This window comes from Chiloscyllium plagiosum, unplaced genomic scaffold, assembly GCF_037043375.1.
Source record: "Chiloscyllium plagiosum isolate Xiang-an unplaced genomic scaffold, Cpla_swu_hap1 HiC_scaffold_40, whole genome shotgun sequence".
Taxonomy (NCBI): domain Eukaryota; kingdom Metazoa; phylum Chordata; class Chondrichthyes; order Orectolobiformes; family Hemiscylliidae; genus Chiloscyllium; species Chiloscyllium plagiosum.
Genome location: NW_028270178.1, coordinates 30,971,699 through 31,043,787, shown reverse-complemented (window position 1 = coordinate 31,043,787; position 72,089 = coordinate 30,971,699). Strand labels below are relative to the sequence as shown.

Below are 72,089 nucleotides of genomic sequence, written 5' to 3'. Positions count from 1 at the left end.
ACAGTAGCTATTCCTTGAACAAGCTCTAAGTTTCAGTCGTACCCATCCACTGCAGTTTCCTTCCCCATCCTATGCATCCTAAATGTTGCCTAAGTGCATCATAATTGCCTTTGCGTCGCTACAGCTCTTGCCTTGCAGTTTCTCCTTATTCCTTTCCACCACTAAAGTAAATGTAGCCTAATTGTGGTCACTGTCACCAAATGACCACATACCTCCAAATCTAACACCTGGCTAAGTTCATTGCACGAAGTAAAATCCAATATGGCTTCACGTCTTGTTGGCCTATTTACATGCTGAAAAGGGTTACACCTGAAACGTCTACTTATGCAGCTCCTGATGCTGCCTGGCTCGCTGTGTCCTCCAGTCTCCTGCCTGTCTATTTTGGATTCCTGCATTTGCTGCCTTTTTGTCTTCATCTATATACTGTGTCCGGAAAGTCTCTTTTCACACATTGGACAAAACCTGACCCATCGAAAGTACTCAAACAATCGCATTTCCAGTCAATATTTGGAAAGTTAAAGTCCCCCATAACACTACCCTGTTATTTTCACACATATCCAGAATCACCTTTGCAATCCTTTTCTCTCCATCTCTGAAACTTTTCGGAGGCCTATAGAAAACTCTCAACAGGGTGACCTCTCCTTTCCTGTTTCTAAGTTCAACCCGTACTTCCTCAGTAGATGAGTACTCAGCAAATGTACTTTCTGCCACCGTAACACTGTCCTTGACTAATAATGGCACACCCCCACTCTCTTTTACCACCTTCCCTGATCTTAGTGAAAAATCTAAACCCCAGAACCTGCAACCTCCTAGGTTGAGCTAATGAACCAAATTAACTCGTGACAGCAACTGTCAGATAAACCCAAAACTCCAAATTAATCAATGAAAAAAAAAACTACAAATGTTGTGTATCAGAAAGTAAATCAAAAACTGCTGGAAAAGCTGAGAAGGTCTGGCAGCAACATCAAACTTAAGGTTTCGGGTGAAGTAACTATTCCTCAGAATTGATGGTAGCGAAGAAAATATTGGCTTCTATGAAGAAGATAAGGTGGGGAGGGGAAGCAGTAAGTGATGGTTGGGGATGCAGCTCAAAGGCAGAGAAGAACAGTTGGTCAGAAAGAAAAGAGTGGGTAACGATCTGGCTAGGAGAGTAAATAAAACTGAATAGGAACTGTCAGTGATTAACAATGGACTCTGTATTAGTGGACTGTGTGATAACAAGGCCTGGTGTGTGAACGTTGGGGTTAGAACATGGGACAACTCAAGTGCTAAAGCTGTTGAACACGACATTGAGGGAGAGGACACAGTACAAGCGGAAAACGATGTGCTGTTTATTCCGTTTGTGCTGTGCTTTGCATTTTCATATATAAGGAGCAAGAGGGTAACAAGAGAAAGTGTTGGCCCACTCAAGGGCAAAGGAGTATTCAGAGAAAGTGGGTGAGGCTCTTAATAAGTACTTTGCATTAGTATTCACCGAAGAGTGGGCAATGACGGATGTTGAAGTTAGGAATAGAAGGTTGTTTAGTCTAGGTCAAGTCGGCATAACAAGGGAGGAAGTGTTGGGTATTCTAAAAGGGATTAATGTGGACAAGTCCCACGTTCGGATGGGATCTATCAGAGGTTACTGAAGGAAGTGAGAGAGGAAATAGCTGGGGCCTTAACAGATATCTTTGCAGATCCTTGAATACGGGTGAGATCCTGGGGGATTGGAGAATTGCTAATGTTGTCCCCTTGCTTAAGACAGGTAGCAGGGATAATTCAGGTAGTTATAGACCACTGAGCCTGACGTCAGTGGTAGCGAAGCTGCTGAAGAAGGTACTAAGGGATAGGATGTATTCCCATTTGGAAAACAAATGGGCTCTTCAGTGATAGGCAACCTGGTTTTGTGCAGGGAAGGTTAAGTCTTACCGAGTTAATAGAATTCTTTGAGGAAGTGACAAAGTTGATTAATGAGGGAAGGGTTGTAGATGTCATATACATGGACCTCTGTAAAGCATTTGATAAGGTTCCCCATGGTAGGCTGATGGGCAAAGTGAAGTTGCATGGGGTCCACAGTGTACTTGCTAGATGGATAGAGAATTGGCTGGGCAACAGGAGACAAACAATAATAGTGGAAATGAGTTTCTCAAAATGGAGAACTATGACTTGCGGTGTTCCACAGGGATCCGTGTTTGGACCACTGTTGTTTGTGATATACATAAATGATCTTGAACAAGGTATAGGTGGTCTAATTAGCAAATTTGCAGAAGACACTAAGATTGATGGAATTAGCAGATACTGAAGGGGACTGTCAGAGAATGCAGCAGGATATACCATAGATAGTGGAGCAGAGAAATGGTAGGTGGAGTTCAATCCGGTGATGCATTTTGGAAGATCAATTTCAAGAGCGGTATAAACAATATAAGGTTAGATCCTGGGGAAAATTGATGTACAGAGAGATCTTCCAGTTCAGGTCCTTTGTTCCCTCCAGGTGACAACGCAAGATGAGAGAATGGCCAAGAAGGCATACAGCATGCATTCCTTCATGGGACAGGGTATTAAGTACAAAAGTTGGTAGGTCATGTTACAGTTATATAAGACATTGGTTCAGCCACATTTGGAATACTGCATACAGTTCTGGTCACCACATTACCAAAAGGATGTGAATGCTTTTGGAGAGGGTCAAAGGAGGTTCACCAAGATGATGCCTGGTATGGAGGGCGCTGGCTATGAGGAGAGTTTGAGTGGATTAGGACAACTTTCATTAGGAAGACCAAGGTTGAGGGGGGACCTGATTGAGTTCTACAAAATCATGAGAGGTCCAGACAGGGTGAATCGCAAAAGCATTTTTCCCCAGAGTCGGGGACTCAATTACTAGAGGTCACGAGTTCAAGGTGAGAGGGGAAAGGATTAAGAGAGATATGCATGGAAAATTCATTACACAGTGGTTGGTTGGTACCTGAAATGCATTGCCAGCGGAGGTGGTAGAAGTGGGCACAATAGCATCATTTAAGATGTATCTAGGCCAATACATGAATGGGCAGGGAGTTGAGGGATACCGATCCTTAGAACATAGGCAACAGGTTTAGATAGAGTATCTGGATTGGCACAGGCTTGGAGGGCTTAACAGCCTGTTCCTGTGCTGTAATTTTCTTTGTTCCTCATTATTTGTTCTCAATCATTGCCTGACGTGACATATCCCGTGCAAAGTTAACATGTTTTGTTCATCTTGATTTTTTCACTTGGCAAGGTGGAATTTTGGGATTCCAGGTGAGTGTTTAGTGCTGTTGGTTTGTGGTTGATGTAGATCAAGGTGAATTGCTCCATGCCTGTGATTGCAAGTGGCAGCATTGAGTGACGGGCAAACATGGATAGTGGGAAAATGAATTCCAGAGGAAGAAGGAGAAAGACTTCATTGATGTCTCACTCACCCCTTCTCCCGCGACCTTCACATCTTGCCCCACCAACCACCATCATCATCCGCAACAACTGCTGTGCTCCCTGTGCAGCTGTTCAGGGAAAATCAAGGCCTATCTCTCTGTCCGCACTTGCCATAACCATAACCAAACCCAGGGTTAGTGGCTCAGAGCTGCTGAGTCTGTGACCCCACGTTCCCTGAGGAGTATCCTTCTTCCCTTATCCTTAAATCCATTGCCATGTCCTTCTGATTGTGTCTCCTTTCTGGATGGATAGGTCCTGCATATGGGTTCAATTACACAACATTGGGGCAAATTTTCCCATCCTGAAAATGGTTGTTTTTGAAAGAACCATTTGTCTAGTCCGAGACTCCACTTTCTGCCTTGTTGCCCATTACCAACAAACTCCTCTTCTTTAATAATATTTCAGTCTCCTGTCAACAAGAACACACAAAAAAGTTAATCATGGCTATAGCATCTGACGCAAACCACACTGCATTTATGGCATAAAGCAACAGATCATATGTCAAAAATGTAGATGGTGTGGAAAAATAATGTTAAAAATCACACAACACCAGGTTATAGTCCAACAGGTTTAATTTGAAGCACACTAGCTTTCGGAGCGACGCTCCTTCATCAGGTGATTGCTTCCAATTAAACCTGTTGGACTATAACCTGGTGTTGTGTGATTTTTAACTTTGTACACCCCAGTCCAACACCGGCATCTCCGAATCTTGGAAAAATAATGGTTTTCAAGTAGAAAATCCATAACCTTTTTATATAGTAGGATGCCCGAGTGGTGTATTCGTCCTCTTTTGTATGTTCCTATACTATTTCTCATTTAATTTCTCACAGCGAACTTGGTGGCAATCTTAATCCTTTGCTGGGGTTGATGCGGTCTGTCCCGGTGCATCTCACTCTACCTGATGGCGATCGCAGTGACTGATTTCCTTGTCATTGCCAATGGGTGGATCCTCAATCGGATCGGCCGAATCTACTTTCGTAATAGTGTCCTGTCCACTACTCCTGGATGCAAACTCACTATTATGCTGATCTTTGCCACTTGGGATTGCTCGGTCTGGCTGACAGTGGCCTTCACCTTTGACCGTTTTGTGGCCATCTGCTTACAGAGCCTGAAGACCAGATATTGTACCGAGAAATCTGCATTGCTGGTCATAGGAATGGTCTGTTACTTGAGTATCGCAAAAAATGCTCCTTTCTACATCATCTTTAAGCCCTTGTACTTTGTGGATGGGGTGCCCTGGTTCTGCATTATCAAGTCCTTCTATTACACAGAAGGCCTTCGATTCGCTGGATCACATATTAACTCCTTTTCTCCCCTTCCTCCTCATTCTGCTGCTCAATACCTTGACAGTACGAATTATCTTAGTTGGTATCAGGGCTCGCAGGAGACTCCGGAGCACAGAGAATCATGGAGACCCAGAGATGGTGAACCGCAGGAGATCAATTATTCTGGTGTTCGCCATCTCACTCAGCTTCCTCCTCCTATGGGTCACTCATGTCATACAGTTTCTCTACGTGCGAATTACTGGTGTGGGTTACTTTAACAGCCTGGACTTCAATGATCCACAATACATCCTTCAAGAGACGACCAATATGCTCCAAATTCTCAGTTCCTGTAACAATAGTTTCATCTATGCTGTGACCCAGAACAAATTCCGCCAGGAGTTGAAGCAAGTCCTAATTTATCCCTTTGCCATTTTCATTGCTGTTTTAAACAGGAAACCGCAGTAAAACGCACTCCAGTCACTTTGTTTAAATTTGTGCCAGTCGATGTGTCGCACTCTATTTCTCTCAATATAAGCCAAGTTCCCATACTTCAGAGATGTATATATCACACTCCAGTAGCAACAGGTCACTGTTCTCTATATTGAAAGAATATTGAACTAATTGATTTGCTGCTTCTTTGTTGACATGACAAGCTATTCTCTTTGATGAAATGTGAAGAGTCCCACAATCTCTCCCGTCATCTGGTCCAATGATGAGACTAAATTGGGGATTAGATTTCGTGTTGTATGTTTACAGGTCCTACAGCCCAACAAGTCCACAGTGACCCTCCAAACAGTAACCCATCCAGATCCATTCCCCTATCCTATATTTACCCCTGACCAATGCACCTCACACTGTGGGCAATTTAGGATAGCCAATTCACCTGACCTGCACATTTTTGGATTGTGGGAGGAAACCAAAGCACCTGGAGGAAACCCACACAGACACGAGGAGAATGTGCAAACTCCACGCAGACAGACACCTGAGGTGGGAATTGAACCCAGGTCCCTGGCACTGTTAGGCAGCAGTGCTAACCACTGAGCCACTGTGCAACAGTGTTTGCGTTGCATTGAAAATCACTGAAACAATATTCTGCTTATTCATCAAATTATAATTCTGAATTTTGTCACAGCACATATTTGCTGCAATATTTCGTGCAAGAGAAAGAGTTTACCGGTTATAACATAAAGTTGTACATTCTGAGATCGTTAAACACATTCTACAAATGTAGAATGTCTTCTTTCTTTCTTTCTTCAAGTTCAATGTAAGCCATGTCAGGAATAAGAGTGATGAACTTAGAGCGTGGATCGAAGACTTGGAACTACCACGTTGTGGATAGAACAAATACATTGATTTCACATGGACAAGAATAGTTGCTGAACATTCCAGGGTTTAAACCTTTTAAAAAGAACAGGGAGGAATGTAAAAGAGGAGGAGAAATAGCGTTGTTAATTAGAGAATGCATCACAATTGCTGAAAAGGAGGCTGTTGAGGAGGGTTAGTCTACTGAGTCAGTAGGGGTGGGAGTCAGTAACAGGAAAGGAGCAGACACTTTATTGGGTGTTTTCTACAGATCCCCAATAGCAGCAGAGAGGTGGAAGAACAGGTCGGACAGCAGATGTTGGAAAGGTGCAGATGTAACAGAGATATTGTTATGGGTGACTTCAACTTTCCCAGTAATGGTTGGAACCTTCTTAGTGCAGATGGTCTGGATGGAGCCAGGTGTGTGAGGTGTGTCCAGGAAACATTCCTGACTCGTTATGTGGACAGGCCGACTGGGGTGAGGCCATATTGGATTTGGTGCTAGGGCACGGGCCAGGCCAGGTGTCAGAACTCTCACCTTTACCATAGCAATGGAGAGGGATAGGAGCAAACAGTATGGGGAAGTATTTATTTGGTGGAGGGGAAATTAAACTGCTATTAGACAGGAGCTATGGAGTATAAATTGGGAACAATTGTACAACAGAAAATGCACAACAGAAATGTGGAGGCTGTTTAAGGAGCACTTGTAGTGAGTGTTGGATAACTTTGTCCCATTGAGATAGGCAAGGAATGGTAAGGTGAAGGAGCGTTGGATGACAAGAGCAGAGGAGCTTCCATCAAGAGGAAGAAGGAAGCGTACTTTAGGCTGAGGAAGCCGGGATCTGGCACAACTGTAGAGGATTACTGGGCAGCTCAGAAAGAACTGAAAATGGACTGAGGAGAGCTAGGAGGGGACAAAAAAAGCCTTGGCATGAAAGATTAGGGAAAACTCAAAGGCTTTCTACATGTACGTGAGATAAGAGAATGATCGGCACGAGGGTAGGGCCAATCAGGGATAGTGGAGGGAACTTGTGTCTGGAATCTGAAGAGGTAGGGGAGCCTCTAAATGAGGTTTTGCTTTCTTGTTGATAATGAGAATACTCTGGACCAGGTTAATATTCTTGAACAGATTGATATGAACAATGTGGATGTGCTGGAAATTCTGGGAAGCATCAAGATATATATAAGTCTCCAGGGCCAGACCAAATATATCCAAGATTATTACGGGAAGTAATATTGCGGTGCCTCTGGTGATGATCTCTGCATCAGCACTCTCCACGGGAATAGTACTGGAAGGCTTGTGGGAGGCGAATATTCTTCCTCTGTTCAAGAAGGGAAATAGGGAAATCCCTTGCAATTACTGACCAGTCAGTCTTACGTCTGTTGTAAGCAGGTTACTGAGATATGATTTATGTTTATTTGGAAAAAACATAGTTTGATAAAAGATAGTCAGCATGGCTTTGTGAGGGGCAGGTAATGCCTCACAAACCTTCTTGAGTTCTTTGAGGATGTGACAAGACGAGTTGATGAAGGTCAAGCAGTGGGATGTGGTGTATATGATTTCAGCAAGGCATTTGATAATATTTCCCACGGTAGGCTCATTCAGAAAGTTAGGAGGTGATGGTTATAGGAACATTTAGCTGTCTCGATACAGAATTGGCTGACCAAAACAAGACAGCGAGTAGAAGTGGATGTAATGTAGTCCGCCTGGAGGTTGGTGATGAGTGGTGTTCTGTAGGGGTCTGTTCTTGGGCCTCTGCACTTTGTAGTTTTTATAAATGACTTAGATAAAGAAGTGGAAGAATGGGTTAGTAAGTTTGCCATTGACACTAAAGATCAGTGATGTTGTAGATAGTGCTAAGGGTTGTGGCAGGCTGCAACATTACATTGACAGGATGTAGAGGTGAGCTGAGAATTTGCATGTGAAATTCAATCTGAATAACCGACAAGAGACTCATTTTGGAAGGTTGAATTTGAATGCTGAATACAATGTTTAGACAGGATTCTTGGCAGCGTGGAGGAACAGTGGGATCTTGGTGTCCAAGCAAAAGTGCCTCCCAAATTGATAGGGCTGTTAAGAAGGCATATGATCTGTTGGTATTCATTATCAGGGGAATTGAGCTTAAGAGCTGCGAGGTTATGCTACAGCTTTATAAAATCCTGTTGGACTACACTTGGCACCTTGTGTCCAGTTCTGATCGCCTCATTAGGGGAAGGATGTCAATGCTTTAGAGAGGGTGCAGAGATTTACCAGGATACTGCAGTTCATGTTCGATTAAAGAAAGGTTGAGGGAGCTACGTCTTTTTTTGTTGAAGCGAAGAATGGTGAGAGGCAACTTGGTAGAAGTATACAAGGTGATGAGAGGCATAGATAGAGTGAATAGTCAGAGACTTTTTTCCTCGGGCAGAAATGGCTATCACGAGCTGCATAATTTTTCATGATTAGAGGAATATTTAGGGGAGGCGTCAGAGCTTGTATATTTTTTAAACACAGAGAGTGGTGCGTTCGTGGAATGCACTGCCACCGTTGGTAGTAGAGTCAGATGCATTAGGGACATTTAAGCGACGCTTGGATATGCACATGACTGATATAAAAATGAAGGGTATGTAGGTTGGTTTGATCTTGGAGTAGGACAAAAGATTGGTACAACATCGAGGGCAGAATGGTTTGTGTTTGCTGTACTGTTCTGTGCTTTATGTTGTATGTTCTAAGGTTGAACGTCTTAATTCCTCTACCCCTTTCATTATCTCAATCAAAGCGAGGTTCTGAATTGAGACACGTGTGCGTTCGGCATTTGGGGAGAGTCAACTGAATTCAGAACCATTTGCCATCACCTACTCAACTGAAGAACTGACAACATTCTACATTTGATAGCCATTACCTTTACTCTGAACTACAACAGTGATACTTACATCGTCTGCAAACCACCCTTCATCCTTTACACCCAAATCATTAATATGTACAAATAATGCAAAGGTATCCAAAATTGAGCCCTGTGGAATATCATTGCAAACAACTTTCAATTCACTCAAATTTCTATCAATTATTACCTCAAATTTCCTTTCACTGAACAAATTTTAGATTGAACTGGCAACATTCTCCTGTGTTCCTTAAAATTTTGTTTCTCGGGCTATTCTATCAAATGGGACCTTGTCAACTGACCTACTAAACTCCATATTGACAACATCTACTGCATTACCATCATAAATCCTCCATGTTATGTCCATAAATATGGCATTTAGTATGACTCAACCTTCCTTGAATTGATGTATTTATTGGCAGGTGTATTTTGTTGCAAAATACAGAGAAAAGTATTGTACAGCATTGCCTCTTTCCAACGCCATCTTAAAACATACAGTGCCATCTCACTTTCAATGTTGCCTGCGCCACTACGAGTCCTCGCTGGGCCACAAAACCCCACGACTATACCAAGTGGCAGTTTCTCCTGTCAAAATTTATTCTAAAAAAATGCAAACTATGGAATTCAGACCTGGCTTAAATAGCACATCTTTTTTAATGCTGCACGCTACATTGTTCACAGATCTCCAACCCTCTGATACATCATTGGTATGTGGTGAGCATTAGAAAATGATTTGCGATGTGACACTTATTTCATGTTTGGCTTCCTTTAAACGGGTGAAGGATCCATCACCCTCTTAATTTATCCACTTTCACAGAGAACATTTCCGATATTCCAGCTCGGACTATGCATATTGTATCTCATAATTAATTCCTCCTCTTTGACTAGATTGCCTATATCACCCAGTTCTTTGTGAAAACAGAGTCACAGAGACAAACACTCGTTGAGAATCTCCATCTTCTACATCTAAGTGTGCGATGCCCTTTACATCCTAGATCAGCCCTATTGTTTCTTAATTATCCTGCTGCTGTTTGTTAATGTGTTTGTTGAAGTACTGATAACATATCTTTGGTTTTTCCTGTCAATGCATTGTTCTATCACTTTGTTGATTTCCTAATTCTCATCGTTACTTCAATCCTGTACGTTCAACACTCGGCTATGCTTATAGCTTTGCCCCTTTCCATAATGATGACAAATTTAGTTGCAATCTGATTGCCATCTGGTTAAGTCACTCACTGCTATTTCATTCAATCTTCCAGCTTCTTTTCCTAAAATAATCCATAATCCAGAACTGTGCTACTCTCATTTGTCTTATTATTTACATTATGAAGAGAAAACAATATCCTCTTGAATGTTCTTGCAAACATTTGGTGCCCTTTGAGTTTTCCACACTCTTTGTAATTCAATTAAGATTATTTTAGTTGAAGTAAACAACTGTTACTACCTTATTGTGTTTTTCTCTCTATATAAAGTGAGTTTGACTTTGAAATGTGGCTGTAGTTTTAAGTTGATACAGGGAACAGGTGATAAAAGCAAAAGGATCATACAAGAAACAACATGGCAAGGCGTGACTCGGATCTGAATGGTTGGATTTGCTTTCCGTTATTTGCCTCTATAACATGTCTTCTCCAAGACCATGGATAACCTTATCGTCTCGGGAGATCTTCCATCTGTAACCTCCAACCTTAGTTCCCTTAACACCGCACCACCCATTTCTATCTCTGCTCCAAAATTAATAAATCTGATTGCCCTGGCCGATCTGAGCAGCATCTGCAGTCCTCAGTATCTCCAACTCTCCAATATGTTGAATGACATTCTACACTTCACTTTCATGCACGTGGCAAAGTGAATAATTTAATAACTAATCGCTCCTTCAAAGAGGAAGACGATGGAGTTGTTTGCACAAAGGTTAATTCTCATTCTCTCTTCCCCTGGTGACTTGCTGAAGTTCAATGCAAAATTCTGTTTGCACGTGGGAATGTTCGGATAGTTTCAACGATATCAGCCAATAAAATTTGTTAGCTTCTGTTAGATATGTTTCATTTTTCTTTATTGTATTGGAAAAGTTACACCATTCAACAATAAAAAGCAGTTAGCATTTGTCGAGCATGTTGAATATAATAATACGGCCAAAGGTGATTTACATAACTGATTATAAAGCTAAATCCAAAAACACACTTCCAAAAAAGGCATCAGGAGTGTGACAGAAAACCTCATGAAAGTGTTAAGACCAAATGAGCATCTCAAAGGATTTCACAGGGTCTGTCAGGCAGTGAAAGCTTTAGAAAACATTACACTGTCCGAATTCTGGGCAGATTAAAGTAGACCGTTGATGTGCTGGGCTTTCCCATTATTAAGGATACTTATACTTTCATAAACTCCTTGTCCAGTGAGTTGTCTCATTCTCTACGGTCATTCACGATTGGTTGTGACAGAACTGCAGACCGGAGATTTCGACCTTTGGTCGTGAATTCACTTAGCTCTGATTATTAACCACTGCTTAAGCTATTTAACTCGCAAGTAATCTTGTTGTGCAGCTTCACGAGATTGACAACGCATCTTAGTTCTGCATTGTGCTGCCCTTGGTAGGCCCTCCTCCACTCTTCAATCCACCAAGATTGAACCCTGGCTTGATGGTAAAGGTAAAGTGTAGGGTCCGTCAGGCCATTCGGGTGCAGATTATGTTCGAATACAGTTTGGCCGCTGTTGACTACAATGCCTTGTAAAAGTTCAATTTTGAGTTGCCAGATCTACTGAGAAACTCATCCCATTCAGCATGGTGGCAACATACAGCACATGTGAGGTGTTATCAAAGTGAAGGGTGAACATTGTCTCCATAAGCTGTGTGGTGGTCAGTCTTTCTCAACTGTCATGGACAGAGACATCTGTGGCAGACTGATTGGTAAGGGCGAGGTTAAGGATGTTTTCTTCCATCCTGTTAGTTTATTCATGAACTACTGTACACGCATTCAATGCAGAATGTCCTTTAGGATTCCAATGTTTCTGTCAGTAGTGCTGTTGCAGATGTTTTACATTGAAGTCCACAAGCCGTATTACTGAAAACAGGTGAACTGAAAACAGAAACTGAAGGGTTTGGAACACGAAGGGTTAGTACTGACAGAGTGTGGAATGGTGTGCTCTTGGGCTCGCCTGCTGCATGCAACAACTCGGATGGGGAGGTGGAACTTTGGACCGTGCTGATCCTCTCGCCGGAAGAGGAAATATTTGGCACAGCGAGCCCCGCGCACGCGCACGCGCACGAAAACAACTAACCATCAAACGTGGGCTTTCACAGGCTTTTTTGTCCATGTCATTGACACGTCATCAAGAGAATAAAAACTACAGTGCCTTTTGTTCTGAGAGAGATGGTGTGGTCAAGTCCCGCAGTTAGGTGACAGTCATGCTGACTCACCGAAAGCTTTTGTTTAATAAACTGTTCTTTGACTTGCCTCTACATTTGGGTTTTTATTAATTTTACATACAACATCCTCTAAACGCTTCCTATTGGGATACCTATCCCCATGCCTTTTACATGGTGTAATGTACCCACCTTCCCCACTTCCTCTGGCTGCTTGTTCCATACTCGCACCACTCTCTGTCTGAAAATCTTGCCCCTCAGTTCTCTTTTCAATCTTTCCCCTCTCACCTTAAAGCTCTGCTCTCTAGTTTTGGACACCCCTATCGTGGGCAAAAAAAAGACCTTGGCTCTTCACTCTAAGAATGCCCCCTCATGGTTTTCTATATCTCAGAAACCTCCCCTCAGCCTCTGATGATCCAGGGAAAGTCGACCCCAACCGATTTAACCTTTCTCCACAGCTCAAACCTTCCAACTCTGGCAAAATTCCTGGAAATCTTTTCTGATCCCTTCAAGTTTCATAACATCTTTCCTGTAACAGGGAGAACAGAATTGGACATTGCATTCCAAAAGTGGCCTAACCAGTACCCTGTGGAACCTCAACATGACATTCCAACTCCAATGCTCTGATGAATAAAGGAAAGCATACTAAATGCCTTCTTCACTATCCTATCTACCTGCAACTCCACTTTCAAGGAGCTATGACTCTGCACTCCAAGATCTGTTTGTTCAGTAACACTCCCGAGAACTTTCCCATTAAATGCGTAAGTCATGCCTCGATTTTCCTGACAAAGATGGAACCTCTCACATCTCTCTGAATTAAAATTCATCGATCACTCCTCAGCCCATCGGCCCATCTGATCAAGGTCTATTGTAGTCTCAGGCAACCTTATTAGCTGCCCAGTGCATCACCAATTTTGGTGTCATTTGTAAACGTACTAACCATCCCCCCGATGATAACATCCAAGTCTCAAATGTGTTTACGGGAGCAGTGGTGCATCTGCATACATGGACTTATGACATCAATGTTGGCAAGAAAGTTTGAGAGAACATCTCATGAAGAACACTGTTTGCTGGACCTTGTTCATAGTGACGGATACTGTGAGAGCAATGAGATGTTCGTTATACGATTAGAGAGGGCTGTGGAAGAAAGCAGCAGGTCAATGGTTTAGCCCAGGGCTCCCCAGTCTGTCCCTGTTCTTCCCCCACCCCCACTGGACCGATTCTTGGAATGCACACAGACACAAAGCTGCAGTTTCAAACACAGAGCAGCCACAACACACGGTTACAACATCAACTCACACAAGATCTTTGCACAAATTAACACACGATCTTTGCACAAATTACTACAAGTTTGTCCCAGAAATTAACACATGACATTTGAACAAATGAACACAAGCATTACTACACACTAAGACAAACATGTAAAGTCAGCAAGCTTGATGTCCTTGAAATTTATACAAATGATGATAAATGAATTATGCAAATGAGCACACAATTTAAAATTTCACACAAGACTATTATACAAATGAAGGGGGATACAATTTTTACAAACACACCGACTCCCACAGCTACCGAGATTACACCTCTTCCCACCCCATCTCCTGCAAAAATGCCATCCCGTATTCCCAATTCCTCCAGCTCCACTATATCTGCTCCCAGGAAGACCAGTTCTCCCACAGAACACACCAGATGGCCTCCTTATTTAGAGATCGCAATTTCCCTTCTCTCCAACACATCTCATCCACATCCCGCAGCTCCACCCTCAAACCCCACCCCTCCAACCATAACAAGGACAGAACCCCTCCTGGTGCTCACCTTCCATCCTCCCAACCTTCGCATAAACCACATCGTCCGACGACTTTTCCGCCACCTCCAAACGGACCACACCACCAGGGATATATTCCCCTCCCCACCCATTTCCACTTTCCGCAAAGACCGTTCCCTCCGTGACTACCTGGTCAGGTCCATACCCCCAAACAACCCACCCTCCCTTCCTGGCACCGTCCCCTGCCACCGCAGAACTTGCAAAGCCTGCACCCTCACCTCCATCCAAGGCCCCAAAGGAACCTCCCACATCCATCAAAGTTTTACCTGCACATCCACCAACATCATTTATTGTATCTGTTGCTCCCAATGTGGTCTCTTCTTCATTGGGGAGACTGGATGCCTCCTAGCAGAACGCTTTAGGGAACATCTCCCGGATACCCGCACCAATCAACCCCACCACCCTGTGGCCCAACATTTCAACTCCCCCTCCCACTATGCCGAGGACGTGCAGGCTTCCTCCACCGCCGCTTCCTCACCACCCGACTCATGGAGGAAGAACGCCTCATCTTCCATCTTGGAACACTTCAACCCGAGGGCATCAATGTGGATTTCACCAGTTTCCTCATTTGCACTTCCCACACCTCACCCCAGCCCCAGCCTTCCCGCTCAGCACCGCCCTCATCCCCTGTCTTACATGCCTATCTTTCTTTCCACCTATCCAGTCCAGCATCCTCTCTGACCTATCACCTCTATCCCCACCGAAGAGTCTGCTTTCGTGCTGTATATCTCTATGCCTCTATGCATTTTAAACATTGTAACTGTATCTGCATTCATCACTTTCTGTCAGTTCATTCCAACACGCAATCCAATCTCTGTCCTTTTTAAATCTTTCTCCTGCCACCTTTAAATATGAGCCCCTGTTTTGATATTCCCCCACCTGAGGGAAAAGACCTTGTGATTTACCTTCTCTATGCACGTCATGGTTGTATAAACCTCAATGAGGTCATCCCTCCATCTCCAATGTTCCAGTGAGAAATGTCCCCGCCTTTCCAGTCTATTTTTACATCTCAAACCCTCCATTCCTGGCAACAACTTGGAAAATCTTCACTGAGCCCTCTCCAGTTTAATCCTTCCAGTAACAGGGCAACCAGAATTGCACACATTAATCCAGAAGAGGCTTCCCCAACACACTGTAAAACCTCAGTATAACATCCCAAATGCTGTATTCAATGGTCTGAGCAATGAAGGCAAGCATGCTAAATGCCTTCTTAACCAACCTGTCTACCTAGAACACACATTTCAAAGAATGATGTACCTGAACCCCAAGGCCTCTCTGTTCTACAGCACTGCCTGGGGCCCTGCCATTAGTCCTATCCTTGTTTGTTTTACCAAAATGCAATCCCTCACACGTTTCCAAATCAAACTCCACCTGCTACTCTTCAGTCCATTGACTCAATTGATCAAGATCTCTGCAATCCAGGTAACATTCTTTACTGACCACTTCACTACCAATTTGGGTATCATCCACAAACTTACTCACAATGCCTTCCATATTCTCATCCAAACCATTTCCATAAATGACAAACAAAAGTGGATCCAGTACCGATCCCTGGGATACCGCTGGTCACAGGTATCCCATCAAAAACATATACCTCCACCATCGCTATCTGTTTCCTGCTATGAAGCCAATGTTGTATCCAATTGGCAAGGTCACCCTGAATCCCATGTGCTCTAATTTTACTTATTTGATTACTATGCAGAGGCTTGTCAAAGGTTTTGCTGAAGTCCAAGTAAACAATATTTATTGCTCTGCCCACATCGATCTTTTTGGTCACTTCTTAAAAAAAATCGACCAAATTTGTGAGACATGAGTTTCCTCACACAAATGCTGACTATCCCTACTCAATGCTTGCCCCTCAAAATACATATAATCCCATCTTTCAGAATCATTTCCAATAACTTATCCACTACCAAAGTCAGACTCACATGGTTATAGTTCCCTGGCTTCTCCGTCCATCTCTTCTTGAACAATGGCACAACATGACCCACCCTCCAGTCCTCTGGTATTTCACCCCTGTTTATAGATGATACAAATATTACTGCTGGGGGTCCTGCAATTTCCTCCCGAACGTCCTACCTTGTCCTGGGATACACTTGCTCAGGTCCTAGAGATTTATCGACCTTCATGTTTTCGAAGACCTCCAGCACTTTCTGTTCTGTTATGTCATCCCTGTTTTCAAAGCATCAATATTTATTTCCCTGAGTTCTCTAGCCTCCATTTCTTTCTCAACATTAAAAACTGATGCTAAATAGCCATCTCCTGAGGTTCAATACAAAGATAACCTTGTTAATCTTTAAGGGGTTTTGCTCTGAGTGGAGTTGCTGTCTGGCTCTTAATGTCTTTGTAGAACCTTTTTGGATTATCCTTAACCTTATCTGCCATGACTATCTCATATCACTCTTTGCCTTCCTGATTTCTTTGTTAAGAATGCTCCAGTACTCTTTATACCCTTCAAGAGATTCAGTTTGATCCTAATTGTTTGTATCTAACATATGATTCTTTTTTATTCCTGCCTGGAATTTCAATACCTTTATTCACGCATTGTTCTCTAATCTTACCAGACTTGCCTTTCCCTCTGTCAGGAGCAACATGCTCGGAACTCTCCTTACCACACTTTTCTAAATGGCGCCAGATTAGGAAAATTAAAATCCCTTGCTATTACAACACTATTATTCTTGCATACATTTGAGATCTCAACATATTTTCTTCTCAATTTCCCTCTGACTACTGGGGGGCCTGTAGTCCAATCTTATCAAGTTGATCATCCCTTTCTTATTTCTCATTTCAAACCATAGATTTTCACTAAGTAGTCCCTCAGTAATAGCTGCACTAAGGACAGTAGTAATTGAATATCCGTGATTTCATGTGTAAACACCCTAAACTCCTCAGTTAGATTCCAGTCTGTAGTTCACTCCGCAGTACTGGTTAATCAATTGTGAACCACACTGTACCCCTCAACTATACTGCAATCTGTAACTCACTCCCTGGTACCTGTTACTCTATATATTAATTCCCCATCACTCTTCCTCAATCAAAACTGCTCCTCTCCCTCCTCTCTTACCTCTCTTTCTGTCCTTCCTATAGCATCTAAAACTCAGAACATTGATCAGCCTGTCCTGTCGTTGCCTCAGCCACATTTCTGTAATCGCTCTAACAGGCGGGTTCTATGATGCCATACACACCCTGAGTCCATCAGCCTTATCTATGCAGAAATAAATGCAGATTAATTCTTCAGAGTTACTTTGGGGTCTGAATTGCTGTTGTCTACCTTTTCTAAATAACTTGGGTTTTTTTCGATTCAAAATCATCCTCATCTTTCTGTCCATTTGCACTGTTACATAGGGAAGCCCCACCCTTCCCCCAAAACAAAGTGTTTACAGCCTCTCGAAATAGAACCCAACAGGATATATGTCCCTTCCCAGTTCAGGTGAAACTCTCTCTTTTTGAACAGGCCTTTTCTGTCCCAGAAGAGATCCTGATGATCCTAGGAACGGAATCCCTGCACATTGCACCACCTTTTCAGCCATTGATTTATCTGTCCTGTTCTTCCCTCATTTGAAATTGAGACCGGAAGTAAACCAGAAATTACTACACGTGATGGTCTGTTTCGTTAACCTTCTATCCAAGCTCTTAGACTCACTCTGCAAAGCCCTAACCCCATCCCCTGACGATGTCATTCCTCCCAATGTATTCAACAACTTCCGGCTTCTCACTCTCCCCTTTGACAATCTGCTTCAAATCTTTTGAGATGTCCTTCATCTTGGCACTAAGAAAGCAACAGACCACACTAGGGTTCACGTCTACTGCTGCTAAATCTCTTTTCTGTGCCGCTGACAGGACAGTCTCCTGTAACAATTATTCTTTTTAATGTAGACAAACCTGTTTAACATGATTCATTCTTGGTGCCCAAGATCTGACTCCTACTTCTGCTTGCCTCTGAGAGACTTGAATACCCTTGCCAACTTTATACGTGCACCATTGAGAACTTTCTGTCTGGATGTATCCAACTGTTCCATTCAGGATCGGAGACGGTTATTGAGAGTGGTGAATTTGGCCCAGACAATCACAAAGGCCAATCTCCTATGTATAGAATCCATCTACCAGGTCCGCTGTCAAGGAAAGGCTGCTAGACTTCTCAAAGATTCATCCCACCCTGGAAATGTTTTTCACCATCTCTACTTTCAGGGAGAAGGTACACATGCATCAGCTGGTTTCGAAGCAGTTTCTACTCTAATGTTTTTAGAATACTGAATGGACTCACAAACTCTGAACATGCGCCTGTCCCTGTGTTTTTGTTTTTTTGCCGCTGTTTACCTATTATTTACTTATCTATGCTACTTAACTCTGTGATCTACCTGTATAACTCACAAGGCAAAGCTTTTTCACTATACCTCAGTACATGTGACAATAAACAAATTCAATTCAAATTCAATTCAATTCAAAATGGAATGTCAGTTTGAGAAAGAAATAGCCACACGAGAACTCTGAACGACCTATTATCTTTCCAGACAGACGATTATTTATCTGACTCATCCTGCTGCGTAATCCCTTCTCTAAATCGACTCTGATGTCGGGGAGCTGGTGTTGGACTGGGTGGACAAGGTTAAAAATTACACAACCCCAAGTTATAGTACAACAGGTTTATTTGGAAGCATTAGCTTTCAGAACGCTGCTCCTTCATCAGGTAGCTGTGGAGCAGGATGTTTTGCAAAATATTACAATGTAATGCAACCGAAATGATACATTGAACAAACGGAATTGGCTGTTAAATCTTTCATCTTTTAAAGTTATTTCAAGAATGTGACTTAGAAGAAGCTCTGGGAGTTACATATTAATGAACCAATACCTGCAATCCATTCTAAAAGATACTCATTTCAGTCAGTATCTCACTTCTGGGCATCTGTTATTCAATATATAAACTTCCTAGATACCTTCGATAAGATTGCAGCCTGGATCTCACTCCTGGGTCGGTTATTCTATAATTTTTGCTCCATATACCTGTTATTTTATACATAAAACCAATCTCCCAAACTCTCTATTAAATTCCAGCCCATATCTCTCTCCAGAGCATCTGTGATTCCATATGTAAACACCCTAAACTGCTGACTTAGATTCAAGTCTGCCTCTCACTCCCCATATTTGGTTAATCAATTGTGAACAACACTGTCCCCCTTGACTATACTCCTGTCTGTAACTTAATCCCTGGTACCTGTTACTCTGTATATTAATCCCCAATCCCTCAAATAGATTACAGACTGAAACTCACTCTGCGGTTTGTTAAAGGGAACTATGGAGCTATGAGGGAGGAGCTGGCCAAAGTTCAATGGTGCAATACCTTAGCAGGGATGACAGTGGAGGAACAATGGTGGATATTTCTGTGTATAATGCAGTAGTTGCAGGATCAGTTCATTCCAAAAAGGAAGAAAGATCCTAGGAGGAGGCATGGGTGGCTGTGGCTGACGAGGGAAGTTAAGAAACATATAAAGTCAAAAGAGAAAAAGTATAACGTAGGAAAGATAAGTGGGAAAACAGAGGACTGGGAAGCCTTTAAAGAACAACAGAGGAGTACTAAGAAGGAAATACGCAAAGAAAAAATGAGGTATGAAGGTAAACTGGCCAATAATATAAAGGAGGATAGTAAAAGCTTTTTCAGGTATGTGAAAGGCAAAAAAAATTGGTTAAGACTAAAATTGGGCCCTTGAAGACAGAAAGAGGGGAATATATTACGGGGAACAAAGAAATGGCAGAAGAATTGATTTGGTACTTTAGATATGTGTTCACTGGGGAAGACACAAGCAATGTCCCTGAGGTAACAGTGGCTGAAGGACCTGAACTGAAGGGAATTTATATTTGCCAGGAATTGATGTTGAAGAGACTGTTAGGTCTGAAGACTGCTAAGTCCCTGGGGCCTGATGGTCTACATCACAGGGTACTGAAGGAGGTGGCTCTAGAAATCGTGGAATGCTTTGGTGATTATTTTCCAGAGTTCGACAGATTCAGGATTGGAGGGTGGCTAACGTTATACCACTTTTTACGAAAGATGAGAAAGGAGAGAGGAAACAAGAAATTATAGACCAGTTAGTCTGACCTCAGTGGTGGGAAAGATGCTGGAGTATATTAAAAAGGATGAAATTACGACACATCTGGATAGTAATAACAGGATAGGTCAGAGTCAGCATGGATTTATGAAGGGGAAATCATGCTTGACTAATCTTCTGGAATTTTTTGAGGATGTAACTCTGAAGATGGACGAGGGAGATCCAGTAGATGTAGTGTACCTGGACTTTCAGAAAGCTTTTGATAAAGTCCCACATAGGAGGTTAGTCAGCAAAATGAGGGCGCATGGTATTGGGGACAAAGTACTAACTTGGATTGAAAGTTGGTTGGCTGATAGGAAACAAAGAGTAGTGATAAACGGCTCCACTTCAGAATGGCAGGCAGTGACCAGTGGGGTACCGCAGGGATCAGAACTGGGACTGCAGCTTTGTACAATATATGTTCATGATATAGAAGATGGTATTAGCAATAACATTAGCAAATTTGCTGATGATACTCAGCTGGGTGGCAGGGTGAAATGTGAGGAGCATGTTAGGAGATTACAGGGTGACCTGGACAAGTTAGGTGAGTGGTCAGATGCATGGCAGATGCAGTTTAATGTGGATACATGTATGGTTATCCACTTTGGTGGCAAGAACAGGAAGGCAGATTACTATCTAAATGGAATCAATTTAGGAAAGGGGCAGTACAAAGAGATCTGCGTGTTCTTGTACACCAGTCAATGAAGGTAAGCATGCAGGTACAGCAGGTAGTGGAGAAGGCTAATAGCATGCTGGCCTTCATAACAAGAGGGATTGAGTATAGAAGCAAAGAAGTTCTTCTCAGCTGTACAGGGCGCTGGTGAGACAACATCTGGAATACTGTGTGCAGCTCTGGTCTCCAAATTTGAGGAAAGACATTCTGGCTATTGAGGGAGTGCAGCGTAAGTTCATGAGGTCAATTCCTGAAATGGCGGGATTACCTTACACTGAAAGACTGGAGCGACTGGGCTTGTATATCCTTGAGTTTAGAACACTGAGAGGGGATTTGATTGAGACATATAAGATTATTAAAGGATTGGACGCTCTGGCGGCAGAAAACATGTTTCCGCTGATGGGTGAGTGCTGAACCAGAAGACACAGCTTCAAAATACGGGGGAGACCATTTAGGACAGAAATGAGGAGAAACTTCTTCACCCAGAGAGTGGTGGCTGTGTGGAATGCTCTGCCCCTGACGGCAGTGGAGGCCCAGTCTCTGGATTCATTTAAGAAAGAGTTGGATAGAGCTCTCAAGGATAGGGGAATCAAGGGTTTTGGAGATAAGATAGGAACAGCATACTGATTAAGGATGATCAGCCATGATCATTTTGAATGATGGTGCAGGCTCGAAGGGCAGAATGGCCTACTCCTGCACCTATTGTCTATTGTCTACAATGCATAAGCTCACTGAGACCATCGATGAGATTCCAGTCCCTAACTCAGTATAAACTAAACAGTTGAATATTACATTGGGAGCAGAAACAAAGAAAGCTCAAATTTAATTTTTACCAGATTCTGATTCTCCAAAAATATTTGATAAAGTGCAGTGGTTCAAAAAGGCAGCTCCCTGCCACCTTGTCAAGGGCTAATGGGAATGGACCCAGCCAGTGATGCCCACATCCCATGAACCAATGAAATTGATCAATCCTTTTGCTTTGTTAATCACTCGCTGATGGACGCCGCCGCCATTTTCTGCTCGGATCCGCTGATCCTGCACAGAAACATGTGCATCTGTGACCAGTTCAAACAGGTCTCCGGGGCCAGGGTAAACCGAAGCATGAGTGAGGCCATGCTCTTCGAGAAAAAAAGAAGGAACATATGTCAGGTATAGACAGGGTAAATCGAGTGAATTCTTAGAAGAGTAAAAAGAAAGTAGGAGTATGCTTAAGAGGGAAATCAGGAGGGCAAAACAGGGACATGAGATAGCTTTGGCAAATAGAATTAAATAGAATCCAAAAGGGTTTTACAAATATATGAAGGACAAAAGGGTAACTAGGGAGAGAATAGGGCCCCCTCAAAGATCAGCAAGGAGGCCTTTGTGTGGAGCGACAGAAAATGCAGGAGATACTAAATGAATATTTTGCATCAGTATTTACTGTGGAAAAGGATATGGAAGATATAGACTGTAGGGAAATAGATGGTGACATCTTGCAAAATGTCCAGATTACAGAGGAGGAAGTGCTCGGTATCTTGAAATGGTTAAAAGTGGATAAATCCCAGGACCTGATCAGGTGTACCCGAGAAGTCTGTGGGAATCTAGAGAAGTGATTGTTGGGTCTCTTGCTGAGATATTTGAATCATTGATAGTCACAGGTGAGGTGCTGGAAGACTGGAGGTTGGCAAACGTGATGCCACTGTTTAAGAAGGGCGGTAAAGACAAACTGGGGAATGATAGACCAATGAGCCTGACCTCGGTGGTGGGCAAGTTGTTGGAGGGAATCCTGAGGGACAGGATGTACATGTATTTGGAAAGGCAAGGACTGATTTGGGATAGTCAACATGGCTTTGTGCGTGGAAAATCATGTCTCACAAACTTGATTGAGTTTTTTGAAAAAGTAACAAAGAAGATTGATGAGGGCAGAGCAGTAGATGTGATCTATATGGTCTTCAGTAAGGCGTTCGATAAGGTTCCCCATGGGAGACTGATTAGCAAGGTTAGATCTCATGGAATAGGGAGAACTAGCCATTTGCATACAGAACTGGCTCAAAGGTAGAAGACAGAGTGTGATGGTGGAGGGTTGTTTTTCAGACTGGAGGCCTGTGACCAGTGGAGTGCCACAAGGATCGGTGTTGGGCCCTCTACTTATTGTCATTTACATAAATGATTTGGATGCGAGCATAAGAGGTACAGTTAGTAAGTTTGCAGATGACACCAAAATTGGAGGTGTAGTGGACAGTGAAGAGGGTTACCTCAGATTAAAACAGGATCTTGACCAGATGGGCCAATGGGCTGAGAAGTGGCAGATGGAGTTTAATTCAGATAAATGCGAGGTGCTGTATTTTGGGAAAGTAAATCTTAGCAGGACTTATACACTTAATGGAAAGGTCCTGGGGTGTGTTGCTGAACAAAGAGACCTTGGAGTGCAGGTTCATAGCTTCTTGAAAGTGGAATCGCAGGTAGATAGGATAGTGAAGAGGGCGTTTGGTATGCTTTCCTTTATTGGCCAGAGTATTGAGTACAGGAGTTGGAAGGTCATGTTGCAGCTGTACAGGACATTGGTTAAGCCACTGTTGGAATATTTCGTGCAATTCTGGTCTCCTTCCTATCGGAAAGATGTTGTGAAACTTGAAAGGTTTCAGAAAAGATTTACAAGGGTGTTGCCAGGGTTGGCGGATCTGAGCTACAGGGAGAGGCTGGACAGGCTGAGGCTGTTTTCCCTGGAGCGTCGGAGGCTGAGGGGTGACTTTATAGAGTTTTACAAAATTATGAAGGGCATGGATAGGACAAATAGACAAAGTCTTTTCCCTTTGGTCGGGGAGTCCAGAACTAGAGTGCATAGGTTTAGGGTGAGAGAGGAAAGCTATAGAAGAGACCTAAGTGGCAACCTTTTCACGCAGAGGGTGGTACGTGTATGGAATGAGCTGTCAGAGAATGTGGTGGAGGCTGGTACAATTGCAACATTTAAGAGGCATTTGGATTGGTATATGAATAGGAAAGGTTTGGAGGGATATGGGCCGGGTGCTGGCAGGTGGGACTAGTTTGGGTTGGGATATCTGGTTGGCGTGAACAGGTTGGACCGAAGGGACTGTTTCCATGCTGTACATCTCTATGACTCTATAACAAGGCCGACCAATTCTCCATCCCCTTCACCATCAGGACTGACCACCTGAAGGTGCTGGGTGTTTGATTTGGACGGGCTGGGGTGTGTACCAAGTCTTGGGAGGAGCGTATCAGGAAAGTGAGGCAGAAACTGGGCAGATGGGAGCAACGGTCACTCTCCAACGTGGGTGAAAACCTCGTCATCAGGTGTGAGGTACTGTCATTGTTGTTATATGTGGCACAGGCCTGGCCTATTCCCAGAACGTGTGCCACTGCAGTCACCCGGGCCATCTTCCACTGCATATGGTCCGAAGGGACACCATGTATAAAGATCTGGGCAACGGGGGAAAAAACACCTCCAATGTCACCCTCACCCTGATGGTCACCCTTGCATGTGGCTGCATCAAGCTGTGCGTGGATCCCCGGTACGCAAACACGAAGTGTCACTATGTTCTACCTGTCCCCGGTGTTGCAACGGATGGGCCTGGCCTCGATACCGCAGAACACTCCAAGTAGTTGGACCGTTCCGGATCACCTGTCCTTTGTGGAGAAATTTATGAAGAAAAGCAGATTTGACCACAAGTCCATCCGGAAGTGGTCAGCACATAGTGTCCTTGAGACCCTTTGGGAAAAGGAGAGGGTGGATCCTATTGAGTGGTTCCCTGAGCAGACTGTCAAAGTCATTTGGCAAAATGCCTCATCGCCAGAACTTTCCAACAGGTGGTGGTGAGAAGGGCTCTGCCTGTGATATCCTCCATGCATGCCCGGACTGTCTGCCCCACCGTATGCTGCCCTTGAAGCGGCTGCGGAGAGGTCGGGACTGTCACACACCTCCTTCTGGAATGTACCTATGCAGAAGAAGTCTGGAGAGGAATGCAGTGGTGTTTGTTGAGGTTCGTCCCGAGCAGCGGCGTGATGTGGGATGCTGTGCTCTGTGGCCTGTTCCCTGGGACGCACACTGAGACGAACATCAACTGTGCCTGGAGGATCATCAACTCGGTGAAAGATACCTGTCTGAAACTTGTTGGTCTTCCAGCTGAAGGAGTTGACCCTGACTGAGTGTTGCAGACTAGCACATTCCAAGGTCCAGGATTACTTGTTGAGGAACGCGCTGAAGCTTGGGGAAAGACCACCGTGTAAGATCTGCCTGCCTAAGAAGAACAAGGGGCCCACTCAGTAATTGGGCCCCACTGACGCCTCAGCTAACCACCTGGATGGTTAACATATAGATGTGTATAGACAAATGATTAAGTCCGATCTCTGTCCATAAAGAAATACAATGTATACATATGAATGGGATCACCAATTGTATAGATATCAAAATATTTTTATGAATAAAGTCTATTTTTGAAATGAAAAAAATCACTCGCTGCACTCTTCCTCACTTCCGTAGTCCCATGCCCTGGAAATAATTGGCAAACAAGCATCATACTTGGTGACACAAGCACATTAGGTTACTGTGATTAGTGAAGAAGGATGCGGAAAATAATGTTGAATACCTAAGTCGTGGGGTGAAGGAGGACTTGACTCAATATTACAGGGCCCTGGTAACAGGCAGATAGACTGACAGACACACACACATACACACACACAAACACGCACATACAGACACACAGATGCACTCTCACACACACACACAGATGCACACACTCTCTCTCACACACACGCACACTCTCACTCTCTCACACACACATATAGTTACGTGAACGCACACACAATCTCTCTCTCTCTCACACACACACAAACACTCACACACACAAACACTCACTCACACGGGCACACACACAGTTGGTCACACAGTTACACAGGGACATGAAATGGCAAAATAACGTTGGAATTGTCAAATATTAAAGCTCCACTAAACAATTCCTGGGTGTTAAATGAACACAGGATATTCACCGACATGTCAAGTCTGAGAGGCTCCTGTCTCACACTCCGGATTGGAATCAGATGCTGTGTTTGGGAGCAGGATATGGCACATGGGATTAGAACGACTGTCCATGGGGATGTTCACAACCAGCAATCTAACGGAATCAGAACAGAACAGAGAGAATCAAACAAAGACCTTGGTGTTGAATTTGTGCAATAGTTCCATTCTTGTTGGGTCTGTGTGTAAGATGGGAGGGGGGGGGTAGATATTTAGTTTAAATTAGTATCTCTTGTCTGATTATATCTGCCTCTTTAAATTTTTGATTTGGATATCATTGAGGGAGCTTCACTCTTTATCTAACCCTGTGGTGTCCCTTCCTGGGGGTGGTTGATGGGGATTCAGGAAAGGCAGCTTTATTGAGTATCTCACCCCATTCTGTCCCTTTCCTGAGAGTGTTTGATGCGGGTAGTGTAGCAGGATCTTTATTTTGTAGCATTGGAACAGGAGTAGACCATTCGGCCCCTCAGTCCTTTCCCATCATTCAATCGGATGATGGCCGATCTGTGGCCTAACCCCATCTTCCTTCCTTTGGCCCATTCCCTCAATACCTTCACTGAACAAATATTTATCCATTGCAGATGATCCAGCATTGACTGCTGTTGTGGAAGAGAGTTCCAAACCTTTCCTATCCTTTGTGTAACCAAGCGCTTCCTAACATCTCTCCTGAATGCTCTGTGCCCGAATTCTCGGACTTTGTTCCCTCTTGTTCTGAAATCTACAACCAGCAGGGATCATTCATCTTGATCTAGCCTGTCTCATCCTGTTTATATCTTGAAGATCAGATCACCCCTTTACCTTCTCCATTCTAGAGGAAACAGGCCTCCTTTGTATAATCTCTCCCCAGAATGTAACCTATGAAATCTAGGGTCATTCTTGTAAACCTCCTTTGTGCTCCCTCTTTGTATCCATCCACTTGCTTGCACTGACAGAGATTTTCCCCTTAACCCAGTCTATCAACATCCCTTTGCAATTCCAAGGTATTATCTGCACTGTCGAAACGCTGCCTAACTTTGTACCTAATCCCATGCATTGCTATCCTGGGAGTGGGTGTCAGGAACGGTATTGAGGAAGTTTTACCCTGCATCCAGCCCCATGTTGTACCTGCCCTGGGAGTTTTGGATGGGAACAGTGTAGAGGGAGATTAACTTCACCTAATCCCATGCTGTCCATGTCCTGGGACTGATTGATTGGGAAAGTCTCAAGGGACCTTTACTCTGCACGCAGTCCCATTCTCCCAGACTCTGGGAGATTCAGATGGAGGAAGTGTAGAGGGACACATATTCTATATCTAACCCAATGATGGAGCTGCCCTGAGTATTTGATGGGGATAGAATGGGAAAGTGGATTACTCAATCAGTATCTAACCCTACACTGGGCTGGGAATTTGAGAAGTTACAGTATAGAGAGAGCTTTACTCTGAAACTAAGCCATTCTCTAACTGCTCTGGTGTTTTAGATGGGACTGGTTTAGATATGGGGAGTCTGATGAATTGGCAGTCGAACTGAAACAATGTGAGATGTGAAGTGATGCTTGTTGGAGGCAGGATAAATTAAGCTGTCACATGTTAAATTGGAAGCAGGAACACAGAAAGCTGCTGGTTAATTTTTACACATTTCCAAGTTTCAGTTCGGGGTGAAATACTGTCCCTGTGGGCAAACTCTCTAAAGCTGTTTCCTGTCCCACATTATTGCATTCTAAAAAATATGAATTCTCTTTGTAGATGTAGGAATTGGAGAGAGTTCTTTGAAGGTGATTAAAATGCAGATTCCAGAAGCTGTTTGCTGTAAATGCCTGAGCCAATGTCACATTCCAGCAATATTTGCCTCACTTTGCAAACTTCTGAAAGTTTCCAATGTATAAAAACTGAAACAGCTATCTGTTATTCTATATACAAACCACCTTAAAATCCTTGATTAGATTCCAGTCTGTAACTCACTCCCGGTCTCTGTTATTCTACATATCAAACCCACCTCAAATGCCTCGATAGGATTCCAGTCTGTAACTCACTCCCATACATCTGTGGCTGTTTATGTTCACCACCTGAAACCCCTTGATTAGATTCCAGACTGTACCTCACTCCTGGGTATCAATTATTCGGACATAATCCCCCAAACCCCTCAATTAGATCTCAGTTTGTAACTCACACTTGGTTTTTTTAAAATAAATTAACCCCGATCAATCAATTAGATTCTAACCTGTTGCCAACTCACTTACATCTGTTACTCCATATATAAACCACATCGAAAGCTTGCTTAGATTTCACTCTGTAACTCACGCCTCAGTATCTGTTAATCCATGTATGCACCACACCGAACCTGTTGATTAGATTTAGGTCTGTAAATCACTCCTGGGTATCTGTTCTTCCATTCACCAGCCATCCCAAAACCCTCAATTAGAAACCAGTCTGTAACTTCTTCCCGGGAATCTGTTATTCTATACATAACCCACCTCAAACCCTTCAATAGGTTCCATTTTGAAACTTATGCTTGGATTTTATTTTAATGTAAATAAACGCCTTGATACACCAATTAGATTCCAATCTGCAACTCACTCATATATATTCCATATATAATCCAACACAACATCCTTGATCAAATTCTAGTCTGTAACTCACTCCTGAGTATCTGTTATTCCACATTGAAACAAACACAACCTCCTCGATCAGATTCCAGTCTGGAACTTACTCCTGAGTATCTGCTATTCCATATATATAAACCAACTCAATCTCCTCGATCAGATTCCAATCTGCAACTCATTTCAGGTATCTGTTCTTCAACATATAACCCACCTCAGACATTTCAATTAGATTCCAGTTTGTAACTCGCTCCCAGGTATCTGTTATTCTGTACCAATACCATCTCCAGTCCCTCAGTTATTTTCCAGTTTGCAACTCATACTTGGGTATTTTACTTTTATATAAATAACCCCCCGATTCATCAATTAGATTCCAATCTGTAACTCATTCATGTATATTTGTTATTCCATATATAAACCAACCCGAACTCAAAATTAGATTCCAGCCTGTAGCACACTCCTGGGTATCTATTATTCCATATATATAAACCACCCCAAATCCCTAAATTAGATTCTAGTCTGTAACTCACTCCTGAGGATTTGTCATTCTACAGGTAAGCCACCCCAAATCCTCTCAATTAAATTCCAGTCCGTTACTTACTCTTGGGTCTGTGCTATTCCATGTATAAAGCACCCCGAACAGCTCAATTCGATTCCAATTTGTAATTCATTCCCATATCTCTGTGACTCTGTAAATGAACCACCCCAAACTCCTGGATTAGATTCCAGTCTGCAATTCACTCCAGGGTATCTGTTATTCTATCTATAAATCTCTCGATGAGATTTGAATCTGTAACTCACTTCCATGCATCCATCACTCTAAATAAGGGGGATAGACTCAGTCTTTTGTTGAGCACACTGAATTGTTAACATTTAGTGTGGAATGCTCTCTAATTGGGGAAATTGCACTCAGATCATGTGACTTTTTATACATTAATCAGCGCATGGTTAATACTTCTGCACACCTTTACAATTACAGTTCCTATTACACTTCTACACACATTTCAATTCTGAATGTACATTTGTCTATTGGAAACAATATAACCTTTCAATTTGTGGATAACAATCATAGGAAAGTTTTAACTCCAAACAAAGTTTGACACGAGTCCTGTGCTATATCATTGCTTACATTTTCCTGATCTGTCTCTACCCTGGTGAGCGTTGTGATGCTGTCCAGGGGGAAATGCAGTCTCTTCAGAACTTTCCCTGGTCTCCATGGCAGTGACAGATCTCCTGATCAATATAACAACCATTACATTGGATGATTTCTAGCCTATACTTTCTATGAGTTTGCTGCCCACCATTCCTGCAAATACATTCACCTCTGTCTTCATTTATTTAGCAACTTGTAGTTCCAGCTGGTTGATGGTCACTTGTTCCATATCCCTCCATTCCTTGCACATCCATATGATTATGGTGCTAAAAGCCCCTGAGATACCCCTGTCGTATCTGCATCCATTACCATCCCTGATATTACGTTCCAGACACCTACTACTCTCTGTGGAAAACATCCTTGCTCTCACATCTTGTTTGAACTTTCACCTTCAATGTATGCTCCATAGTTCAAGACACTACAATTCTGTGAACGAGATTCTGACTGTCAACTCTATTTATGCATCTCATAATTTTATAGACTTCTACAGAATTTCCCCTCAGCCTCCGTTGCTCCAAGAAAAACAACCTCAGGGATGCAGCATCTGAACCTAGGGTCGCCATTGGTTGTATGAAGACTGTATGCCCTTGTTCTGCCCGTTTTCGGGTTCGAGGAGTCCCCAGTATATATCTGCCCACTGTCCTTCTGCCATTGGTGATGTGTCCGGTGATAACATCATTCGGGATCCAGAGAGAATCATTGTCATAGAACAGTTGAAGGAATGGCCATTTGGAAAGGTCACTACCAGTCCATCTGGCCCGCACAGAACCGAGACCCCACATCTTACCAGCAAGTCACGTCCCATCAGATTCACAGGGCATGCAGGTGATGAAATATACTGGTCACAAAAGGTCTGTCCGGCCACTGATGTGATCAGTAGCGATGTCAAAGGCAGATTTTCTGGTTTACCCGAGAACCCTACTAACTGGACGCTAGAGGATGACATGCTTGACCGAGGTATATCACAAGTAATGGTAGAAAATCTTGCACCCGTGTCAACCAAAAAAATACAGATTCTTGTCCATGACCCTCATTTGCATATAGGGGTCTGCCAATCCCACATGCCCCTGGGTTCTCGGGCCCTGTCAATATTCGTACCCCTGCCCTTCTGGCATAGTTTGGGGGTACTGTCCTTGCACCTGGGCTGCAGTTGCATTTGGGACTTGGTAAGGCTGAACAGCCTGTTGAACAGGAGGCTGACTTGCGCGGACATACTGTCCTCGGATCAATACCTGGCCTCCCTGGGTTCCCCACAACACGGGACAATTCCTTCTCCAATGCCCGGGTTGGCCACATTCAAAACAGGTGCTGGGTGGCTGACCTCTGAATCCTCTGCGGCCCCTTCCTCTACCACGCATTCCTCCAGAAATACCTATATGCCTGTCCCCATATTGGGGGTAGGGTGGCATCCAATCAGGTGTTGGGTCTAATCTCAGCGGGTTGTTTTGTGGCAATGGCCGCTGAACCATCTGATTAGTCGTCTTTTGGGAGGCCTTCTTTGTATCATTAGCCCTCCTCCTAGCCTCATTGAGCTGTAACTTCAGCAACTGCACTTGAGCTGACTCATTGCTCTGTTTATCCTCATCCTGTTTTGTCCTGTAACGTTTCATGTGGTGCATCAAATGTTTTTCCCACTGTTCTGCACAACAACCTGGGATATCAGGATTACTCTCCATTGCCTCTTTTACTTCCTTAGGCATCCCTGCCATAATGGCATTCCTAAATAACGTAGTCTGTAGCTGACCCGACTCTGGATGGCTCCCCGCAGTATCTGTCCACGTGACCTTACACCTAGCCAAAAAGGCAGACATATCCTCACCCTCCTTCATTGTGAAGGTGAGTGAGTGCATCGCTCCCGGTGGAATCGGGAATCTCTCCCTCGTTTCCTTCCCACACAGGTGGCATACTGCGTAAACGGGTCCGAATCAGGTAATAAGTTGGTCCCCGCAGACACTTCAATCTGCTGTATTTCCCACATATTCAATTGCTTGCCCAACAATGCTCTCCAATTACCCATAGCTAACTTGTGCCCTAGTGTATATTGGCAAAATTTAGTCATTCAAGGCCCACCTCCCTCCATGGATGGGGGCATTTTATCCAGGATGCAATTCATATCAGTATATGTGAAGGGCTGATAAATATCCCCCAGATAAGAGCCTCTGTAAATTAATGGCATTTGGTGGTGCTGATACTTTATCGGTTGTCGTAATGTGTCTCTTTGATGCAGGTTGTAACTTGGTTCAGGTAGGGACTTCATTGGAGGGCCATGTTCGGTATGCATTGTGAGTGAGCCTTAAAAAGTGACTGGGTAGGTGTTTGGATCATCGTCTGTCAGGGATCCTTCGTCCTCAAAGTCTGTACTACTTTTAGACTCCTCCCCATCCAATTTCTCTCTATCCCGTTCTTCCCTCAAATCTCTCCTTCTTCTGTCTGAGAACCCATCATCCAAAAACTGACCTGAATCATGTAATCTTCACCTCTTTTTATTCTCAAAACTATACGGTGTCGAATAAGCATCTGGCTCCTGCACTGCTAAATATCTCCCCTGTTTTGGCTGTTCTTTGTTTCTACTGTACGTCATTATCACCGTGCTTGCTTACTTCACTTCCTTAACTTTCTGTTCAGCTTCTAGTGTTAGTTTTTCTACTTTTCTGATACTTTCTTCTACAGCTTCCGCCAGTCTCTGTTTTACTACATTGTACTCTCTTGTTCCTACTTCTTGCACATCTAACACCCCTTCTTGAACAGACATAAGTGGCATTTGCATTACAGGATATGGAGGCGGTGATTGTACCACAGGCAATTTAGGATATAATGGTGCGGATGGTCCTGCATTTTCTGTCTCCTTTGTCAGTTCTATTGTAGAGGTACCACCTACTTTCTTTTGTAATGTTTCTACCGCCATACAGGCCAACGTCATGTTATGCAAATGAATCCTCCTCTCTTCATTCTCCCCGCCTTCTTTTGTCCACTTTCTTCTAACTAATATTGACCCTTTCTTTCCCTTCATGTGTCCTTCTACTTCTAATTTAGCTTGCTCTTCTGCTTTTCCTAAAAACAGTGACAATTTCTTCCTCTCCTCATCTTTAGGGACTTTGCCCTGTTTCTGTAATTCCTCCCAAATCTTATCATATTTCTCCATCATTGTTTTTTGTTTGTTCTTTGCAAGCCCACTGACTAATTGACTTCTGGCTTTACCCCACTGCTGTTTTACGGGCAACATTAAATCGGAATAACATCCTCCGTATTCTTCACACTCTTTATCAAACTCCCCTTCCATTTTATGTATTTTTATTTTTATTCAGTCAGTTGGTTTGGATATAAATATAACCGAGCAACCAACCCAATCAGAGACAAATCCGGTGGGTAGTCAGTTTGGATGGAGTACACCCGAACAACGGACTATTTCAGCGAGGTTTATCAGCAGTTTCGTTGTCACCGTTAGGTTTCCACTACCGACTCTCTCTCACTGAAACACCACCGTCTCTGTCTTCAAAACGCTACTGGCTTTTCTGACACCCTCCGTACAGTCCCCAATGTAAGTTTTAAAACATACAACACAATCATACACCACAATTTGTGAGCGTTGCTTTTATGAGATCCTGCTCAATGGACTTTAAACCTCCTCACACTTACGTACCATGTTGCTTTTATGGGGACTCTAACCCCAAGGGACTTTAAACCTGTACGTATTAAACTTTGTTGCTTTTCTGGGGACTCTAACCCCATGGGACTTTAAACCCGCACGTACCTTGTTGCTTTTGTGGGGACTCTAACCCCACGGGACTTTAAACCTGTACGTACTATATCAATACTTTATCCACTTACTATTACAAGGACACTTGCAGTATAATGACAACAATCAATTTAGTATCTCCAGTTGCAGAACTTCGATATAAACAGGCGTCGGCTCACCTTTTTTTATGCGGCGCCGCTTGTTGTTGTCATCAAACGTCAGCTGTCCGTTGTTTCTATTTTTCTCTCTTTCCGTCACTTCTCTGTCTTCATCACGTCGGGGTCACCAATTTGTTGGACTTTGGCTCAATCTACAAACTTACTTTCTTCTATGTGTGAGCCAAGTCCTGCGTGTTCTTTTAAATGAAGCAATAGGAGAAGATATTCGGTCTCACACTCTTAATTTATTTTAAACAGTAAGTGGATAAAGCATTCAGAGCTCTGGGTCTAAATCTCTTTGTCCCTGACAAACTACAAAGTGTGCCAGTTCAAAATGTAAGACCCTGTTATGTCCCTGACCCAGTCTTTTTATACAATAAAAAACGTCATACAATCACTGAGGTAGAATTATCTTCTGATTGGCTGTTGATCTGACTCCATTCCCCGCCTCCTCGCATTCCCAGATGTCCGACCCCACGTGACCTTCTTTTGCCTGCGAAACGGAGGACCACGTGGTCCCCGCGCGCCTCCGCCGCGTGAAACAGAACATCACGTGACCCCGCTTTGCAACGGAGCACAGCACCACGTGACCTTGTTCTGCGCGCACGCATAACGGAGCACCCCAAAAGGCTTCCGAATGCCGAGTGTATTTATACTCGCAGCCAGCCATAAGTAAGTCATATATTTACAGTACGTAGTGACACTTGGTGTTTGTGTACCGGGGATCTACGCATAGCTTGATGCAGCCACACACAAAGGAGGCCATCAGGGTGAGGGTGCCATTGGGTGTATTTTTTCCCCCGTTGCCCAGATCGTTATACAGTGAGTCCCTTCGGACCCGGTCCATCTTTGACCTCCATATAAACTGGAAGATGGCCTGGGTGACTGCAGCAGCACAGGTTCTGGGAATAGGTCAGACCTGTGCACGTATAAAAGCAATGACAGTGCCTCACACCTGATGACCAGGTTTTTTCCCGCGATGGAGAGCGACCGTAGCTTCCATCTGCCCACAATCTGCCTCACTTTGCTGATACGCTCCATCCAAGACTTGGCGCACGCCCCAGCCCCTCCGAACCAAATACCCAGCACCTTCAGGTGGTCGGTCCTGACGGTGAAGGGGATCGAGGATTGGTCGTCCCATTTCCCGAAGAGCATGGCCTCGCTCTTGCCTCGGTTTACCTTGGCCCCCGAGGCCCATTCGAACAGGTCACAAATGCACATGAATCTGCGCACGGACAGCGGATCCGAGCAGAAAACGGCGACGTCATCCATGTACAGGGAGGCCTGAACCTGCAGGCCCCCGCTGCCAGGAATAGTCACCCCTCTCAGGCTTGCATCCTTCCTGATGGACTCGGCAAATGGCACTATGCAGCACACAAACAAGGCAGGAGAGAGGGGGCAGCCCTGCCTGACTCCAGATCTGACTGGGAAGCTATCTGATTCCCACCCATTGATTGAGACTGCACTGACAATGTTGGTGTAGATCAGTCTGATCCAATTGCAGATTCCCTCCCCAAAGCCCATTTTGGAGAGAACATCTCTCATATACCTGTGTGATATCCTGTCAAAGGCTTTCTCCTGGTCCAGGCTGATCAGGCAGGTGTCCAACCCTCTGTCCTGCACATGGGCGATCGTATCTCTGAGGAGTGCGAGACTCTCAGCGATCTTCCTGCCCGGCACAGCACAGGTTTGGTCAGGGTGAATCACCGGCCCCAGAGCAGACCTGACCCAGTTGGCGATTACCTTTGACAGAATTTTGTAATCCGCATTCAACAGTGAGATTGGTTTCCAATTTTTGTGTTCCTCCCTCTCCCCCTCTGCTTGTAGATGAGGGTGATGATGCCTTTCCCCATGGATTCACTCATGGTACCTGCCCGAAGCATACTGACATTCACCTCCAGCAGGTCCTGGCCAATGAAGTCCCACAGAGCGGAATAGAGCTCGACCGGTAAGCCGTCGCTTCCGGGAGTTTTGCTCTTTTCGAAGGACTCGAGGGCCTTGGTCAACTCGTCCAGAGATAGCGGCTGGTCCAGCCTCTCCCATGTTCTGTCGTCTAAGACCTCCGTGAGAGAGGACAGGAACGACTGGGAGGCCGTGCTGTCGGTCGGCTTCGCGTCATACAGACTGGCATAGAAGGATTTACTGATCCTCATGAGGTCAGCCTGAGATGACGTTATCGAGCCATCTTCTTCCTTCAGGCTGCTGAGCACGGAGCTCTCTTTGTGCACCTTCTGGAAGAAGAAACGTGAGCACTTCTTGTCCTGCTCCACCGAGCGGACCTTGGACCGGAAGATTATCTTGGAGGCCTCCAAAGCAAAGAGCGAGGCTTGCTGGCCCTTCACCTCCTTGAGGTCCTCAGTGACATCCACCGCCATTGTCTGCAGCAGGAGCAGGTTCTGCATACTTTCCTGGAGCTGGGACAGCTTTCCCCGCCTCTCTCTCGCCTCCTGAACACCTTTGAGGATGAAGAACCTCTTGATGCTCCCTTTTACTGTTTCCCACCAGTCTGCTGGGGACTCAAAGAGGGGCTTCACGGTTCTCCAACCTGCGTAGTCCCTCTTGAGCTCCTCAATGTTTCCCGGGGTCAACAGCTTTGTGTTCAGCTTCCACGTTCCCTTACCAGCCCACTGCTCGTCCTGTAGGTGACAGTCGGCCAGCAGGAGGCAGTGGTCAGAGAAGAACACCGGCTTGACGTCGGTGGATCTGACCGAGAGCGTTCGGGACACAAACAGGTAATCTATCCTTGAGGGGATAGATCCGGTTGCCCGTGACCAGGTGTATCTACGCTGCGCTCTGTCTGCAGGGGTGCTGAAGACGTTGTGCAGCTTGGCATCTTTTACCATGTCCATCAGGGCTCTGGACGTGGCGTCCAGATTACTGACCCCCCGCCAGATCGTCCATCTGTATCAATGATACAGTTGAAGTCTCCAGCCAAAATGACCGGCCTGGACGTAGCCAGCAACAGTGGAAGCTGCTGCAGGACAGCCAACCGTTCACTCTTACCCACTGGGGCGTACACATTAATCAGTCTCAGGGGAGCATTCCTGTACATGACGTCGGCGATGAGGAGGCGCCCGCCCACCACCTCCTTAACCTCGGAGATGGTGAAGTTGCCTCCTTGCAACAGGATACCCAGGCCGGAGGCGCAGCTATCGTTACCCCCCAACCAAACTGACGGCCCATGGGTCCACAAGCTCGACCATATCCTGTAGCTGCTGAGGTGCGGTATCCCACACTCCTACAGAAACAGGACGTCGGCTTTAACGTTGGCCAGGAAGGCCATCGTAGAAACACATCGCATAGCCGATTTGATGCTACGCACATTGATGCTGGCAATTTTAACCCCATTTTAACAGTTTACAAGGTTGACACTGTCCATTTGCTGCTGGTCTTGCCTCTCTGGGGTAGCTGTGTGCATCCCCGTGGTGATGGCAAACTGCTGGACCCTCCCAGGGCTGAGGTAGCTGTCCGGCTCCACGCTGGGGCCATTTCCCCGCTCTAGTGTCTTCGGGTCGGGCCCAGGGTCCGCATAGTCCAGTTCTCCATCTGACAGCGGGGCTATCACAGGACCGCTGCTCCCAGTTACCTGGAGCTGTAGGGAGGTGGGTACCTCTTGGTTCTCACCGAGTGGGGGGAGGCCTTTACCCATCCCCTCAGAGGGATTGTCTTTTCCTGCTTGGGCGGTGCTGCCCGCCTTTTTCCCCATGGCACTCTGTCTCTTCCTCTGGTGACGACCCTCCTTGCACCCGTCCTCACCGTCGGAAGAGCTGCCTGTATCCTCGTCATGTAGGTGTCGCTTCCCCCTTTGCTGGGTGGCTTTGGGAGGTTTCCTCTTCCTTCTTTTGACAGTAGTCCAATCCTCTGCCTCCTTTGATCCTTCCTCTTCCATTTCCTCCGTCTATCTTGAAGGAGCTTGGATCAGCTGCTGCATCTCCCCGCTGTCTGCCGTCTGCTCTGCTACAGCCTGCCCTTCCTTCTGGGTGCCTCCAGACACCGTTCCCGTGCTGTTATGTGGTACCTTGTTGGTCTTAGGCGGTCCACAGCTCATGTTGCCACCTCCGGCCATCTGTGCGTAGGTGGCGACCCCTCGTCTTGGGCAGGCCTTGTACATGTGGCCCGCCTCTCCGCACAGATTACAGTTCTTGGCCTCCTTACATTCATTGGTCGGGTGGTCTTCCTGCTTGCAGTTTCGGCAGACAGTCACCTTACAATCCGCCGCCATGTGGCCTGACCTCCCGCAGGTTCGGCACACTTTCGACTGCCCTGCATAGGTCAGGTAACCTCTGCTTCCTCCGATGGCAAAGCTGGAGGGTGGGTGGAGGATGTTCCCACTGGCATTGACCCTCAGGGTTACCCTGACCTGTTGTTTGCTGGTCCAGATCCCAAAAGGATCGACCACATCGGTACTCTTTCCCTCGACCTGGACGTATCTTCTCAAGAAGGTCAGGACATCTGCTACTGGGACGTGAGGGTTGTACATCTGGATTGTTACAACCCGACTCCTCTGCGCCGACAAGATGGAGAACAGAGGTTCCCCTTCCTTCTCTTTGAAGATCTTCAGGAGCTGCTCGCAATTCTTCACGCTCTTGAAGGTGACGTCGAAATAGCCTGCCCCAGGGAATTATTTTTTATTTCAAAAATATACTTTATTCATAAAATATTTTGATGATCTGTACAATTGGTCATGCCATACATATGTAAACATTCCATTTCTTTGCATACTGAGACAGAGTAATCGTTCATATATACAGGTCTGTATGATTACTCTCCACATATTTAGCTGGGAGGTCAGCCGAGCCCCCTTACTGCGTCAGCCCCCTGTGCTTAGGCAGGCAGACGATACACGGTGGTCTTTCCCCACCGCGCCTTGGTGGCAGCTGCACCAAGCTTCAGCGTGTCCCTCAACATGTAGTTCTGGAACTTGGAATGCGCCATACTGCAACACTCAGTCGGGGTCAACTGCTTCAGCTGGAAGATCAACAGATTTCGGACCGCCCAGAGAGCATCCTTCACAGATGATCCTCTAGGCACAGTAGCTGTTCGTCTCTGTGTGCATCCCGGGGAACAGGCTGAAGAGCACGGAGTCCTACGTCACGGCGCTGCTCTGGACGAAACTCTACAAACACCACTGCATTCCTCTCCAGACTTTCGCTGCATAAGGGATGAATGCAGATTTCTCCAGCTACTTCATTTCCCCTCTCCCCACCTTATCTCAGTGCCAACCCTCGGACTCAGCACCGCCTGAGACAAAAACGAATCGGAATTGCACGAAAGCAAAGACTAACCAAATGCTATTTAAGTACAGAACATAAGAAATAAGACAAAAAACGTATCCAAAACAGAATCAACAAAGCTGCTTTTCAGATTTTTTAATGTGGAGTGCACCATTCCCAGAAACACTGCAATACTAGAACGATGCGCGAAGTTGGCGGAGCAAGCTCCTAGCACAACTCCTGCCTGCAAAAAATCAGATTAATATTGAGTCCCTAAATAAGAGACATATCAGATATTAAAACTGACAAGAACAGAACTACACATGATCTTAGCCAAAAGGCCGAGAAGCGATAGGCGACTCGGGCCTGACAACCTCAGGACCCAGCCGCTTCCTATATTTTCTGTCAGCCTGACTGTGACTAAAGACTTATAGCTCACGGCTGACATTTTCATTGCTGCTCCGTCGTTTCCAGATTTTCGAACCAGAGGAAACGATCCGTTCAGCCAGGTGGCTTCATCTAATCTTTTCTGTGACCATGCTTGATAGTGAACGTAGAGGAGCAGTAATATACCAATCAGATGCGCTGGGGCTGAGGAACGTCACTAACAAGCCGGTAGTCTGTCTCTGACAGAGTGTGAATGAGATTGCAGCAACCCACTGGGATAGAGCTGTACACAGAGAATGGTGCAGCACGGAGGGAGGCACTGCAGCCTCTCATTGTCTGCATCAGCTGTCTGTCTCTATGGGTTCCTTCCTTAGTCCCACTCGCCATGGTTTTCCCCATGCATGATTGAATCTGGCTCTAGTGTCCCCTCAGGCAGTGCACAACCAATAGTAACCACTCAATGAAGATGGAATACCTTGATGAAATGACACTTCGTTTAAAACAAATAACCCCTACCCCCGCCCTCACCTCCATGTATTCCCTTGGTACATGCAATTGCCTGGAGTTTGTGCTGTTCCATTCTCTGGTCTAAACAAACTAAACTGTTAACAATGCTAACAATTCCTGCTTCTCCACAAGGCAAATCATAGAACATAGAAGAATACAGCGCAGTACAGGCCCTTTGGCCCTCGATGTTGCGCCGATCCAAGCCCACCTAACCTATACTAACCCACTATCCTCCATATACCTATCCAATGCCCGCTTAAATGCCCATAAAGAGGGAGAGTCCACCACTGCTGCTGGCAGGGCATTCCATGAACTTACGACTCGCTGAGTGAAGAACCTACCCCTAACTTCAGTCCTATATCTACCCCCCCTTAATTTAAAGCTATGCCCCCTTGTAATACCCGACTCCATACGCGGGAAAAGGTTCACACTGTCAACCCTATCTAACCCCCTAATCATCTTGTACACCTCAATCAAGTCACCCCTAAACCTTCTTTTCTCTAATGAAAACAGTCCCAAGTGTCTCAGTCTATCCTCATACGATCTTCCTTCCATACCAGGCAACATCCTGGTAAACCTCCTCTGCACCCGTTCCAGTGCCTCCACATCCTTCCTATCGTATGGCGACCAAGTTTTATACAACTGCATCATGACCTCAGGACTCCGGAACTCAATTCCTCTACCAATAAAAGCCAGTACGCCATATGCCTTCCTCACCGCACTATTTACCTGGGTGGCAACTTTCAGAGATCTGTGTACATGGACACCAAGATCCCTCTGCTCATCCACACTACCAAGTATCCGACCATTAGCCCAGTACCCCATCTTTTTGTTATTCTTCCCAAAGTGAATCACCTCACATTTAGCTACATTGAATTCCATTTGCCACCTTTCTGCCCAGCTCTGCAGCTTCTCTATATCCTGCTGTAACCTGCCACATCCTTCCTCACTGTCAACAACTCCTCCGACTTTCGTATCATCCGCAAACTTGCTCACCCAACCTTCTAACCCCTCTTCCAGGTCATTTATAAAAATGACAAACAGCAATGGTCCCAAAACAGATCCTTGCGGAACACCGCTAGTGACGGCACTCCATGAAGAAACTTTGCCATCAACTACTACCCTCTGTCTTCTTCCATCCAGCCAATTCCTAATCCAAACCTCCAACTCACCCTCAATGCCATATCTCCGTATTTTCTGCAGTAGCCTACCATGGGGAACCTTATCAAACGCCTTACTAAAATCCATATATACCACATCTACCGCTTTCCCCTCATCAACCTCCTTCGTCACCTTTTCAAAGAATTCAATAAGGTTTGTGAGGCACGACCTGCCCTTCACAAAACCATGCTGACTATCCTTGATCACATTATTCCTATCCAGATGTGCATAAATCCTATCCCTTACAATTCTCTCTAAGACTTTGCCCACAACAGAAGTGAGACTCACCGGCCTATAGTTACTAGGGTTATCCCTACTCCCCTTTTTGAACAAGGGAACCACATTTGCTATCCTCCAGTCTTCTGGCACTACTCCTGTAGACAAAGAGGACATAAAAATCAAGGCCAATGGCTCTGCAATCTCCTCCCTTGCTTCCCAGAGAATCCTAGGATAAATGCCATCAGGCCCAGGGGACTTATCTATTTTCACCTTTTCCAGGATTTCCCAACACCTCTTCTCCACATACCTCAAAGCCATCCATTCTACTTATGACAGTAGAAATGAAACGGGTTCTAATTCTGATCGAGTACCATCACTGGAAATATTAGGTGACTTCTGAACGGAAATCCTTAGACTAATCCTTCCATTTTGTATTATGTGAACTCTGATCTCCAAACCATGAAACTCTGCCAACCCTGCCAATTGAAATGAACAGAACCATGGTGGACCTGAAGTTCGATCGAGTGAATCAGCCACAAATGATTTGGCTTTGTCTCCAAATAATCCAATTGCAATTTGCTACCTTAGAATTGCAAATCAAGATTCACAGAGTCATGGAGTTGTACAGCACAGAAATAGACTCTTTGTTTAAGTGACTGACATCCATCAGATAACTTCAATAAATCTAGTCCCACTTGCCAGCATTTAGCCAAAATCCCTCTGAATCCTTCCTATTCATATACCCATCCAGATGCTTTTCAAATGTTGTAATTGTACTCTACACCACCACCTCCTCTGGCAACTCATTCCATACATACACCATCCTCTGCATGACAAAAAGGTTGCCCCTCAGGTCCCTTTTAAATCTATCTTCTCTCAAATTAAACCTGTGGCCTCTTCTGATGAACTCCCCTACCCTGGGGAAAAATGCCCCTCATGATTTTATAAATGTCTATAAGGTCACCCCTCAGCCTTCAACACCCCATACAGTACATTGTCACCCATCTTGCTGAAGTCCATGTAGACAACGTCTGCTGCTCTGCCTTCATCAATCCTCATTGTCACCTCTTCAAAAACCTCAATCAAGTAAATGAGAGATGATTTCCCACACAAAAAGCCATGTTAACTATCCCTAATCAGTCCTTGCTTTTCCAAGTGCACGTAAATCCTGATCCTCAACATACCCTCCAGTAACTTACTTATCACTGACATCAGGCTCAGCAGAACTATATTGTTGTTATGGTGCAGACAGCACATTATTAAAATAATTAGTTTAATATTATCTTTGCAATCAGAATGCAAAGTCTAAAATGCAAAATAAATCAAAGAGCTTCCTCACCTGCTCTACTCCTTATAGTATTAATGAAAATTGTCCAATTCAGTTTATGGTCAAGTCTTGCTTCTTTGATATTGATAGAAGTGGATTAACAGAAATGTATCTGAATAGCAAGTGGGATCATTTGGATTCTTTCTTACTCGGGATGCGCACTGCCAGGCAGGGTTATGACTTTTATAACCTTTGCCACTTTTCACCCCAAGCCTGAACTTCTTTGAATGTTGTCATGGATTGCTTCAGTGTCTGAGTAGCTGGAAATTATGTTGCACGTGATGCAACCGATTGCTTCAGTGTCTGAGTAGCTGGAAATTATGTTGCACGTGATGCAACCGATTGGGTACACCCACACTTCAGGTCTCATGGTAGATAGAAAATGATTGACCAAACCAAGCGTTGGCCGTGGTGAGGTGTTGGAGATGATTGTGAGGAACCCCCATGGAAAAGTTGTCATGCTGAGATGATAGGTTTGTGCGAAGATTTGTAGATGATAGGCTTGTGGTCACCAGAAACATTTCCCTTTGTGGTATGGATAACTCTAACCAGTGGAGAATGTATTCCTTCATTCCCATTGACTTCTGTCCCAGACGCTCATCCAGCTATATAAGACCAAATGCTGTAAAGAGCTCTCACTCTCTCTCGCCTTTCCTGTTCAGTTTATTTGTCCATACTCTGATGTAACAGTACAATTTATTTGTCATTTCTACCATATACAACTGATCCAGTAAAAACTAGATAGTGTTCCTCCAGTACAGAGGGCGCTACATGAACAGCACAAACTACACAATTGTACATGGCATAAGAAATGCAAAACACACAAGTTACAGTGTAACAGATGCATGATGGATAATAGACACTTTTCTAGCAGCAATATGTAAGAATTTCAGATTAGAAAGAGTCTAATCATTCAGGAGCCTGATGGCTTGGGGAAGGAAACTATTGCACAGTCTGGCTGTGAGAGATCGTGCGTCCTGGTACCTTCTGTCAGATGACAGGTGGGAGAAGAATTTGAGTGAGGGGTGTGTGTGGTCTTCCACAATGCTCTTAGCCTTTTGGATGCACCGTGTGATGTAAATGTGTGTAATGGAGGGGAGAGAGACCCCAATTATCCTTTCAGACTGCATTGAGTTCTGGACCTCTGTGGATCCAGTGGACTCGAACTCAGAGTGTGTTTAGTCAGTTGTTGCAAATATTTACCTCTTGATATTTTCCTCTTAACTCTCCCAATGTTGGAGCGAAACTGGAGCAGCTTGATTAGCCTCAGGTCTGATTTTGCAGGACAAACAGTTCTTGATTTTCTGAAGCATCTCTGACATTAACATCGGTTTTGAATTGATTTTGATTGATTTTATTGTCAAAACAATTCAAAACCCACTTTATTGTTCGTGATGCTGTAGGAAATCAAGACACTCGGTTCACTGTGCCTACAAAATCATTCATTCCTGTTATGACTGAATACAGAAAGACAAACCCAAACGATGTAGTGCATGAAAGAGAGGAAAGGCAGACAGGCTCCCGAATCATTTTATATCGTTACTAGAGGAGCAGGACAACCGAAACAGGGAGGGACAGGAAAATGAGTGAAATACCTATCAGATTTTTAAAATTAATTTGTACTATACTTTACTGTTCTAATCTCAATTGTGTACAATAAATGAATATTATTTTCTGTAAAAGCCGACTCTCAGTTCTTTTACTGAATATAAGGATTATAATACACTGTGTGGCAGGCACATCAATGGAGACATGGATGAAAGGGGATCAGCACTGGGAGCTAAATATCCAGGGATATGCATCCTATCAAAAAGGCAGGTGGGCAGAGGGAATAGGGTTGCCTTGTTTGTAAAAAAATGAAAGTAAGACAACAGCGATAAACAAAGTACAGTTGGGATGATGTAGAATCTGTGTGGATAGGGTTGAAGAAATACAAAGGTTAAAAAAAATCATAACGGGAGTTATCGACAGGCCTTCAAACAATAATCAGGATTTGGGACACAAGATACAGCAAGAGATAGAAAAGGCATGTAAGAAAGGTAAGGTTACAGTGATCGTAGGGGATTTTAATATGCAGATAGATTGGGAAAAAAACAGGTGGTCATAGATTGCAAGAAAAGGAATTTGTGGAACGTGTACGAGATGGCTTTCTGGAGCAACTTTAGGTGGAGCCCACTAGGGGACAGTCAATACTGGATTTAGTGTTGTGCAATGAGGCAGACTTGATAAGGGAGCTTACGGTGAAGGGGCCCTGAGGAGGCAGTGACCATAATATGAATGTATTTACCCTGCAGTTTAAGAGGGAGAAGGAGGAATCAGATGTAACTGTATTAGTAACTATATTACAGTTGAATAAAGGCAACTACAGAGGCATGAGGGAGAAGCTGACCGGAAGGACTGGGAGAGGAGCCTAACAGGACACACAATGAAACAGCAATGGCAGGAGTTTCTGAGAGTAATTTGAGAAACACAGCAACAATTCATCCGAAGGAACAAGAAGCATACTGAAAGAAGGATGAGGCAACCTGGCTGACCAGGGAAATCAGGGACAGTATAAAAGCAAAAGAGAAAACATAAAATGTGGCAAATGATAATGGGAAGCCAGAGGATTGGGAAGCCTACATAGACCAACAGAGGACAATGCAGAAAGAAATAAGGAGGGACAAGATTAAATATGAGGGTAAGCTCGCTGGTAATATTATGAAACTTTGCAAGAGTTTCTTCAGATATATAAAGGGCAGAAGAGAGAGATAAGTGGACTCTGGGCCCCTGGCAAAATTATCTGGAGAAATTGTAGTGGGGAACAAGGAAATGGCAGCGGAACTGAATAAGTACTTTGTGTCAGTCTTCATAGAGAAGACACAAATCATATCCCAAAAATTCAAGAGAGTCAGGGGAAGAGATGAGTATGGTAGCCATCACCAAGGTGAAGGTGCTAGAAAAATGGACAGGTCTGAAAGTGGATAAATCACCAGGATCAGAGGGGCTACAGCCCAGAGTTCTCAAAGAGGTAGTTGAAGAGCTAATGAAGGTTTTAGTAGTGATCTTTCAGGTATCACTGGACTCGGGGAGGATCCTGAGGGACTGGAAAATTCCTTACTTTGAAACAGTGAGAGCGTCTAGCAGGTGGTATATTATGAATGGTTTCTGTATGTGAGAGAGTGATACAGAGTGAGAAGAGGAGAGGAGAGAATATTAAATATTTGTGTGTGAGCGATAGACAGAAAGTGCAGCAAAGGGTACATTGCTAAAGATTTGTGCATATGAGTGCAGCAGAGGGGGAATTAGAAAAATGCCAGTGTGAGAGAGACAACACGATACACAGTACATCGAGGGATGGGGAGACACAATTCATTTAGGATTTGTGTGTGACACAGAGAAAGTACAGCAGAGAGCAATTTATTAAAGATTTGTCAGAATGAGACAGAGTGATACAGAGATAGTCCAGCAGGGGAGAGATAATGAAATATTATTGTCTGAACGAGTGTGTGATAGAGAGAAAGTAAAGCAGAGAGGATATTATTATACATTTTTATGTGTGTGTGTGAAAGAGAGAGAGAGAGAGAGAGAGAGAGAGAGAGAGAGTGAGAGAGAGAGAGAGAGAAAGAGAGAGAGAGAGAGAGAGAATATAATACAGAGTGCAGAGGAGGGATGTACTTTATTTAAGATTTGCATGTCATCTGTATACAGAGAGGCTTTGACCTGCAGGCCCTGGCTGCCTGGAAGAGTTCCCCTCTCACTCACATCCTTCCTCAATGACTCAGCAAAAGGCTCTAGAGAACGGTGGCACAGTGGTTAGCACTGTTGCCTCACGGCACCAGAGACCCGGGTTGAATTCCTGCCTCAGGCCACTCTCTGTGTGGAGTTTGCACATTCTCCCTGCGTGTCTGCGTGGGTTTCCTCCGGGTGCTCCAGTTTCCTCTCACAATCCAAAAATGTGAAGGTTAAGTGAATTGGCCATGCTAAATTGCCCGTAGTGTTAGATGAAGGGGTAAATATAGGGGAATGGGTCTGGGTGGGTTGGTGTGGACTTGTTGGGCCGAAGGGCCTGTTTCCACACTAAGTAATCTAATCTAAACATACAGACAAGGCACAAGAGAATGGGCAGTACTGCCTGACTCTGGATCTGATCGGGAAAGCTTTCTGATTCCCACCCATTGATTGAGACTGAGCTAACGATGTTGGTGGAGAGCAGTCAGATCTAATTACAAATTTCCTTCCCCCCCAAGCCATTTTGGATACCACACCCCACATGGAGGAGTGCAATATCCTGTCAAAGGCCTTCCCCTGGCTCAGGCTGATGCGGCCATCCCTCAGGTCCTACCTGGTACAGCACAGGTTTGATTGGGGTGAATCACCAATCCAACAGCAGTTCGCCAGTTGATGGTAATGTATGAACATCTCTCTTGTATAACAAAAAGTTGCCCCCCATGATTTTACAAAGCATAAATGTTGGCATGTGTCAGATGCTACAGGTTGAATGCCAGTATCTACATGCATTGGGTGCAAGTAGCTGTCGCCCATTGGGCATGCCCTGAGATGTTAATGCCATGTGTCCAAGATAGATGTGTGGAAGAGCAAACAGCCACCTAATGTCGCAGATACTCACTTACTTTTGTGTTCAGAGTTCGCAGCCCCTCATTGCTTTTTGGCAGGGGGTAGAATAGGAACATATATATTAAATGAGGCGAGATAAGTAATAATGAGCCTGAATGTGTTCCTTGCCATTAACTTGTAATAATCTCATCTTTGCCTCCAAGATTTGCTTGGTAAATTTGACCTGTAAATCGCAACGACAAGAAAGGCCTCATTTGACATCTCACACAATTCTTCCAAATTGTTCACCATCATTGACGTCTTTTGCCAGTGTACTGTTGTGAGGAGGAAGAGAGTTCCCTTGGCTAGGGAGATGTTTGAAAAAAAAGGCAGTCAACAATGCCCAAGTAATTTTCTCATGGTTTATTGAGTTTGCAAAGAAGCATCAGTTTAGATATGTCACATTAGTTAACTGGATAAACAAAGTATACAACAAAGTGACAATTGGTATCAGCGACTGATACCAGAGGACAAACAGACAGACGGCACTTGTTAAAGTGGTGGGGTTGCATCTCTCATGGAGATGACAGCGAATTCTTCCCGTGACCTTCCTCCTCTTCTTCTGCTCCATCTTTCATCTGCCTGATGAGGACTGCTCAATGAAGACTGCTTTCTGGGGACAGACTAAGGAGATCTGCTATCGACGACATCTGCTTGTTGAGAAGTACCCTCAGAACTTCTCTATGCCCCAACACATTATTCAATCATATTTCCAGGGGCATGTCCTTTATACTATGTCAATCAATTGTCTGAACACTTTTGGCCAGTGGTCATGGGGCAGCTGCATTGGAACTACTGGAAATAGCAGCTTATAAACCTTGGGATGCAGGTGCTTGTGGGATAGAAAGCAAGGAACAAAGGGATCTTGTCAGTGTTGTGGGAGGGAAGAGCAGGGGTGGTGATGGCAGAAGTGTGGGAAATGGTTGGGACATGTCTAAGGATCATGTCTATCCCAGTAAGTGCCTCAAGTGACGATTCCACCAGTCTACACTTTCCACCCACCAGCATCTTTGATTTGATTATTGTCACATATACCTAGATACAGTGAAAAGTTCTATTTGCCTGCAGTACAGGCAGATTATACTGTACAAAGTGCATTAGGTAATACAACAAAGCAAAGACTACAATGCAGAGAGAAGGTGCACAGAGAGCGAGATCCATATTAAAATTAAATTCAGTGGCCCATTCAGAAGTATAATAATACATCTAATAATCTTCAGATCATTCAGGTGGGTGGAGGGGGTTATTGAGGCTTTACAAGGAGGTAGTCACACCACAGGTACAACAAAGAGGCAGGTGGGTTAGTAAGAGGATGGAAAGGGAACCAGAAAACTGTGCAGGGATCCCTGTAGCCATTCCCCTCAAAGGGTATATTGTTATGGATAGTGTTGGGGTTGGGGGGTGCCGGTGGTGGTGAAATGACTTACCGGGGTAAGTCATAGAGTACATGTCTCTGGCACAGTGTCTGTCTTTGTTGCTCAGAAGGGAAGTTAGCTGGGGGGGAGGGGAATAAGCAGAGCATTAGTCACCAGGGACTCCCGAATTAAGTGGTCAGAAAGGGAATGAAAGAGACTTACATTTGGGGTGTTGCCTCTCAGGTGCCAAAGTTCGTGATGTAGGTTCTGGGATTTAGATGTTTCAGTCAGAACAGAGAAGATGGCCAAAAAGGGGGAGGTGTGGCATTGTTAGTCAAGGGCTGTATTACTGTGGCAGAAAGGATATTTGAAGACTCGTCCACTGAGGTAGTATGGACTGAGATTAGAAATAGGAAAGGAGAAGTCACCCTTTTGAGAGTTTTCAATCGGCCTACGGATTAGTTCCAGAGGGAGAGGAAAGGATTGCAAATCTGATTCTGGAACTGAGCAAGCGTAACAGGGAAGTTGTTATGGGGAGAAAAAGGGCGCTCGAGGGTTACAATCTAGCCAGAAAACACCTGAATAGAGAACTAAGAGGAGGCAGCAGGCGACATGAGAAGTTGTTGGTAGATATGATCAAGGAAAACCCTAAAGCTTTTGATAGGTATAATCAGGAATAAATGACTAGAGATAGATTAGGGCCAAACAAGAATGGTAGTGGGAAGTTGTGCATGGAGTTTGAGGAGATAGGAAAAGTGTTTAATGAATTTTTTTTGTCAGTATTCACACTGGAAAGAGACAATGTTGTCAAGGGAAATACTGAGATGGAGGCTACTAGACTAGACAGGATTGAGGTTCACAAGGAGGAGGTGTTAGCAATTCTGGAAAGTGTGAAAATAGATAAGCCCCCTGGGTCAGATGGGATTTATCCTAGGATTCTCTGGGAAGCCAGGGAGGATATTGCAGAGCCTTTGACTTTGATCTTTAGGTCGACATAGTCTACAGGAATAGCGCCAGAAGACTGGAGGATAGCAAATGTTGTCCCCCTCGCAAGAAGGGGAGTAGAGACAACCCTGGTAATTATGGAGCAGTGAGCCTTACTTCAGTTGTGGGTAAAGTGTTGGGAAGGGTTATAAAGAGATAAAATTTATAATCATCGAGAAAGGAATCCGTTGATTGGAGATAGTCAATACAGTTTTGTGAAGGGTGCATAGTGCCTCACAAACCTTACTGAGTTCTTTGAAATGGTGTCTACATTAGAGTGGTGCTGAAAAAGCACAGCAGGTCAGGCAGCATCCGAGGAGCAAGAAAATTGACATTTCGGGCAAATGCCCTTCATCAGGATTCTGTTCCTCAGATGCTGCCTGGCCTGCTGTGCTTTTCCAGCACCACTCTAATCTAGACTCTTGCTTCCAGCATCTACAATCCTTGTTTTTACCTCTTTGAAATGGTGACCAAACAGGTGGATGAGGGTAAAGCGGTTGATGTGATGTACATGAATTTCAGTAAGGTGGGTGATAAGGTTCACCACGGTAGTCTAGTGCACAAAGTACAAAGACATGGGATTGAGGGTGGTTTAGCAATTTGGATCAGAAATTGACTAGCTGAAAGAAGACAGAGAGTGGTGGTTGATGGGAAATGTTCATCCTGGAGTTCAGTTGCTGGTGGTGTTCCACAAGGATCTGTTTTGAGTCCACTGACGTTTGTCATTTTATAAATGACCTCCACGAGGGCTTGGAAGGATGGGTTAGTAAGTTTGCGGATGACAGCAAGGCAGTAAGGCGGTGGAGTTGTGAATAGTGCCGAAGGATGTTGCAGTTTACTGAGGGACACAGATAAGTTGCAGAGCTGGGCTGAGAGGTGGCAAATGGAGTTTAATGTGGAAAAGTCTGAGGTGATTCACTTTGGAAGGAGCAACAGGAATAAAGAGTACTGGCTAATGGTAAGTTTTTGGAAGTGTACGTGAGCCAAGAGATCTCAGTGTCCATGTAAATAGATTCCTGAAAGTTGTTACCCAGGTTGATAGGGTTGTTACGGCATGCGGTGTGTTAGCTTTTATTGATAGAGAGATTGAGTTTTGGAGCCACGAGGTCATGCTGCAGAGATACAAAATTCTGGTGCAGCCTCTCGGAATATTGCATACAGTTGTGGTCGCCGCGTAATAGGAAGGATGCGGAAACTTGGGAAGGAAGGTGTTCAGAGGAATTTACTAGGATGTTGCCTGGTAAGGAGGGAAGGTCTTGTGAGGAAAGGCCAATTCCTCCATGCCACCTAGATATTCTAAATTAATCTAGGCCCAATTGTCAGCGCTTGGCCCATATCCCTCTAAATGCTTCCAATTTATTTAGCCATCTAAATGCCTTTTACTTGTTGTAATTGTACCAGCCTTCTCTGGCAGCTCAATCCATACATGCACCACCTTTCGCATGAAAACATTGCCCCTCAGGACCCCTTTAAATATTTCTCCTTTCACCCTAAACCTGCACGCTCTGGTTCCAGACTCCATACCCAAAGGAAAAGCCCCTGTCTGTCCATGCCCCTCATGATTTTATAAGTCTTATAAAGGTCACCTTTCAGCCACTGACACTGCAGGGAAAACAGCCCAAGCCTATTCAGTCTCTCGCTACAGCTCAAACTCTCTAACCCTGGCAACAGCCTTATAAATATCTTTTCTGAACCCTTTCAAGTTCACAACATTCCTCCTTTAGGAGGGAGGCTGGAATTGCCCACAATATTCCAAAAGCTGCCTAACAGCTGCAACATAACCGACAACCTCCTATACTCAATGCTCTGACTAATAAAAGAAAGCACACCAAATGCCTTCTTCACTAACCTATCGACCTGCGACTCCATTTTCAAGGAACTATGAACCTGGACTCCAAGGTCTCTGTTCAGCAACATTTCCCAAGACCTGACTATTAAGTAATGCACCACCACGCATTCTCCTTACTTTCTGGATGAGCCTACTATGGGGAACCTTATCAAATGCCTGGCTAAAATCCATAAACACCATATTCACTGGTCCATCTTTATCAGAGAGTGCTTTGTCACATCCTCAAAGATTCCATAAGTGTGGAATTGTAGGATTGTTAAGAAGGCATCTGGTGTGTTGGCTTTCATTAGCAAAGGGCTGCAAGGTTATGCTGCAGCTCTGTACAGCTCTGGTTAGACCACACTTGGAATTACCTTCACTTTATCTCCACAGATCGTCCCAAACCTGCCGAGTCTCTCTAGCGATTCCTCTTATGATGCATGACCTGCCCCTCACAAAGCCATGTTGGCTATCTCTAATCAAAATATGGTATTTAAGTAATTATAAATCCTGTCTCACAGAATCCTCTCCAATAATTTGCACACCACAAAGTAAGACAGATCTGTAATTCCCAGTATTACTCCTATTCCCTGTCTCAAAAAAGGAAAAACATTTGTCACCTTTAAACCATCTCTTTACAAACTTGTTTCTCAATTTCCCCTTGACTGTGGGATCGAAAGTACAATCACAATAAAGGTGATCATCCCTTTCTTGCTTCTCAGTTCCACCCAAATAACTTCCATGGATGTATTTCCAGTAATATCCACCCAAAATACAGCCATAATGGTACCCCCTTATCAAAAACACCACTATCTATCCATCATATAGCATTTGTATCCTGGACCATTAAGCTGCCAGTCCTGTCCATCCCTGAGCAATGTTTCTGTAATTTCTATGATATCCCAGTCTTATGTTTCTAACCATGCCCTGAGTTCATCTGACTTCTCCATTAGGCCCCTTGCATTGAAATACATGCAGGTTCACTTATCACTCCTACCTCATTCCCTGCCTGCCCTGACTGTTTGACTTTTACCTTTTCCAAACTGCACCAGTCTCAGGCAGATCCCTATCCCCCAGTCTCACCGCCACCGTACGAATGTAAATCCTCCTGAGCAGCTCCTGGCTCTCCCTGCCAGTATATTAGTGTCCTTCTAATTCAGGTGCAATCCCTCCTTCTTCTACATGTCACTCCTACCCCAGAAGAGATTCCAATGATCCAAAAATGTGAACCATGCTCTCCTGCACCAGTTCCTCAGCCACACGTTCATCTGCTCTATCCTCCTATTCATCCCCTCACGAGCTCATCACACCGGGAGTAACCCAGATATTGCTACCATTGAGGATTTCCTTTTTTAAAATTCCTGCCTAACTTTCTACGTTCAGAATATCATCCTTTTTCCTTTCTCTGTCATTATCTCCAACGTGTACAATGTCGTCCTGCTGGTCCAATTCCATGTTGGGGATATTGCTCACTCAGATATCCTTGATCCTGGTACCAGGGAGGCAATATCAGGCTCAACCATGTTAGAGGCTGAGCACCTTGTGCAATGTCCTTTCCCCAGAGTCCAGGCCCTTGCCATGACACGGGCTGCTTCAGGCAGCTTTTCTCTCTCCCTGCCTCACATTGAGCCAGCTCTTTCTCTGTCTGGCTGCTCTTCTCTCTCTTCCTGAGCTCCAGCTCCACCTACTGCGGGAGTGACAGCCCTCACCCCGCTATCTGTACCTTTCCTAGTTACTATCAATTCTGATGAAGGAGCACTGGATCAGAAAAATTGCCTCTGCTTTACCTGCACGGATCCCGCCAAACCGGCCGCCGAGTTTCTCCAGCGAATTCTCTTTTGTCCACATTCACCTCCAAACGACATTCCACGCGCGGGTCTGCATTCCTTATTGGCTGAAACCGTGTGATTGATGGACATTGTGACCAATCGGAGTTGGGTGTAGAGCTGAGGCCCGTCCTGAGTGCTCACGCGCAGCCGCGAGACGCGGCCGTTTAACCGCCTCTGCGCGAGCTCGCGGTGGGAGGGGACGGGGCGTCATCGTTTAAATCGGTCACCGCGAGGCGGGGCCATGGCGCTATCGCTGTGGGGTTTCCGCCTGGACACAGTGAAAGGGTTTTACTAAAATCCTTCCACTGAGGCTGAGAAAACAGTTTCGGTGTGAGTCAACAAACTGCTAACGTGCAGATATACTGAGGAGGAGGTCACGCACGTTTGACCCGGGGAAGGGCGGAGTGAATGGAATCAAACCGAATGAGAGATAAATCACACACAGCGTGGAAACAGGCTCTTTGACCCGACCCCATTCGGACTGACCGGATTTCCGGCATTGAACCAGGACCATTTGGCGGTGTTTGGCCCATAGCCCTCTAAATTCTGGATTAGCGGTGCTGGAAGAGCACAGCAGTGCGGGCAGCATCCGAGGAGCAGTAAAATCGACATTTCGGGCAAAAGCCCTTCATCATTTTTTAAATTTCAAAATATACTTTATTCATAGAAATAAATCTTTGGTACTTGTACAATTTGTCATGTCGTTCATAGATATATACATTGCATGTCTTAACATTGCAAAGAACAGATTGAATTACTCGAATTTACAGTTATCCTATTTACAGTTCCCTTTATTAACCATCCAGTCTCTTATTATTTCGCTGTGGCTTCAGCAGAACCCACCTACGGAGTGGGTGCCCTGTTATACTATAGCAAATGAACCTTTTTTAATCCCAGTTTATGGGGTTATCGTTGTCCATTTGACTGTCCTGTCTCTGGGGAAGCTGTCTGCATCCCCATGGTGAGCACAAACTGCTGGACCCTCGCTGGGCTGAGGTAGCTATCCAGGCTCTCATTGTGGTCATGCCCTTCATCAGGAATAAAGCCAGAGAGCCTGAAGGTGGAGAGATAAGTGAGAGGAGGGTGCGGGTGGGGAGAAAGTAGCATAGAGTACAACAGGCGAGTGGGGGAGGGGATGGAGGTGATAGGTCGGGGGGGGGGGGGGGGGGGGGTGGATAGGTGGAAAAGGAGATAGGCAGGTAGGACAGGTCATGGGGACAGGGCTGAGCCGGAAGTTTGGAACTGGAGTGAGGTGGGGGAAGGGGAAATGAGAAAACTGTTGAAGTCCACATTGATGCCCTGGGGCTGTAGTGTTCCAAGGCGGAAGATGAGGCGTTCTTCCTCCAGGCGTCTGGTGGTAAGGGAGGAGGCGGTGAAGGAGGCCCAGGACATTCATGTCCTCTGCAGAGTGGGAGGGAGAATTGAAATATTCGGACACGTGTGGTTGATTGGTGCGGGTGTCCCAGAGATGTTCCCTAAAGCACTCTGTGAGGAGGTGCCCAGTCTCCCAAATGTAGAGGAGACCGCATTGAGAGCAACGGATACAATAAATGATATTGGTGGACGTGCAGGTAAAACTTTGGATGTGGAAGGCTCCTTTCAGGCCTCGGATGGAGGTGTGGGCGCAGGTTTTGCAATTCCTGCGGTGGCAGGGGAAAGTGCCAGGACGGGAGGGTGGGTTGAAGGGACGTGTGGACCTGACCAGGTAGTCACGGAGGGAAGGGTCTTTGCGGAAGGCGGAAAGGGGTGCAGAGGGAAATATATCCCTGGTGGTGGGGTTTGTTTGGAGGTGGCGGAAATTATTTGATTTATGCATAGGTTGGTAGGGTGGAAGGTGAGCACCAGGGGTGTTCTGTCCTTGTTACGGTTGGAGGGGTGGGATCTGAGAGCGGAGGTGTGGGATGTGGATGAGATACGTTGGAGGGCATCTTTAACCATGTGAGAAGGGAAATTGCGGTCTCTAAAGGAGGAGGCCATCTGGTATGTTCTGTGGTGGAACTGGTCCTCCTGGGAGCAGAGGCGGAGGAATTGAGAATACAGGATGGCATTTTTGCAGGAGGTAGGGTGGGAAGAGGTGTAATCCAGACAGTTGTGGGAGTCGGTGGGTCTGTAAAAAATGTCGGTATCAAGTCGGTCGTCATTAATGGAGATGGAGAGGTCCAGGAAGGGAAGGGAAGTGTCGGAGATGTTCCAGATAAATGTTAAGGTCAGGGTGGAATGTGTTGGTGAAGTTGATGAATTGCTCAACCTCCTCGCGAGAGCACGAGGTGGCGCCAATGCAGTCATCAATGTTGCAGAGGAAGAGGTGGGGAGTGGTGCCGGTGTAATTACGGAAGATCGACTGTTCTACATAGTCAAAGAATCAGGCATAGATGGGGCCAATACGGGTGCCCATGGTTACCTCTTTGGTCTGGAGGAAGTGGGAGGATTCGAAGGAGAAATTGTTAATGGTGAGGAACAGTTCTGCCAAACGAATGAGTGTCGGTGGAAGGGTACTTTTGGGGATGTTGCGAGAGGAAGAAGTGGAGGGCTTGGAGGCCCTGGTCATGGCGGATGGAAGTGTAGAGGGATTGGATATCCATGGGGAAGATGAGGCGTTGGGGGCCGGGGAAACGGAAGTCTTGGAGGAAGTGGAGGGTTTGGATGGTGTCTCGAACGTATGTGGGGAGTTCCTGGACTAGGGGGGAAATAGGACAGTGTCGATGTAGGTAGAAATGAGTTCAGTGGGGCAGGAGCATGCTGAGACAATGGGTCGGCCAGGGTGGTCAGGCTTGTGGATCTTGGGAAGGAGGTAGAACCGGGCAGTGCGGGTTTCCCGGACTATGAGGTTGGAAGCTGTGGGTGGGAGATCTCCTGAAGTGATGAGGTTCTGTATGGTCCGGGAGGTGATGGTTTGGTGATGGGGGGAGTGGGATCATGGTCGAGGGGGTGGGAGGAAGAGGTGTCCTCGAGTTGGCGTTTGGCTTCAGCGGTGTAGAGGTCAGTGCGCCAGACTACCACGCGCCTCCTTTATCTGCTGGCTTGATGGGGAGGTCGGGATTGGAGGGCTGCGCGTTGAGGGTGAGAGTTTGGAGTGGGGGAGGGGAGGTAGGCAGGTTGAGGCTGTTAATGTCCAGGCGGCAGTGGGCAATGGAGGTCAAGGGTGGGTAATAGGCCAGCGCGGGGTGTCCAGGTGGATGCAGTGTGTTGGAGGTGGGCGAAGGGGTCCTCCGAAGGTGGACGGGAGTTCTGATTGTGAAAGTAAGCTCGGAGGCGGAGGCAGCGGAAGAAGTGTTCGACATCACGGCATGTACTAAATTCTTTGATGCGTGGATGGAGGGGGATGAAGGTGAGTCCTTTGCTGAGGACTGATTGTTCATCTTCAGTGAGGGGAAGGTCTGGAGGGATGGTGAAAACTCGGCAGATCTGGGATCTGGTGTAGGTGTGGACCTGGGAGTGGGGGCGGAACCTGTAACTGAAGTGGGTATGGTGGTGGGGGGAATGGGGATGGAGTCATGAGCAGGAGTGGTGTTCCCCTCAGGGTTCTGGGGGGCGGGGATGGTGACAGTGGGATCTGTGGGGGAGGTGTGTCAGCAGAATGCAGGTGAGTGGCCTTGTTGGGGTTGGAAGTGGTGGCAAACACAGCAGTGGGGAGGGGGCGGAAGTCACTGAGCGTGTGACATCAACGATGATGTGAGGGGCAGAAGTGATGTCACGTGTGGTGCACGAGGAATTGTGAGGGGCAGAAGTGGCTGTGGGAGCGGCCATGATGGGGGCGGACGTGACATCAATCAGTGTGGGGGTGGCAGCTGCACCAGCCGCATGGCTAATGGCGTCCGAGCAGTTCCAGAGGCCAGGTGAATATACGGGAATGTTTGAGGAGCGCTGGTTATGGAGATGGATACATAAAAGTTTGTTGTACTTACAGTTTTTGATGTTTGAGATGGAGTTGAAATACTGTTGAGAGTATGAATTCTCCTGAGGATGTAGTACAGAGTGGGTCCTTTGTAATTGAGAGTGTGGCCCTCAGCTGAGGCAGGACTGACAGTAGAGAGGTTAGGTGCTGGCGCATTGCTGTGAGCGTGGAATGGAGGATCTTGAAGGAGAACCGTTGCTGGTGTTTTTGAATCTGTAGTCTGTACTGTTTGTCCTGTTCGGGTCCGAACTCTGCTGGTTTAAAGGTGGTCCGGAGTCCGTGTGGGATGAGTTGGTTACGAAGGCCGGCACTGAGGAAGCAAATGTGGCTGTGGTAGTGAGTTTATTTGATTGAAGAGCTTCAGGGCAGAGGAAATGACCTAGGAGTGGGAGAGGGACTGCCTGAGATTCTTGTAGAGAGAGGAGGAAAACTTCAAGGCAGGCATCCTTGCAAGAGGATTTGCACTAAGGTTAAAATCAACGAGGTAAAAACAATGACTGCAGATGCTGGAAACCAGATTCTGGATTAGTGGTGCTGGAAGAGCACAGCAGTTCAGGCAGCATCCAAGGAGCAGTAAAATTGACGTTTCGGGCAAAAGCCCTTCATCAGGAATAGAGGCAGAGAGCCTGAAGGGTGGAGAGATCAGTGAGAGGAGGGTGAGGGTGGGGAGAAAGTAGCATAGAGTACAATAGGTGAGTGGGGGAGGGGATGAAGGTGATAGGTCGGGGGGGGGGGGGGGGGTGAGATGGATAGGTGTAAAAGAAGATAGGCAGGTAGGACAGGTCATGTGGACAGTGCTGAGCTGGAAGTTTGGAACTAGGGTGAGGTGGGGCATGGGGAAATGAGGAAACTGTTGAAGTCCACATTGATCTGTGAATGTCCCCGTCCGAATGGTGTTGGCACTCGGGGTTAGCGGGAAGCCGGGACAGGATGAGAGACATCCGAGAATTCCGAGTGAAGTGAAAGGAGAAACTGTGGGGCTACTGGCCCCAACATCACAGCCTCCCCTGGACTGGGAGGAGGTGTCAGGAGACTGGAGGATTGATATTGCAGGCTTGTTTTGAAGAGGGTTGTGAGATCATTCCTGGCAGTTCCATCCCTGTCAGTTTGACTCTGGTAATGGGAGAAGTATTAGCAACCTTTATTTAGGGAAAAGCTTGTGGTCACGTGGGAAAAGGTGAGGTGGTTAGGAAACACCAACGGGAAATTGTGCATTGGTAACTTGCTGAACGATTTTGAATTAACGGAAAGAGTAGATGAGGGCAGTGTTACTGATGTAATACACATGCGTTTCCATAAGATTAGTGAGGATGGTTACAGGTCATAGTACAAGCAGCTGTGGCAACTTGGAGACAAAATTGACTTGAGTGTGAGGAATGAGAAAGCAATGACCAATGGATATTTATCTAGCTGGAGCAATGTTTGCAGTGAAGTTCGCAGGGTTTCTATATTGAGACCAGCATGTTCCAGAAAGGAGGAAGGATAAGGATGGCAAGGTAAGGGGGACCGTGGATAACAGGGAGGTTTTGAATTTCATCAAAAGGGAAAACAGAAGCATATGTAAAGTTTTAAGAAGCTAAAATTGAACAGGGCCTGTGAGGAAAAGAAAGAAAAGAGAACAAAAACTCAAACAGGGAATTTAGGAGAGCAAGAAGGGGCCTTGAAATGACCCCTTAGAGTTAAAGAGAATCCCAAGGAATTCTATACATACATTAAAAATAAGAGGATAACTCCGGATAAGTATAACCAATGACCACTCAAGGATAAAGGAGGAAATGTGTGCTTGGAGGCAGAGAATGTGGGTGAGATCTTAAATGAGTATTTTGCATCAATATTCATCCAGGGGAAGGGTGTGGGGAATAGTGAGATTTATGTGGAGCATGCTAATATGCTGCAGCATTTTGAGATCAAGAAAGTAGTAGTGCTGGGTCACCTGAAGAGTGTAAAGGTGAATAAGTCCCCAGGTTCTCATGGTATCTAACCCAGGTTATTGAGTGAGCCAAGAAATTGCTGGGGTCTTGACCATGGTCTTGGTATCCTCCTTAGTCACTGGAGAGGTCGCGAGGCCTGGCGAGTAGATAATGTTGTTTCTCTGTTAAAGCATTGTGTTCACTTCTGGTTGCCACATAAGAAGAATAAGGAGGCTTTGGAAAGGGTGCAGAAGAGAGTGACCAGGATGCTGCTTGGATTAGAGGATATGAGCTATAAGGAGCGAATTAAAAAACTTGGGTTGTTTTCTGTCGTGCAGTGGATGTGGAGGGGAGGCTTGATAGAAGTCTGTTCAATTGAGATAGAGTTGACAGTGAGAATCCTTTTCCCCAAAGTTAATATGCCCAATACCAGGGGGCATGCAGTTAACATGAGAGAGGGTAAGTTCAAAGGAGATGTGAGGGGCAAGTTTTTTTTTTTTACACTGAGTGGTAGGTGTCTAGAACTCACTGTGAGGTGTAGTGGTGCAGGCAGGTATGATAGGAGCGGTTGAGAACTTTACGGTTGATTACTGCATGACTGCTGAGCTGGAAGAGTTGAACTACGGATTCACAAGGTTCTATTCCCTTTATTGGGCTAAAAACAGCTGCTTGCAAAATACCTGACTGCAGCAGTTGACTGAACATTCCCCTGTGCTTTTAAATGGAATTCAGACTCATGTTATGTAAACATATTTAATAAAATTTACTTCTCATGTCAGTTTTAGGTTTTTTTCTTTACTTCATTAACCCTGAACTGTAGGTGGAAAGCATGGAGGTGGTCAGAAGAGGAGTGAAGAGAGCACATGAGATTAGATTTATGGTTAACCTTCACTTAGGAAAAGAAGGAGCTATTTTGGCACAGTTGTAGTGTCCTTACCTCTGAGTCAGAAGGCACTGGTTCAAGGTCTACCAGTTCCTCAGATGCATAGTAACACCTCTGAACAAGTTACTTCGAAAATATCTTTAAATAGTACACGGGCAATTATCGGAAAGAGTGGGAACAAGGTAGAGAGTATCATATGGAGACTGATGACATGGCTGAAATAAAAAAACGAGAACACTATAACATTTCACTTAAGTAGGAGTATACTTAAGAGGGAAATCAGGAGGACACAAAGGGGACGTGAGATAGCTTTGGCAAATAGAATTAAGGAGAATCCAAAAGGTTTTTGCAAATACATTAAGGTCGAAGGGGTAACTAGGGAGAGAATAGGGCCCCTCAAAGATCAGCAAGGTGGCCTTTGTGTGGAGCCACAGGAGAGGGGGGGAGATATTAAATGAGTATTTTGTATCAGTATTTACTGTGGAAAAGGACATGGAATGTAGGGAAATAGATGGTGACATCTCGAAAAATGTCCATATTACAGAGGAGTAAGTACGGAATGTCTTGAAATGCATAAGTGGATAAATCCCCAGTACCTGATCAGGTGTACCCAAAAAGTCTGTGGGAAGCCAGGGAAGTGATTGCTGGGCTTCTTGCTGAGGTATTTGTATCATTGATCGCACAGGTGAGGTGCCAGAAGAATGGAGGTTGCCTAACTTGGTGCCACTGTTTAAGAAGGGTGGTAAGGACAAGCCAGGGAACTATAGACCAGTGAGCCTGACATTGGTGGTGGGCAAGTAGTAGGAGGGAATGCGGAGGGCCAGGATGTACATGTATTTGGAAAGGCAATGACTAATTAGGGATTGTCAACATGGCTTAGTGCATGGGAAATCACATCTCACAAGTACAGGCCCTTCATGGAACCACTCTACTAATAAAGAAAGTTAGACTAATCCAACATAGAACATGACAGTGTAGTACAGGCCCTTTATGGATTCGCTTGGCTAATAACAGACGTTAGACTAATACAACAGAGCATTACAGCGCAGTACAGGGCTTTTATGGAACCGCTTGGATAAAGGAAATTAGACTAATATAACATAGAACATTACAGCGCAGTATAACTTTTTATGGAACCGCTTGGCTAATAAAGGAAGTTAGACTAACACAAAATATGGAACATTAGAGTGCAGGCCCTTTTTGCCACCACTTAGCTAATTATGCCCATTACACTCAAAGAACATAGAACATTATAGCGCAGTACAGGCCCTTCATGGAACCACTCAGCTAAAAAAGGAAGTTAGACTATTACAACATAGAGTATGACAGCGCAGTACATGGCCTTTATGGAACTGCTCGGCTATTAACGGAAGTTAGACTACTACAACATAGAACATTACAGCACAGTACAGGCCCTTTCTGGCACCGCTCCGCTAATACTCAATGTTAGACTCCTAGAATAGAGAACATAATAGGACAATATAGGCCTTTTATGGAACCACTTGGCTAATTTTGGATGTTAGATTCATTGTACATAGAACATTACAGCGCAGTACAGGCCCTTTATGGAACTACTGAGCTAATAAAGGAAGTTAGACACATAGACCATGACAGCGCAGTACAGGCCCGTAATGGAAACGCTCGTCTAATAAAGGATGTTAGACTCATATAACGCAGAACATTGCAGTGCAGTACAGGCCCTTTATAGAACCACTCGGCTAATAATTGTAAAAAACAAAGCTCACATATCAATAAATTTCCGTTCGAGTCAAATTCTGAAGCAGCGAATTTGATTGAAACATACTTGCAAGACGGGTGTCTAATGAATAGGCCCCCCGATCTGAGGGTTATATTCTGATTTATGCAGTTCAGCTGCATCTCTCTGTCCTCCCCCTTTACCCCATTGGATACTTTTGCTGTAGCACGCAGCCCATCATAAGCTCAAGCTTCACTCCGCTTCTGTTTCCCATTATTCTAAGCCTGTCGCCCCTTACTCTTATTTATCTAATTCCTTATTTGTGACTATCCTGGCATAGTTTCCTGTCTTCGTGTGATCATCCTGCCAAACTAAATTCCGTCCATTGAGTACATCCCTCCTGCGATTGGCACATAATTCTCCTGTTACTGGTACACTCTGATGCATGGTTCCTCTACCCTATTAGTCATTGATAATTCTACCTGTTTTCACTTCTCACTGTTTAGTATTTGCATGTGCAGTCCAATTTTATCATGTTGCTTCTGCAAAAGCTTACACCTCTTCCCTTATGCTGCACAATTTTAACCCTATACTTTACACAGAGGAGAGTGGGCCCGGTGAGGAGGAGTGTACACCTAGCACAGGGGAGAATGGGCCGGGTGAGAAGGGATGTACACCCAGCACAGGGGAGAGTGGGCCCGGTGAGGGGGAGTGCACACCTAGCACGGGGAGAGTGGGCCCAGTGAGCCAGGGTGTACACCCAGCACAGGGGAGAGTGGACCCGGTGAGGGTGAGCGCACACCCAGCACAAGGGAGAGTGGGACGGTGAGGGAGAAAGTTTGCCCAGCACAGGGGAAAGTGGGCCCGGTGTGTGGGAGTGTACACCCAGCAGAGGGAAATGTGGGCCCTGAGTGGGCCCTGTGAGAGGAAATGTACACCCAGCAGAGGGGAGAGTGGGCCCGGTGAGGAGGAGCGTACACCCAGCTCAAGGGACAGTGGGCCCGGTGAGGGGGAGTGTACATCCAGCACAGGGGAGAGTGGGCCCGATGAGGAGGAGTGTACACCCAGCACAGGCGAGAGTGGGCCCGGTCAGGGGGAGTGAACATCCAGCACAGGGGAAAATGGGCCGAGTGAGGGGGGAGTGTACACCCAGCACCGGGAGAGTGAGCTCAGTGACGATGAGTGTACACACAGCACAGGGGAGAGCGGGCCCGGTGAGGAGGGGTGTACACACGGCACAGGGGAGAGCGGGCCCGGTGAGGAGGGGTGTACACACGGCACAGGGGAGAGCGGGCCCGGTGAGGAGGGGTGTACACACGGCACAGGGGAGAGCGGGCCCGGTGAGGAGGGGTGTACACACGGCACAGGGGAGAGCGGGCCCGGTGAGGAGGGGTGTACACACGGCACAGGGGAGAGCGGGCCCGGTGAGGAGGGGTGTACACACGGCACAGGGGAGAGCGGGCCCGGTGAGGAGGGGTGTACACACGGCACAGGGGAGAGCGGGCCCGGTGAGGAGGGGTGTACACACGGCACAGGGGAGAGCGGGCCCGGTGAGGAGGGGTGTACACACGGCACAGGGGAGAGCGGGCCCGGTGAGGAGGGGTGTACACACGGCACAGGGGAGAGCGGGCCCGGTGAGGAGGGGTGTACACACGGCACAGGGGAGAGCGGGCCCGGTGAGGAGGGGTGTACACACGGCACAGGGGAGAGCGGGCCCGGTGAGGAGGGGTGTACACACGGCACAGGGGAGAGCGGGCCCGGTGAGGAGGGGTGTACACACGGCACAGGGGAGAGCGGGCCCGGTGAGGAGGGGTGTACACACGGCACAGGGGAGAGCGGGCCCGGTGAGGAGGGGTGTACACACGGCACAGGGGAGAGCGGGCCCGGTGAGGAGGGGTGTACACACGGCACAGGGGAGAGCGGGCCCGGTGAGGAGGGGTGTACACACGGCACAGGGGAGAGCGGGCCCGGTGAGGAGGGGTGTACACACGGCACAGGGGAGAGCGGGCCCGGTGAGGAGGGGTGTACACACGGCACAGGGGAGAGCGGGCCCGGTGAGGAGGGGTGTACACACGGCACAGGGGAGAGCGGGCCCGGTGAGGAGGGGTGTACACACGGCACAGGGGAGAGCGGGCCCGGTGAGGAGGGGTGTACACACGGCACAGGGGAGAGCGGGCCCGGTGAGGAGGGGTGTACACACGGCACAGGGGAGAGCGGGCCCGGTGAGGAGGGGTGTACACACGGCACAGGGGAGAGCGGGCCCGGTGAGGAGGGGTGTACACACGGCACAGGGGAGTGTGGGCCCGGTGAGGAGGGGTGTACACACGGCACAGGGGAGAGCGGGCCCGGTGAGGAGGGGTGTACACACAGCACAGGGGAGAGTGTGCCCGGTGAGGAGGGGTGTACACACAGCACAGGGGAGAGTGGGCCCGGCTGAGCCCTGTCCCCGTGACCTGTCCTACCTGCCGATCTTCTTTTCCACCTGGAAGGATTAAAAAAGCACTCACTCCGCTCTTGCCGAAACCACAGGCCATTTCTCGGTTCCGGGTAGAAACAGTGAGCAGCGCCAACACTCGGTGCCGCGCCGCTCGTTCACGCCGAGTCCGTTAAACGGCCGCGGGCCTCGAGACTCCGCGAGCGTCCTCCGCCCCCCTTAGGGCGGGCCTCAGCTCCTGTCCAGCTCGGATCGGTCAGAACACCCGTCAATCCCGTGTTCCCATCCAATAGAACGTGAGGCCCCGCCCAGTGACGCAAGGAGGAATCGCTGGAGAAACTCGGCGGATTTGGGAGCATCTGTGGAGATAAAGCAAAGGTAACGTTTCAGATCCATTGATAGTAATTAGGCAAAGCTACCAACTTTATTTTATTTTATGCTTATTGTGAGGACATTATATGGACATTTTACTTTGACTATTCCAAGCAAGTGATCTCACGGTTGGTCACAACTTGTGTATAAGAGCTGGGAATGTGATCTTCCAAGGTGAAGGACAGGTTCATCTTCAGTAATGGGGGGAGGGGGGTACGGGCTAAAGGCAGGAAAGTTGGATTGAGAATGATCACATCAGTCATGATCTGATTGAATGCTGGAGCAGACTTACCTCTGCTGATTTAGAGATGATGGTGTTGGACTGGGGTGTACAAAGTAAAAAATCACACAACACCAGGTTACAGTCCAACAGGATTAATTGGAAGTACACTAGCTTTTGGAGCACCACAACCACCTGATGGAGGAGCGGAGCTCCGTAAGCTAGTGCTTTCAATTAAACATGTTGGACTATAACCTGGTGTTGTGGGATTTTTAACTTACTTCTGCTGCTACATCTCGTGGTGTTTATGGTCTTCTTGTGATCCACTGTTCCACTGGAGAAAATCTTCCAGACTTGGTCGGTTCATCTGACAGTTCACTTGATTCGCCTGAGCTATTTCTTTATTAGAGTTAAAAAAAAAACTACAGATGCTGGAATTCAAGGCAGACGGGCAGGAGGCTGGAAGGACACAGCAAGCCGGGCAGCATCAGGAGGTGGAAAAGGCAGCTTTTCAGGTATAACCCTTCTTCAGGGCTGGGGGCAGGGTGTTGGGGAAGGGGAGCTTCAGATAAAGGGTGGGTGGTGAGATGGGCGGAGTGGGTAAGTAGTGACCACAAATGGAGGGTACGGCCTGTTTGGTTGATGGGAGGAATGAATCCAGTCGGCAGCTGGAAGGCAGGCTCGGTCAGAGATATGGAAGGGAAGAGGAGGGTGCTGGAAAGGGAATTGGGGGATGGGCTTGGAGGTTATTTGAAATTAGAGAACTCAATGTTAAGTCCTCCTGGCGTTTGGCTGCTCGGGCGGAAGATGAGGTGCAGTTCCTCCACTTTGCAGTCTGATCCGCTGTGGCAATGGGCGAGGCCAAGGATGGTCAAGCTGTAGATGAAATTGGAAGGTGAATTGTAGTGGGCAGTGAGTGGGAGTTCAAGTTGGTCCTTGTTGGTCTGACTGAGAGGCTCGGCAAAACGTGCCTTTCGTTTACATTTGGTCTCATTGATACAGAGAAGACCATATTGGCAGCACTGGATACAGGAAACTAGGTTGGAGGAAAGGCAGATGAACCTCTCATCTGGAAGGACTATTTGGGGCCCTGGATGGAGATGAGGAGTAGAGTAATGTGCCGGCAGGTTTAGCATCTTTTACGGTTGCAGGGGTTCAGGAAAATTCCTCACTCCACTGCTCGAAACACATTTCTCCCTTACCCAAAAAGCAACAAGACGGGGTCTCCCTTGTCCTCACCTTCCACCTCACCACTCTCTGTATCCAATACATCATCCTTCAACACTTCCACCAACTCCATCTAGACCCCACCACCAAGAATATCTTCCACTCCACACCTCTGTCTGCCTTTCGCAAGGACCATTCCCTTCGACAGTTCTTGGTTTCTGCCACTCTCGCCACTAACACCCCAAATCCCTGGTACCTTCCCCTGCAACAGTAAGAGATGCAAAGTCTGCTGGCACACCACCCACCTCATCTCTATCCAGGGCCCTGAACGGTCCTGCCTGGGACAGAGGTTCACCTACCTCTCGTCCAACCTAGTTTACTGTATCTGGTGCTCCTGATGTAGTCTTCTCTACATTGGTGAGACCAAAAGTAAACTAAGGGTATATTTCACTGAACATCTCAGCCAGGCCCACAAGGGCTGACCTGACCTCCCAATCACCGCTCACTACAATTTCCCATTCCCTCTTTGACATGACCCTCCTCTGTTGCCACAGTGAATCAGACCACAACATCTCATCTTCCGCCTGGGCAGCCTACACCCTTAAGGACTCAACATTGAGTTCTGCAACTTCAAATGACCTCTTTTCCCATCTCCTGACTCTCTTTCTAGCCATTCCTCCTCGTTTTCCTTCTTCTGACTGACCTTTCCTTCTGCTGGTTGCGAATCCTATCAGATAGAATGGATTGGTTGGAGAGGCAGGTAGAGCAATGAAGACTTTACAAGAGCAAGGGGATGTGATGGATGGCAGTTATAGGAAGGGGGGAAGTCTCAGATTCAGTCACACAAATGGGTTAACTCCAGGAAAAGTAAGAGAAGGAGGCAGGTAGTGCAGGAGTCTTCTGTGGCTCATTTCAAACAAGTATGCTGTTTTGGAAAATGTCTGGGATGATGGACACTCGGGTACGTAACAGGAACAGCCAAGATTCTGGTATTGAGACTGGCTCTGTGTAATGAGACGTATGTTGGGTTCCAAGCGATCAATTGTGTTAGGGGACTGTCTAGTCCGACATACAGACAGACGTTTCTGTGGCCAGCAGCGAAAAATCAGAATGGTGTGTTGCTTCCCTGGTGCCAGGATCAAGAATGTCTCAGAGACAGTGCAGAATGTTCTCAAGGGGGAGAGGGACCAGCAGGAAGTCATTTTACACATTGGAACCAATGACATATGAAGGCAAAAGGTTGAGATTTTGAAGGGAGATTACAGAGAGGTAGGCAGGAAATAAAAAAGGAGGTCTTCGAGAGTAGTAATATCTGGATTTCTCCTGGTGCTACGAGCTAGTGAGGGCAGGAATAGAAAGATAGAGCAGATGAATGCATGGCTGAGGAGCTGGTGTTCGGGAGAAGGATTCACATTTTTGGATCATTCGAATCTCTTTTGGGGTAGAAATAATCAGTACGGATTGCTCCTAAATTGGAAGGGGACTAATATACTGGCAGCGAGGTTTGCTCGAGCTGCTCAGGAGGATTTAAACTGGTAAGGTGGGTGGGTGGGACTCAGCGATATTGTGAGGGAAGATGTCAATCTGAGATTGGTACAGTTAAGAACAAGGGCAAACCAACAGTCAGGACAGAGAGGGACAAAGCAGAGAACAAGGTAGGACTGATAACTTAAACTGCATTTATTTCAATGCAAGAGGTGTAACAGGGAAGGCAGATGAACTCAGGGAATAGTTAGGAACATGGGACTTGGATATCATAGCAATTAGAGAAACATGACTCAGGGATGGACAGGACTGGCAGCTTAATTTCCAGGATACAAATGCTACAGGTAGGACAGAAAGGGAGGCAAGAGAGGAGGGGGAGTGGCATTTTTGATAAGGGACACATTACAGCTGAACATAGGCAGGATATTGCCGGAAATACACCCAGGGAATTTATTTGGGTGGAACTGAGAAATAAGAAAGGGATGATCACCTTATTGGGATTGTATTATAGACACCCTAACAGTCAGAGGGAAATCGAGAAACAAATTTGGAAGGAGATCTCAGTTAACGGAAGAATAATAGAGTGGTTCTGGGAGGGGATTTCACTTTCCAAACATGGACTGGGACTGCCTTAGTGTTACTGGTTTAGATGGAGAGGAGTTTGTTAAATGTGCACAAGAACATTTTCTGATTCAGTATGTTGATGTACCCACTAGAGAAGGTGCAAACCTTGATCTACTCTTGGGAAATAAGGCAGGGCAGGTGACTGAGATGTCAATGGGGGAGCACTTTGGGGCCAGCGACCATAATTTTATTAGTTTTAAAATAGTAATGGAAAAGGATAGATCAGAACTAAAAGTTGAAGTTCTAAGTTGGAGAAAGGCCAATTTTCACGCTTTTATGAAAAAGTTTCAAAAGCTGATTGGGGATAGATGTTCGCAGGTAAAGGGAAGGCTGGAAAATGGGAAGCCTTCAGAAATGTGATAACGAGAATCCAGAGAAATATATTCCTGTTAGGGTGAAAGGAAAGGCTGGTAGGTATAGGGAATGCTGGATAACTAAAGAAATTGAGAGTTTGGTTAAGAAAAAGAAGGAAGCTTATGTAAGGTATAGACAGGATAGATCGAGTGAATCCTTAGAAGACTATAAAGTCAGTAGGAGTATACTTAAGAGAGAAATCAGGAGGGCAAAAAGGAGACATGAGATAACTTTGGCAAATAGAGTTAACGAGAATCCAAATTACAAATGCATCAAGTACAAAGGGTAATGAGTGAGAGAATAGAGCCCCTCAAAGATCAGCAAGGCGACCTTTGTGAGGAGCCGCAGGAGTTGGGGGAGATACTAAACGAGTATTTTGCATCAGTATTTACTGTGGAAAAGATATAAAATGTAGAGAAATAGATAGTGACATCTTGAAAAATGTCCATATTACAGAGGAGGAAGTGCTGGATGTCTTGAAATGCATAAAAGTGGATAAATCCCCAGGACCCAATCAGGTGTACCCTAGAACTCTGTGGGAATCTAAGGTGGTGGTTGCGGGGCCTCTTGCTGAGATATTTGTATCATTAAAAGTCACAGGTGAGACTGGAGGTTGGCTAACACATTACTGCTCTTCTTAAATAGTGGCAAAGACAAGCCAGGGAACTATAGACCGGTGAGCCTGACCTCGATGGTGGGCAAGCTGTTGGAGGGAATCCTGAGGGACAGGATGTGCATGTATTTGGGAAGGCAAGGACTGATTAGAAATGGCTTTGTGCATGGGAAATCGTGTTTCACAACATTGATGGAGTTTTCTGAAGAAGTAACAAAGTGGATTGATGAGGGCAGAGTGGCAGATGTGACCTATACAGATTTCAGTAAGCATTTGACAAGGTTCCGCATGGGATACCAGCGAGCAAGGTTGGATCTCATGGAATACAGGGAGAACTAGCCATTTGAAAACAGAACTGGCTCAAACTTGGAAGACACAGTGTGGAGGTGGAGGGTTGTCTTTCAAACTGGAGGCCTGTGACCAGTGGAGTGCCAAAAGGATCGGTGCTGGGTGCACTACTTTTTATCATTTATATAAATGATTTGGATGTGAGCATCAGAGGTATAGTTAGTAAGTTTGCTGATCACACCAAAATTGGAGGTGTAGTGGACAGCGAAGAAGTTTACCTCAGATTATAATGGGATCTCAGATGGGCCAATGGGCTGAGAAGTGGCAGATGGAGTTTAATTTAGATATATATGAGGTGCCGTATTTAGGAAGAGCAATTCACAGCAGGACTTATACACTTAATGGTAAGGTCCGAGGGAGTGTTGCTGAACAAAGATATCTTGGAATGCAGGTTCATAGCTCATTGAAAGTGGAGTCACAAGTCAATAGGATAATGAAGAAGGCATTTGGTCAGAGTACTGAGTACAGGAGTTGGGAGGTCATGTTGCAGGACATTGGTTAGGCCACTGTTGGAAAATTGCAAGGATATTCTGGTCTCCTTACTATCGGAAAGATGTTGTGAAACTTGACAGGTTTCAGAAAAGATTTACAAGGATGTTGCCAGGGTTGGAGTATTTTAGCTGTAGGGAGAGGTTGAATAGGCTAGAGCTGTTATACCTGGACCGTCAGAGGATGAGGGGTGACTATATAAAGGTTTACAAAATCATGAGGGGCATGGATAGGATAAATAGACAAAGCCTTTTCCCTGGGGTGGGAGAGTCTAGAATGAGAGGGCATAGGTTTAGGGTGAGAGGGGAAATATATAAAAGAGTCCTAAGAGGCGACTTTCCCACTCAGAGTTTGGAATGAGTTGCCAGAGGAAGTGGTGGAGGCTAACACAATTGCAACATTTAAAAGCCATCTGGATGGGTATATGAACAGGAAGCGTTTGGAGGGATTTGGGCCGGGTGCTGGCAGGTGGGATTAGATTGGTTTGGGATATCTGGTCGGCATGGACAAGTTGGACCGAAGGATCTATTCCCGTGCTATACGTCTCTATGACTCTATGACAAAATAGTTAAGGATTAAAATGTATTATTATTAACACTAGAGACATTTAGCTAAAATCATAAAGCAGTAACCATTTTATAGCAAATAACTTGTTAATCAAGCAGATATATTGTAGTCATAATCAAAGAGCCTGAATAAGTTTAGGCCTTTTTGGCTCGAATCCTTGGGAAGGAACACACAGTGTCTGTGATCTGAACAAGCTGTGACTTGTACTATACTAACTCTGAAACTGTAAAAATGTAGCTTCATTCCTTTTTATAAGCGTGGCATTATATTATAACTGCGCTTGTTACTAAAGTGAATAAGTCATGTATAGGCTTTCTCATGGTTTTTGTTATAAAAGACTGTAATTTGGATAAGTTTGGAGATGTGTCCTATATTTGTTCATAGTACCTCTCCCCATGTGTGATTAAATAAAATTTGGTTTTGGACAATTCAAATACTTGTCTGAGTCTTGTTTCGCGTCGGTAATACATTGATGTGGGGAGTGGAAGGCACATGAAATATGTTTCTCATTGATTGTGTGGCCAGGGGATATCTACAAGCTGGGATCTTGCCGTGTATTACAGGAGTCAGTCAAAAAGCCAGTTATTTTCTGCACCATGTCCTTCAGCCTAGGGTCTGTGAGTCTGCGAGGGGAGGGGAAGAGACAGTGGCTATGCCCTAAAATTCCTGAGCGGAAGAGTGGTTAAAAAGGAGGTGCCAGGAGATCCTGTGAGAGGGGGGAGTGTTTTATGTTTTTTTTGAGTGGAGAAGAGGGAGTGGTTGTAGTAGGAGAGACAGATGGAGGAGGGGCAGCACAAGAGGCAGAGTGTGAGACAGAGCAGGGGAGCAGTCTCAACATGAAGAGTAGTCAATTATGCCATTTGGGCAAATCCTGAGGAGCTGGACAGGACATGGGCCATCTTAGTATGGGGGGAATGTTGTGGGGGAGTGCAGGCATGACAGGCTGAAGGAACACCCTCTGTGATGTAAAACTTCTGTAAATCTGGCACAAGGATCTTGCTGTCAGTCACAGGCCAGTCAATCCACACAGACTTATTTACCTCTGCCCCATAGAATGGGACTCAGTGCAGTATTGGGGTCAGCAAAATATTTGGGGTGCACATTTGGTGAGGCAAATATTTGTGGAAACTGCCTAAGTTTGGGAGCAGAGTGAAATGAGGGATCAAATATTTTTGAGAGGATACAAAATGTGGTGGGCACTTACAGATTTGAAATGGGGAAAAGGAAGAGGAGAAAGGGAGGGTGAGGGAGAAAGGGAGACGGAGTAAGGGAGAGAGAGATGAAGAGTGGGAATGGAGAAAGGTGGGAGAGAGAGAGAGACAAGGGGAGTGAGAGAAGAACAGAGAGAGAAGGGGAACAGTCAGACGGAAACAAACACAAGTTTATACACGGACAGACTGAAGGAGTGATACTCAGTATTCCAGTTGGTCCCAGCACCCTCGATGGTTTCTGTCACTCACTGTCTCCCATGAGGGTCATACCCTGCCTCAGGAGTTTGCGTCAGCCTGAGAATATCTCCATGTATCTATGTTTCTGTGTATGTCTGTGTCTCTGCCCAATTGGGGTCTCTATTGTTTTGGGGGTGAAACCTCTCTATCTGTCTGTCTGTCTACCCCCCCCACCCCACCCCCCACCCCCCTCTCTCTCTCTCTCTCCATCTTCTGTTTAAAGTGATACAATGCCACTATCTGCTGGACTCCCCATGTCACTGCACAGGCTGCAGTTTATTTTGGTGGGGATGGGGGGAGCATCAAGGTCTTTTAATGTCACACATTGCGCAGTTGTTTCCATCTTCAAAGAATGTCTTTCACAGAGCAGTTTTGCCCGATCCCTTATGTTGTCCCTGAGATATGAGGAAAATGAGATGATCATACATAGTGTTAGTCTCATACCCTATACCTTTGAATTCTTTCTCACTTAGAATTTGTGAGAGAACATCAGAAAACATTGTAAGCGGCAGATAGTGCAATAAAATTCATGCTGTCTACTTATGAAACGGTTCACTCTGAGGTGTCTGGATACAGTTGCAGTAGAAACATTATATTTAATGTGTATAATGTGAGGAATACTGTTCAAAGACAAATCATTTCCACGTTGCAGAGGGAGCACGACATTTCTCCACTATGTTACACAATGAGAGACCTTAATCCAATTACAACACTTTTCACACCAGCATTGTGTAGTTATGTGTGTTGCTCTGCGTTGAT

General features: G+C 45.7%; 1 long non-coding RNA gene and 1 other non-coding gene across 2 annotated transcripts; both read right to left on the bottom strand.

Moving 5' to 3' along the window:
* Window positions 1-38,793: 38,793 nt before the first annotated feature.
* On the bottom strand, window positions 38,794-38,985 carry LOC122544148 (U2 spliceosomal RNA). The gene has a single exon (XR_006310278.2). It is a non-coding gene; the product is annotated as a U2 spliceosomal RNA (small nuclear RNA).
* A 14,368-nt stretch (window positions 38,986-53,353) lies between these two features.
* On the bottom strand, window positions 53,354-63,712 carry LOC148138442 (uncharacterized). Its single transcript, XR_015753934.1, has 3 exons — window positions 63,672-63,712; window positions 59,568-59,728; window positions 53,354-57,099 (listed from the first exon to the last, which is right to left on the bottom strand). It is a non-coding gene; the product is annotated as an uncharacterized LOC148138442 (long non-coding RNA).
* Window positions 63,713-72,089: the final 8,377 nt, after the last annotated feature.